Below are 65167 nucleotides of genomic sequence, written 5' to 3'. Positions count from 1 at the left end.
CTGAATACCCTGGACGGTCCCAGACCAAGCCTCTTACGGTCAGCCGATCTCGCTCTGTGGCATCCTGGGTTCCTTTCTGGGCAGTGCCCTAATTCACATCATAACTCAAAGGGTAACGTCTTTACCACTACGACCATCGCTGAATCACCCTGGACGGTCCCAGACCAAGCCACTTACGGTCAGATGATCTCGCTCCGTGGTATCACGTATCCTTTTCTAGGCATCGCCCTAAATCATACATCCTTCTCGGATTACTTTCTTTAAAATTAATTTCCGAGTTTGACTATTTAATTCCAACACCTTGAATACTTTACTTTTTAATTCAATTACGGTGTACCAAAGTAGTTTATATTACATACCCATACTAGGGTTATTACATACTCAACCAATCAATCCAAATAGTCAAACACAATTACTGTCTCTCGCCCAAGCGAGGACCCTTCGCTCAAGCGAAAATTCAATCAACAATACCATTTTAAAACTGGGCATCTCTCGCTCAAGCGAGGCCCTCTCGCCCAAGCGACAATTCATCTTTAAATCTCAATTAAACTTAAGCCTTCCTCGCCCAAGCGAGACATCATTAAAATCCTGGAAAAAAAAATTTCTTGTTTTTTTTTAAATTTTTTTTTCTTTTCGCTGAAGCGAAACTTTTGCTCGCCCGGGCGAGAAAGTTCCAGAATTTCATCGAAATCCTGGGCTTTTTTGCCTAAGCGGGATCCTGGCTCGCCCAAGCGAGGAGTTCTAGAACCTAAAACTTCCCCTCGCCCAAGCGAGACTGTGCTCGCCCAAGCGTGCCTGTTTCGACAACAGAAACACATTTAAACATGGTTTTTCAAACACCTGCACCCAGAAAAGTTCCCAACAACATTCATATACAATATTCAACACATTTCATCAACAATCATATATCTTCAAAAACATCCAAACATAAAAATATTGGGTTTCTTAAAACCCAAGTTAACTCCAAAACCTTTGAGATGGTTTAGGAGATCCAGGTGTCATATTCGGACACCACTATGTCACGATGTGTTCTCTCTCACATACATTATTCAATTTATTTCCTCAACAACCATATATCTTCACAAACATCCAAACATAAAAATATTGGGTTTCTTAAAACCCAAGTTAACTCCAAAACCTTTGAGATGGTTTAGGAGATCCAGGTGTCATATTCGGACACCACTATGTCACGATGTGTTCTCTCTCACATACATTATTCAATTTATTTCCTCAACAACAACATATATCTTCACAAACATATATCTTCACAAACATATATCTTCACAAACATATATCTTCACAAACATCCAAACATAAAAATATTGGGTTTCTTAAAACCCAAGTTAACTCCAAAACCTTTGAGATGGTTTAGGAGATCCGGGTGTCATATTCGGACACCACTATGTCAAGATATGTTCTCTCTCACATACAATATTCACTATATATCCTCAACAATCACATATATTCAAAATCATCCAAACATAAAAATATTGGGTTCTTAAAACCCAAGTTAACTCCAAAACCTTTGAGATGGTTTAGGAGATCCGGGTGTCATATTCGGACACCACTTACATACATTCTCATTTTTCCAAAACACTTCCTAAAGGTTCCTTTGATTTCATTATCATCCCCTTTGGCTAAAGCAACAAAAAGTATGTAATACAACATTATAACAACTCCATGAACACAAGTTGTTCATGGTTTCAACAAAATATTTTCATAAGTTCAAGAACATCATCATTTTCGGTTTTGAGAAGAAAATGAGTTAGAAAGCGTTTTAGAAAATTTCAACGGTTGAATATGTTCTTGACATGCTCATGAACACCATACTTAAATCTCATCAACATCCATTGGTTGAATGTTGAGAGATCAAGGTTTCAAGATGGAAGAAGAAATGAGAAAATGAGAGAAAAGTGAAGAGATGATTTACCTCCTCTTAGAAAGTTTGCAAATGAAAGAGTGTGAGAGAAGTGTGGAGTGAGGAGTGTCTAATGAGAGGAGGATATCAGATTTCCCCCTAGGAAATCATTACCAAATCTCCTAGGGTGGCTAATGATGATTTCCTATGACATTAGGGTGAGTGATGTGAGGTTTGCTTTATGAAAAGGCAAATCTCGCATCCCAATGCGAAACGACCACTTCACGGACACGTGCGATAAACATGCTCGAGTATTATCGGCTAATACTCGATCGGATATTATAAATCGCCCGATCGCAATATCCGATTAGAATTTCGGATTTCGGCATTCCGAGTGAAAAATATTTAGAAAATAGGTATGAGTGTATTCAGAGTCTATATTGACTCGAAATGAAATTGCGAAGCCAAAGGTGCGATCGGAATTCGATTCCGAGTTACGGAACTCAAAAACCAATTTTTGAGCTGTACCGGGTGGATTTTGGCCCCGACAGGGGTTCAGAACCGACTGTCTCCGAAAATTACCAAAATTTACCATAAAATATGAAATAAAATTACAAGACTAAAACTCAACTAAAGTTTCGTCTAATTCTTTACCGAAAATTCCCAAAAATTCATTTTCGAATATATAATTAATAAAAATATTAATAAAATCTTGTAATTCCAAATCGTAAAATTCGCGGTGTTACAAATTCCAAGTAAAATTTAGTCATAAATAATAATATAAAAAAAATACACTTGTCTTTAAATATGATGTGACATATATGTCTCTATGCAAGTTTTTCTCTTTTGATCTAATTGGTTGGATTTGTGTTCTTCTTCAACTATTTTGGACTCCATTGGATATCGTTTATGACATCAATAGCTAGTAGGTGGTTGGGATTGATGATCAACACTGGCCTAGTGGTGGTCGACATATGGATAATGTTTATGGATCGATGACCATCTAGTGGGTAATGTTTTCTAGTAGATGGTTTAATAGGCAATGTTGGTCAGTTGGTGGCTGACGGATGGTCAGCCCAAAATACTTTGAACCTATGAATAAGATTGAATGTTCTTAGCTTCGTGGTATGATTGTTGTCGAGTATGCCACCATATTTATCAGTTTTTAACTTTGTTAGTCACTCAAAGCTGCCAAATATGCTTTGGATTTGTGGTTAGGAACACTTCCCCAAGTTTAGTCGGATTAGTGTAACCGGACATGTCACCAAATGTGATTATTTGACATTTGGTCAATGACAGACAATTTTTTAGTCCATTTTTAATGATATGAATTTTCTTTGTCTTCTTCGTATAATAGATTGTGTGTTCATAACTTTTGTCTTACCTAGTGTTATATCAGACAATGGAGATAAAATTTTAATATCCTAAACATTTTCAAGTCATCACTTATGTCTTATTTAATGAAAATGTGGACAATATGGTGTACATTTTTATTATATGATTGTCCTCATCCTACTTAGTATGAAATCAAACAATTAAGACTGTATTTTGACCGTGTTAACATTTGTCTTATTTAAATGAGGAAAGTCGTAAATATTTGGCTAATATGCATCTACTCTTTAATTTGTCCTGAAGCAAGTTTTACCTGCATATAATGAGGATTAAATTAAAATAATGAATTTGTGATGAGATCATTATCCCCTATGCTTTTACTCTCTTTATGTGTTGATCTTTGTATCTCTGTTGCTTCAGGACTTAATGCAAGGAAGTCATTCTTAACAATATCACTAGCCTCTTCGAAGTAGAACAAAACCTTCATTTGAGTGCTCCATCTATCCTATTTTTTTTCCTGTTAGAATAAGGAGATCCATTGATGGGAGATTGTTGTCATTTCCTACCATCTTCATAGCTTCAGCAGATCTTCTCCAATCTTTCTCAGGTTTTGATTCCACCACTTGCAAGCCCTAATCACTTCAATTTCTAAGTAATTCACACATAGTGAATTTTGAGGTCACACCTTCTCTTGAACCACACATATTCTTTAACACACTGGTTGGATTGTAATTCTTCACACACAAACCAACAAGTCCCAAATGTAACGAGCTCTTGATACGAAGTTTGTTGGAACTTTGTAGAAAAAAAGAGTTAAAAGAAAAAGGGAAGAGAAAGTATATGAGAACTTTTGCTTATTCTCATTATATTCAGTAAATGTACATGTATGCTTTTTATAAAAAGTAATCATTAACTACTAACTGATTTTAACAAACCAAAACTACTACCTATAGCTAGTTATAGAATCAATTATGTTTTCAACTAAAGAGATAACATTACTCTGTGAACAATTGAAATAGACAAACATACAAATTACTAACCATGAGAAAGGTCGAACTTAGTCATACTTATTCTTTACACAATCCTAGATATTGTCTGAGTCTAACTTTTGAACCTGAACCTGACATAGACCCAACCAATCTAGGTGAGTCTGTAAGGTTATGTCCTGCCCACCCCTTATACTTGAGATTTTAGAGGGTTGAAGCAAGTGAATTACCAATTAAAGATTATTACTTTTTTATCAGACATTAGAGATCAGAATAAGACTCCTCTCTATTAATGGAGAGACAAGTTATATTTTGTAGTATATTTTTAAGGCCAAAATTGTAACTTTAATGAAAATTAAGTGTCATAAATGTCATTGTCTTTTGATTTTTTAATGCGTTTTCTCACAACTTACCTCTCTACTAATAATGGAGAGGAGTCTAACTCAAGAGATCATTATAAACATTAATCACACAAACTATTTTGTAATTAAGAATAAACAAAAAAATCAGCAAAAAATTAATTTCGATTCTCAAAAAATATATTATATAACCTTGATCGAAAATAACGAAAAATATTGTTCGTGTACTATTATCGCAATTTCCGGACCAGTTAGATTCTCATTCAATTTGTATGGGAGATGGCTATTTTGTTTTTAACTAACTGGTGGTAGCTTCCATATTTGACTGATCAAATAATAAGGAAGAAAGGTTGGTAGGCTAAACCACCAAACCATCTCAGTCAAGAGAGGCACCCACCCATTCATACCTCCTAAACATGTTCAATGATTCAATCATTGTGTAATGTGCATTTTATCAATACTCAACCCAAATTCTATGTATCAAAATCATTTGGAACATAGTCATTCCACAATCTCTTTAGTACAAATAATTACATGTTATCTTATTCTGTCAAATATTGGTACGACACATATACTACTATATTAAAATTTTATGGTTTGTAATTGAGTTTTGATGAGTCCTCCACTTCTAATTTATATATATAGTATTGAATTGAATGATGAAACCAAAGTCATCATCGTGATAATCGTAATCATCTATAGAAAAAGAAGGGGTAGCTGGGAACTACTACTATTATTACAAATAAAGTGTGGCAGTACCACGTGCACTTTCATTGAATAAACCCACCTAGCCTCAATCCAAAACCAAACCTACCTCAACTCAAACCCCATTAACTTAACTACCTATTTGACCCTTCTTTTTTTCATCGTCACCATTTCCACGTACTTAACCCCAACCTACCCATTTTTTCACTCATCCTTCTGCTTCTTCCTAAACACACCCATTTGAAAATAAATAAATAAAAATCTATTCTTTCATTTCATCTTATACTGTTTCCATTTCCAAGGTTTGTGTTTGTGATCCATTTCTTCACTTTTAGTTGATTCCATGTGTTTGAATCTATTGGCTTGATTTCTATATTTGCTTTCTGTATTTTTTATGACCCTTTTGAAAGTTCTTCAGAGGGTAGTTGAATTTTTTTAGTGTTCGTTAAGAAAAGGAAAAACATTTTATCCTCAATTGTTTGGAATTGCTTTTGGTTTTGCAAAAAAGTTACCTTTTTTGTTAGGTGGGTCAATTGACACTTTCTGCAGGGATTCGAGAGGTTAATTGATTGAAAAGGTGTTAGTTGAGTTATCATTGGATGATGATAGTTTTTTTTATCGGTGCAATTGATGTTTTTGCTATACAACATCTCAGATAGAGAGAGAAAGAGACTGAACTACTAGGCTGTGTTTGATTGTTTATATCTTGCAGTGAAAGCTGTAGCCTTGTGAGGATTGGGTTTGTAATAGAATTTTACAAATGGATCCTTGATTTGCCTAAGTGAGTGCACCATATCACTCACAGTTCTGAATGCTTGCAAAATCGGAGTTTGTTACCAAGTCCATATATGTTTGACCAAAACACAACCTTACAACTTTTTTGTGGTCCATTGCTTTTGTTCTTGTCAATCTTGCTATTAAAACTTGGGAGTTGGGATGAGTTCTCTATTGCTTTATCTTCAGTTTCTTTCTTCTATAAAAGGAGCTAGATCGCTAATCCTATAGAAAATTTCCAGAATTCCATTAGTGAACAAGCATATTAATTGAAAAAGAATAATACTTAATGTCTAGTCGAGTTTCAAATGTCTTGAGCTCCTGGTAATATTTTTTTTTTGCTGTGCAGTACATAGGAGGCACTTAGAAGGAGAACAATAATGGCTGGCATTGGCCGTGGGAATGGGTACATAAATGGTGTACAGTCAAATAGACATCCCGCTACAGTATCTGAAGTAGCTGAATTCTGCAGTGCCCTCGGTGGAAATAAGCCGATTCATAGCATATTAATTGCAAACAATGGAATGGCAGCAGTCAAGTTTATACGTAGTGTTAGGAGCTGGGCCTATGAGACATTCGGCACAGAGAAGGCTATCTTGTTGGTTGCCATGGCTACTCCAGAGGATATGAGGATCAATGCAGAACATATCAGAATAGCCGATCAATTTGTAGAAGTACCTGGTGGGACCAATAACAATAACTATGCCAATGTACAGCTTATTGTAGAGGTGTGTACATTTTTTTGCTTGAGGTTTTGAACCTTAAGTAATTGTCCATTTTGAAAGTTATCAGTTTATACTTTGTTGTTTTTTATGAAAGATATCAATCTGAACATCATAAAAAAGAAAACACATTTTTAGACTCTTCACAGGAGCGTTAAAAACTGCATACTTCTGAAGACATGAAATATACAGTTGATAAAAATGTGTATTGCATAATGTGCTCCTGTTGCTTAATATCTTTCTTGCTGCCTATAGTTTACTGCACTTGCTCTTGTCATTTCAGAGCTTATGCAGTAATGATTTTTCATCTTATATAACTTCTAACATCTGCTGACTTGTATGCAATATACTTCCCAGATGGCTGAGATAACTCACGTTGATGCCGTGTGGCCTGGTTGGGGTCATGCATCAGAGAATCCCGAGCTTCCTGATGCATTGAAAGAAAGAGGAATTGTATTTCTTGGTCCTCCTGCTGTATCTATGGCAGCATTGGGAGATAAAATTGGTTCGTCGTTGATTGCTCAAGCAGCGGAAGTGCCAACCCTTCCATGGAGTGGTTCTCATGTAAATTTCAATCTTCAGTAATTGTGTAGTTCTTTTGTAAGGGATGCTCTTTAACTTTGAAGCTTTTCCTTACAGGTGAAAATACCTCCTGACAGTTGCTTGGTTACCATTCCTGATGAAATTTATCGGGAAGCATGTGTTTATACTACAGAAGAAGCAATTGCAAGTTGTCAAGTTGTAGGATACCCTGCTATGATCAAGGCATCTTGGGGTGGTGGTGGTAAAGGCATAAGAAAGGTTTGCTTCTTGTGTGATCAATACTTAGCATACAGAAAATCTTATAGCATTTGTGCAGCTAATCTGGGAAGCTAATTTTGTCTTCCAGGAATGTATAAATTATTTCAAACAGAAAACTGGATAAATACCTATAATGCTGTGAAACTTTGCACCAATCTTATTCTTGTGTGATTTGATTGGCAACGTTTAGAAACTAACAGTCATGTGAATATTTTAGGTTCATAATGATGATGAAGTAAGGGCATTGTTCAAGCAAGTTCAAGGTGAAGTCCCAGGCTCACCTATATTTATAATGAAGGTTGCATCCCAGGTTAGATAATCCACTGAACCTTGATCTGAATGGGCATGATTCTTGGATTCTTGATCATATTCTGATGATCTCTTTTGTTTCCAAATAGAGCCGACATCTAGAAGTCCAGTTACTTTGTGATCAACATGGAAATGTTGCAGCTTTGCATAGCCGTGATTGCAGTATCCAAAGGAGGCATCAAAAGGTATGGAAATTTCTGTCACCACGCCAAATTGCCATGGTGAAATTAACCTTACAAATGACCTAATCACTCATCTGTAACAGATCATTGAAGAGGGTCCCATTACTGTAGCTCCTCATGCAACGGTGAAACAACTAGAACAGGCAGCTAGAAGATTAGCGAAATCTGTAAATTATGTTGGTGCAGCTACTGTTGAGTATCTTTATAGCATGGAGACTGGCGCATACTACTTTTTAGAGTTGAACCCCCGACTACAGGTGTTGTACTATAACCATGGGTTTTACCCACTTCATAGTTAAATTTTCTCTTTCTTATGACTTGGTTAATTCTCCTTTTGACTTTAGTTCTCCAACTGTTTATGACTAATATGTCAGATGATACTTTCTTCTATGGACATAGAAGCACAAATTGTACAATCTGCTTTATGATAATGCTTAGAATTTGCAAGTGACATAGGCATTTGAGCTTAACTAGTTACTCTTGCATAATGCTTCTGTATATTTTTAGAGATTTGTGTGAATGTTTCTATTATAATGCTTAAAGTTAGCGCTTCCTAGTTTATATACCCTGTTTTATTTTTTATTTTTATGTTTCCTGATATTTTTCACAAATATAGCTGATCGTTTTTCAATTAACTCTTATATAGGTTGAGCATCCTGTTACTGAGTGGATAGCAGAGATAAACCTTCCGGCGGCACAAGTTGCTGTTGGGATGGGTATCCCTCTCTGGCAAATCCCTGGTACAATTCAGATAAATTCTTTGAACTTTTTTATTGTTTCCTCACTGATTTGGTTTCTTACGTTTCTTTCACGTGTCTCACTTAACAGAGATACGGCGTTTCTATGGTGTGGAACATGGTGGTGGTAATGATGCTTGGAGGAAAACATCAGGTTTAGCTACTGCTTTTGATTTTGACAAGGTAGAATCTACGAGGCCAAAAGGTCATTGTGTGGCTGTGCGAGTCACAAGTGAGGACCCCGATGATGGTTTTAAGCCTACAAGTGGGAAAGTGCAGGTTAACTACTAAGTCCAAGTATCCAACAGCCATCTTACTGTTACTTCATTCATCCCATTATTTGTACTGACTTTAAATATGTGTGCAGGAGCTAAGCTTTAAAAGCAAGCCAAATGTGTGGGCATACTTCTCTGTTAAGGTAAGTCTTCTATTTCTTCTTACGTGGGTATACCTTCAATGTTGGGGCGCTAAGTATTGTTGAATTATATGTTTACAGTCTGGAGGAGGAATCCATGAATTCTCAGATTCTCAGTTTGGTAAGTAGTAACTATTAATAAACAAATAGTTAACAAATTACCTATTCTTGATTATCAAATGCCCAAGGCAATGCTTGTGAACTTTGATTGAAAGAGATTGCAGATTTCACATTATCATGTTGATATATTTATGTGTAACTCTTATTTGTTCGTTTTTACCTCATTCTTTTGGTGCATAATGAAAAACCCACCTGGCCTTGTTATGGGAAATATAATTAGCCCGGGATTGCATGATCTTTAATTTGTAGCGAGCAAATAGGAGCCCATTATTACATGAGAACTTCGGATAATTATCTAGAACTGTTGATTCATCTATTTAGTAATTTAAATAAGAACCTCATGATTGGTGAATTTTGAAATGTAGGGTGTCAACTCTCCATAATATACTTTCTTTCTTGTTCTTACATTCATGTATTTACACAACTCCCCTTCTATAACTTACCTTCTATTAGGCTCTAATACCCTATCTTTTACCTCAGGGCATGTTTTTGCTTTTGGAGAGTCTAGAGCTTTAGCTATTGCAAATATGGTTCTGGGGCTAAAGGAGATTCAAATTCGTGGAGAAATTCATACCAATGTTGATTACACCATTGATCTTCTGAATGTAAGTTATCACACGTTGCCTTAGTATTGTATAAGAAGTGTGTAGCAAACGAAGTGACGTAAGTACATTATTTGATCTCAGGCTGCAGACTACAGAGATAACAAGATTCACACAGGTTGGTTGGACAGTAGAATTGCAATGCGAGTTAGAGCAGAGAGGCCTCCCTGGTATCTTTCTGTTGTTGGAGGGGCACTCTATGTAAGCAAACTTGTTTTTTATATCTTTTTTTCCTTTACTTTTTTTTGTTTCGTAATGTGGAATTCATGGCCTGTGCTTCTTCCAATTAATACAGAAAGCTTCTGCTAGCAGTGCAGCATTGGTTTCAGACTATGTTGGGTATCTTGAAAAGGGACAAATCCCTCCCAAGGTATTGTGTCTAAATGGGTGAAATATATAGTTCATAGTGCACTCAACTCTTCTTACTTTTAAGTGAACTAATTTTTGTTAATACTTATGCCAGCACATATCCCTTGTCCATTCTCAAGTGTCCTTGAACATTGAAGGAAGCAAATACACGGTATGCATTGTTAAAATATCAATTTGGTGGACATTGTGTGTTGTTTCCCTCCCTTTTTTGAGTCTTCTGTCTTTATAGGAAATGATCAGTTTCAGTTAATCATATCTTGTAAAACAATTTCTAGATTGACATGATACGAGGAGGATCTGGAAGTTATAGATTGAGAATGAATGAATCAGAGATAGAGGCAGAGATACATACTTTACGTGATGGAGGTTTGCTGATGCAGGCAAGTATTGTTATCATCGGTTTTTGTAGTTTGCCCATTACAGTAATACTCATCCATTAAATTTATAGCATTTAATGCTTTTTTTGGGTACATATAGTATTCAATTCTTTGTGAACACATGTGCGTTATTGTTTCATTCATAATTATAACTTTTTTGGGTATGATGTATTTGATATGGACATTTACCCATGCTCTTCTGGCTCCTAAAACTTAAGAAATAGTATGCAAAATTAAATCATTTAGCATATATTCTTTGTGGATGTGTTATGTTCCTCTCTCAAGTAGGTAATTGTTGTGTATAAAGAAACATTTCCTGCTTCTATAGATGTTGTATATTAAAATCATTTAATAGTTCTTAGTATGGATAGTCAATAACAGGCTTGTGTAGATAGAGTTGATGTCTTCCTAAAGTGTCTCTTTTTAGTTCATCGAGTTATAAACTAGAATTTATTATGACACATCTATATTCTGCTAGCATTTGATTAAAAGTTGAGGAAAAAAATATCTTTAACTTAGCCAACACTGTCATGCTTTATCCTTGAGATGTAATATTGAGTTTCTATAATTTCTATTTTACAGATTGTCCTTTGTTCTATATCTTATTCTTGAGTTATTAACTAGTTGTTTCAACTTCTTACAGTTGGATGGAAATAGTCATATAATATATGCCGAGGAAGAAGCAGCTGGAACTCGCCTTCTAATAGATGGAAGGACATGCTTGCTTCAGGTATAACAAGTTTATTCTTACCTTAAAGTTTATTCTTTTTTCCTTGTGGCTGAGGCAAGTTTCTAAAATGTTATTATATGCAGAATGACCATGATCCATCAAAGTTAATTGCGGAGACACCATGCAAGCTTATGAGATATTTGGTTGTGGATGACAGTCATGTTGATGCTGACACACCATATGCTGAAGTTGAGGTCATGAAGATGTGCATGCCTCTTCTTTCGCCTGCTTCCGGGATTATTCATTTCAAACTGTCTGAAGGTCAAGCAATGCAGGTATATAGTGTTCGACATAGAAAGTATAAGAGCTTCAAATTAGAAGAGAGATTAAGATAACATTATCTTTTGTAGGCTGGTGAACTAATAGCAAGGCTTGATCTTGATGATCCTTCAGCTGTAAGAAAGGCAGAACCTTTCAATGGGACCTTCCCAGTCTTGGGCCTTCCTACTGCAATTTCTGGTAAAGTTCATCAGAAGTGTGCGGCAAGCTTAAATGCGGCACGAATGATTCTTGCTGGCTATGAGCACAATATTGATGATGTAAGCTAATCATTGACTTAGATTCATTAGCACCCTGATTCTATTATGATTATTATCAGATTAGTATATGATTGTCTGATTAACGAGTTATCTATCTCAGGTTGTAAAAAGTTTGCTCCATTGCCTTGATAGTCCCGAATTGCCTTTCCTTCAATGGCAAGAGTGTTTCGCTGTTCTGGCAAACCGTCTTCCCAAAGACCTGAGAAATGAGGTAAAGGGACACCCTGCTAGCTTTTTCCTCTGCTTTAACATCTAAACAGTGATCTGAGATGGCCTTGAACAATGTGGTTTTTCAGCTGGAATCAAAATATAAGGAGTTCGAGAGGATTTCGAGCACTCAAGTTGTTGATTTCCCTGCTAAATTATTGAAGGGAATTCTTGAAGTGAGTTTCTGTTCTTGAATCCCTCATTCCGATTTTTTCCTCTTTGACATGAATAACCCATTGGTTGTACTTTACACTGCAGGCTCATCTTTCCTCCTGCCCCGACAAAGAAAAAGGAGCTCAAGAAAGATTAGTTGAACCTCTGCTGAGTCTTGTGAAGTCTTATGATGGTGGAAGAGAAAGCCATGCCCATAAAATCGTTCAATCCCTTTTTGAAGAGTATCTTTTTGTTGAAGAACTATTTAGTGATAATATACTGGTTAGTATATCTAAATTAGGAACTAACTAAGCATATCTTTTATTACAAAAGATTTTTTATTTATCATTTAACTTTCTAGAGTTCTAGAATATTCATAACTTTTTCTTTCATGCCTAGGCTGATGTAATTGAGCGCCTCCGCCTTCAATATAAGAAGGATCTATTGAAGATTGTAGATATAGTGCTCTCTCATCAGGTATACACTTTTATAACATGCTCAGTTGAAGTGCTTTGCTTCCTTGAAGTTTTGCTGACATTATATGGCAATTATATAATTTATATTAATTGAATTTCTCGGTTTTCAGGGTGTCAAGAGTAAAAATAAGCTGATACTGCAACTCATGGATAAACTGGTTTACCCTAACCCCGCTGCTTACAGGGATCAACTAATCCGTTTCTCTCAACTCAACCATACCAATTATTCTCAGGTTGGACATTTCCCTGAGATATTCCGATGAATCTGAAAAGTAGAGTTCTATGTTCATCATGTTATATTTTTAGATCTCACATTATCTTTTCTACTGGAAGAGAATTATGAATATATACCATTCAATTATCTGCTTTTAATTTTTATGGAACAATTTGAGAATAAATCTGATGTTTAATTATCCTGATACAGTTGGCTCTTAAGGCAAGTCAACTGCTGGAACAAACTAAGTTGAGTGAACTTCGATCCAGCATTGCCAGAAGTCTTTCTGAACTAGAGATGTTCACTGAGGATGGTGAAACTATTGATACTCCCAAGAGGAAGAGCGCCATTAATGACCGAATGGAGGACCTTGTGAGTGCTACTTTGGCAGTTGAAGATGCCCTTGTGGGTTTATTTGATCACAGCGACCACACCCTTCAAAGGAGGGTTGTGGAAACTTATATACGCAGGCTCTACCAGGTATATCAATTTCTATTGATATTATTTGACACTTCCCTAATTTTTATTGCTCTTCTTTTGTTTTGTAATTTTTTTGGGGGGTAATCGACGGGATTGTCGTATGTTTTTCGAACTTTTATATCTTCTATAATCCATTTCTTGTTAAAGGGAGTGTCATTTGTAACTTTTAGTATCTGTTGTCAGCCATATCTTGTCAAAGGGAGTGTCCGGATGCAGTGGAACAGATCTGGTCTTATTGCTTCATGGGAGTTCTTAGAGGAGTACATTGAAAGGAAGAGTGGGGTCGAAGACCAAATATCAGAACAAACACTGGTGGGGAAACACAATAAGAAGAAATGGGGAGTGATGGTTGTACTTAAATCTCTTCAATTTTTACCTGCAATGATAAGTGATGCCCTAAGGGAAGCAAGCGGTAACCTACACGAAGCACTTCCTAGTGAACCAGTTAAGTATGGTAATATGATGCATATTGCACTGGTCGGTATCAACAACCAGATGAGTTTACTGCAAGACAGGTACTATTTTGGGAACTCCTTAAATTTACTTGAAGTTTGAACCCGAAATGTGTGTGTATGTACTTGTTGACACATCAGTGGTTGTACAGCTCAGTTATTTTGGGATTTATAGACTAGTACTGATGTTTTAGCTTAGAAGCATCTTCAATCCTATTGGTTTGATTTGATAATTGGGATCACTATTGAACAATATTTTTATCTTTCTTTCTTGTATAAATCAACCTCACATGGACAAATATTCTTTTTGTTGAAATACTCTGTTCAGAACCTCCAACGTCTTCTTGACAAGAATTTTTTGTGTTTTGCAGTGGTGATGAGGATCAGGCTCAAGAAAGAATAAAAAAATTAGCCAAAATACTCAAAGATCAGGAAGTGGGCCCCACTATACGGGCAGCGGGTGTTGGAGTAATTAGCTGTATCATACAGAGGGATGAAGGGCGTGCACCAATGAGGCACTCCTTCCACTGGCCAGCAGAAAAGAACTATTATGAGGAGGAGCCTCTGTTGCGTCATTTGGAACCTCCCCTATCCATTTATCTGGAATTGGTTAGTTCATGGTTCAAGTCCTCTATTTTACTTTTGAAGGCAGGAAAGAAGAAAATTTCACTTGTATGCTAGATCTTAAACTTGTTTACTTAATTACTTGTCTGTTTATAGGAAAAACTTAAAGCCTATGAGAATATACGGTATACCCCATCTCGAGATCGTCAATGGCACCTGTACACAGTTACGGATAACAAACCACAACCAATTCAAAGAATGTTTCTTCGAACACTTCTAAGACAGCCAACCACAAATGAAGGGTTCTCTTTGTATCAAAGGCTGGATGCAGAAAAATCTCTTACCCAATTGGCTATGTCCTTCACTTCCAGGAGCATTTTTAGGTCATTGATGGCTGCAATGGAGGAGTTGGAACTTAATGCACACAATGCCAATATCAAATCTGAACATGCTCATATGTACCTCTATATCATACGCGAGCAGCAAATAGATGATCTTGTGCCTTATACAAAGTAATTATGGCTGCATAATTGTCCATATATGTTATTTTAGCATATCTTGAAGATTCTTTAACCTGTGTCTTACATTTTGGATGTTAATGTCAGGAGAATCGACATAGATGCTGCCCGAGAAGAAGTAACAGTTGCGGAAATCTTAGAAGGACTGGCACATGAAGTCCATTCATCTGTTGGTGTAAGAATGCATAGATTAGGGGTTGTTGTATGGGAAATCAAGCTCTGGATGGCAGCCTGTGGTCAGGCAAATGGTGCTTGGAGGGTTATTGTAAACAACGTGACAGGTCATACATGCACTGTACATGTAAGTCTTTATTTACTTAAAACGTTTCAATGAAAAGCTTTCTTGCATGCCAAAACTTTTCTACCCAGCTTGTCAAAGGTTTATTTTGACAAGCAAACTGTCATTAAAAATATGCAATGGCAAATGTAACCTTCTGCCTGTACTGAATATAAATAAATTCTCACTGTCAGCTATATCTCACCTTCTTGTACTGAATACTATTTCTAAATATTGATTTCGTTGAATTTATATAAATTCAGATATACCGAGAAATGGAGGATACCGACACTCATAAAGTGGTATACAGTTCAGTAGGTGTGAAGGGTCCGTTGCATGGTGTACCAGTGAATGAAAATTATCAATCTTTAGAAGTTATTGACCGAAAACGCCTTTCAGCGAGAAAGAACAGCACCACATACTGCTACGATTTCCCCCTGGTAAGTTCTATTCAATGAATTTAGATGAAACATAGGTTTCTTTTCTCTCTGTCTGCTGGTGTTGGCATGTATGTGCGTGTGTTCCACTTCCTTTTAATGGCTACATGATAAGACAAATTAAACTATATTTTCTAAGGAGAAATGCTTCTTGCAGGCATTTGAAACAGCCTTGGAACAGTCATGGGCAACCCAACAGTCTGGATCTCAAAGAGCCAAAGATACAAATCTTCTAAAAGCAACAGAGCTTAAATTTGCTGACAAAGAAGGTAGTTGGGGTACTCCTCTTGTTGCTGTGGAGCGTTCTCCTGGACTGAATGACGTTGGAATGGTAGCCTGGTTAATGGAAATGTGTACCCCCGAGTTTCCATCTGGAAGAACAATATTGGTTGTAACAAATGATGTAACCTTCAAGGCTGGTTCTTTTGGCCCAAGAGAGGATGCATTCTTCCGTGCAGTAACTGATCTTGCATGTGCGAAAAAACTACCTTTAATTTATTTAGCAGCAAATTCTGGTGCCCGTTTAGGTGTAGCCGAGGAAGTGAAAGCCTGTTTTAGAGTTGGTTGGTCTGAGGAATGTAGCCCTGAGCATGGGTTCCAGTACGTATATTTAACACCTGAGGATTATGCTCGGATTGAATCATCAGTGATAGCACATGAATTAAAGCTTGAAAGTGGAGAAACCAGATGGGTCATAGACACCATTGTTGGGAAAGAGGATGGCCTGGGGGTCGAAAACTTGAGTGGTAGTGGTGCCATTGCTGGTGCCTATTCAAGGGCATACAAGGAAACTTTTACATTGACATATGTGACTGGCAGGACTGTTGGAATAGGGGCTTATCTTGCCAGGCTTGGAATGAGATGCATACAGAGGCTTGATCAGCCCATAATTCTTACTGGTTTTTCAGCGTTAAATAAACTTCTTGGTCGGGAGGTATACAGCTCTCACATGCAACTTGGTGGACCTAAAATCATGGCAACTAATGGAGTTGTTCACCTTACAGTTTCGGATGACCTTGAAGGTGTTTCTGCTATTTTGAAGTGGCTTAGCTACGTTCCTTCACATGTAGGTGGTAAGCTCCCCATTGTAAAGTCCCTTGATTCTCCAGAAAGACGAGTGGAGTACTTGCCTGAAAACTCATGTGATCCTCGTGCTGCCATCGCTGGAACTACTGATGGTAACGGAAGATGGCTAGGAGGCATTTTTGACAAGGACAGCTTTGTGGAGACATTAGAAGGATGGGCAAGGACAGTTGTTACAGGAAGGGCAAAGCTCGGAGGAATTCCTGTCGGAATTGTTGCTGTAGAAACACAAACAGTAATGCAAATAATACCTGCCGATCCAGGCCAGCTTGATTCTCATGAGAGGGTTGTTCCTCAAGCAGGACAGGTGTGGTTTCCTGATTCTGCTGCCAAGACAGCCCAATCAATATTGGATTTCAACAGAGAAGAGCTCCCACTTTTCATTCTTGCAAATTGGAGAGGCTTTTCAGGTGGGCAGAGGGACCTTTTTGAAGGAATTCTTCAGGCTGGATCAACCATTGTAGAGAACCTTAGGACATACAAACAGCCCATATTTGTGTACATCCCAATGATGGGTGAACTCCGTGGTGGGGCGTGGGTTGTTGTTGACAGTCGAATCAATTCAGACCACATTGAAATGTATGCCGATCGAACAGCTAAAGGCAATGTCCTGGAGCCAGAAGGAATGATTGAGATCAAATTCAGAACAAGAGAATTGTTAGAGTGCATGGGCAGATTGGATCAACAGTTGATAACTCTGAAGGCAAAACTTCAGGAGGCCAAGAGTAACAGAGAAATTGTGACCATTGAATCCTTACAGCAGCAGATTAAGACCCGCGAGAAACAGCTTTTGCCCATGTATACCCAGATAGCTACCAAATTTGCTGAACTGCATGATACTTCCTTAAGAATGGCTGCAAAGGGGGTGGTAAGAGAAGTTTTGGACTGGGGTAACTCCCGTGCTGTCTTCTACCGAAGATTGAACAGAAGAATTGGTGAGCAGACACTGATCAACAGTTTTAGAGATGCTGCAGGTGGTGACCATTTGTCACATGTATCCGCGTTGGAATTGCTCAAGAACGTGTATTTGAATTCTGATATCGCCAAAGGTAGAGAAGATGCCTGGTCGGATGATGAAGCCTTCTTCAGATGGAAGGATAATCCTACAAACTATGAGGATAAACTAAAGGAATTGCGTGCTCAGAAAGTGTTGCTTCAACTGACAAATATCGGTGACTCAGTTCTAGATATGCAAGCTTTACCTCAAGGCCTTGCTGCCCTTTTAAGCAAGGTAAAGCACTTAAAACACTTTCATTACAATACCAATTTGTTATTTTTATTTTATTTTGCTGGTTACATTAACTTTATGTTATTTGCTTCCTCATATCTTTGAAACTTGGAGCTAATTATTTGAATTTTTGTGCAGTTGGAGCCATCAAGTCGTGTGAAGTTGACGGATGAACTTCGCAAGGTACTTGGTTAGAAGACAATAAATTGAAAGGTGATCTGTGTTCATGGTCTTTAGAAGTTAATGGCTATGTAAAATTGTAGCCATTGTAGTTGTGCAATTGTGTAGCAGCACCCCTTTATGGATATAGATATTTAATTTATGCATTCAGAGGATTAGAACCTGCAGCACCACTTTAGGTCTGCTGGTGATTGATTATTTTCATGTATCTGAATAAATTTGTAATTTATGCATAACAATTTTGGGCATTGACCTTTTTGATAAAACTTTTAAAAATATGAGGCTTGAGCATGAGCTTGAATCATTAAAATAATTGAGTATAACATGTTTATTTAGCTAAAAATGGTGCTTGTGAAGGGTGATGGTTGTTTGTAGGGTGCAAATATGATGAACTATATGTTGAATCTACTTACTAAGGAGCAAGATAAAATACAACACATGGTTAAAAGGGCATTGGGAGAAATGGCGATGAACATTAACCTTGGACAGTTGACATTCTGAAATTCATTTCTTACAATTTTATGAGTGTTCTTTGATTCTTAGAACACATGAGTTATTCTGTTATGTTCATGAATAACTCATGTACTAGAAGAAGCAAATAATACTCATAGAATACAAGGAATGAAGTTCAGAATGCCTACCCTAAAAACCTTTCCTATATTCTATGGTTGACTTTTATCCCTCATTTCTCAGCTGCCCTTTCTTGACATCTAGTGTTTCACTGTGACAAACTTGGCCAATGATGGAGATCAAAATGGATGAGGCAAAACAAGTGCTATCCCATATAACACTTGATATTGGTGGTCACAATGATAGTTATAAAAATGGGTGTTTGTGAAGGATAATAGCTTTTTGTAAGGGGTGCAAGGGTGGTATTATAGGTTGTATGAGGCTAGGTTTTTCAAGTACAAGCTTTCATATGTGGACAATGATGGAGGCTATGTTTGATGAGTGTTCATCTTTGATGTGTTAAGCTAATATAAATATAAATATATTATAAAAAGGTTATACCAATTTATCTAAAAAAAATCTTATTATTTTTACTCAACTTAAAAAAAAAACATACATCTTAATAAAAAATATTTTAACAGAATCTGATATATGAAGACAAAAACTACTAAGTATTAACACACCAAAAAGTATTGTCATTGTTTATAATATCTTTATTGTATATAGAACTTAAGACAATAAGCAATCCGAACAAATTATAAAGTTCAAACCAAAGATTATATTATCTTTGAGAATTGGACCATAATAAACATTTTATTTAAGACACCAGTTGACAGCATTCAACTCAAATGCTCTTCAGAATTCAAGGTACTCAACACTATGTTGGAGAGCATGCACAACATATACATTATTTCTCTGCACAAAGAAAAGCAAAGTTCTTGTCATATATATATTCAGGAAGCATTTTATTAGCTGAAAATTCATTAGTAAATAGTAACTAACTAAATCAATGCTCATTTACAAATTAACAATGCAACTTAATACTACTGAACTTCTTGCATGCATGTTAGAACTCAAAGAATGTAATTGTAGTTACCAGGTGATGGTTTGAATAATCTAAGAAGAGGGTCGGTGGAAACACCATTCCTCTCAGATGTCTGGTTCTGGCCATACAAACCAGTTGAAAATTCCCTGAAAATTCAAAAAAATATGAAAGTTTTCAATTTTGTTGTATATAAGTTAAGTTATAAAAGTAAAACACAAAAGAGATTGTGAGAAAAAGCAGTGGAGAAAAGGGGTTGAAGGACAACCTTGGATTGGTAGCAGCATGAGAAGGGTTTGTAGGGTTGGAAATTTGAACTTCATTCCTTAAATTTTCAGGAGTATTATTTGCTTCTTCGGGTGCATGGGTTGTTCCATTTTCTGTTCCACGTGAATCCTTCTGCTGCATCCACTCAATATAAACCAACCACAACAACCTTAAACTCTCATCATGAGTTCTCAAGTTCTTTATTAAAAACCTTATTACTTTCTCTTACTGTATCATTCTTCTGAATTATTAAAAGATTGGATAGAGAAGGATTCAAAATTACTAAAAAAAGTCTACTTTAAAGTTTGAGGTGAAGATATTGACATTTCAATTTTGTGTATTTTACACTCTTTTCTAACCAATCAAATTTGTCATAAAATGAGTAAGTGAAATCATCTACATTGGTTGTTTTTATTGATTGCTTACACTCATAAACAACTATTGCAACCCTTTGGATGTTACTCAAGGGTTAGGTGAGTCCTAGAAAGAGAAAAGTGTGTAATATTAAGAATGCAGGTCAGCTATGGAATCTATTAAAGATACTTTTGAAAGCTATTGAGATGAAGTTAAAAAATGAGTAATACCCATTTAGGAAACTTTAGTAAGTTGCAGAATTAAAATACTCATGGGACATTAGGGTTTATATACATTCTTTAAATAAATTTTTCTTTGAGAGAAAAAAATCAATCAACATATGCATGCATAGGCAAGAAAAATAGGTACCTCTGTCTTTCGATGCTTAGGACGTGAAGATGATTCTCCAACTTCAAATCGTTTCCGAGGACGACCACGACGTGGTGGTTCATATTCCTCACCCTATGGTGCAACATAAACTCTATCATGTTTAGCTTAACTATTTCACTTGTTACATTTTTTTTTCAAAATGGTAATATTTCAAATTAAAGTTCCATAATAATATTTGTTCAACATACTAACCATTTAAAGGATAAATGAAAATATTTAAAATTATACACTTCAAATGTTGTCACTATTTAATTCGAATGATTGTGATATAGATGCCATATTTCATGCACAAAACTTACCAAAAAATGATAGTAAGATGTACCATCTAAGTATCCTATTGGCAATCATGTAGATATGTAGAAATTTTATCTAAAATAGTGATTATAAATATTATCATCTTTGTCTCAAAAGTTAAAAGACAAGAAGTTATTCAAAAATTGTTATCCTTACATTTTTGCCTTTCCAATTTTTCCACATTGTAGGCCTTTTTGAAGAAACAGGAGGGACTTGCTGCAGCTGTAAACTCGATGCTCTTTCAGGCCTAATAAATTGAAATATTTGAAGTAAATAAAAAGCCACATACTTCAAGTTCATTAAAAAAAAAAGAAGCATTTGAATTAAATAAAAACTAATAGTTTTGATAATGGCACATCAAATTGCCACATTATCTGCTATGTCTTTCTTGTTTTGAAACAAATGATGAAGAAAAATGTGTTGTTTTCTTAACATTTATCATAAAAATTGAACTATTGATATAATAAAATTTATGCTCAAATGTAATAATTGTACCTTAAAAGACCTGCAGTTTCAGACATTGGTGGTTGTGAACTTGTTCCATCGGTTATTGTAATACCTAAAGGCCCAATATTCCTTGACCTATTTGCTTGCTGACCTATGAGGTTGGAGGAAAGTGTTGAAGGTTGGTATATTGCAGAACTCTGACCTTGTATATTAGAGGCACCCAATATTTGACTTTGCACATCATTTCCTTCATATATCATCCGAGCCGACCTTTCATATTTTCAAAATGAATTAAATAGTAATTATAATGTAGAAATTAATAAAATTTTAATAATAGCATTGCATAATATCAAAGAGATTTGGATTTGTTGTGTGCTTAGTTGATGTCTTCACATACATCAACCAATGTTTTAAATTGTTATCTTAATTGTGGTTATGAATACATTATGGTAACTACAATATAAAACAGTTTTGTTAATGGCACATCAAATTACCACATTATCTCCCATGTCTTTCTTGTTTTGAAACAAATGATGAAGAAAAATGCTTTAATTTCTTAACATTCATGAGAACTATTATATAATGAAATTGATGCACAAATATAATAAGAGTGTAATATATATGCACTGACAATGATGGAGGACAATGTAAATTGTAAAAACTCTTACACAGTCGGTGTTTTTTCTTCATATAATAATTGTACCTTAAAAGACCTGCGATCTCAGACACTCGTGCTTGTGAACTTGTTCCATCCGTTATTGTAAGACCTAAAGGCCCTATATTTCTTGACCTACTTGCTTGTTGACCTGTGAGGTTGGATGGAAGAGTTGAAGGTTGGTATATTGTAGAACCTTGACCCTCTATACTAGAGGCGCCCAATATTTGATTTTGTTCACCATTTCCTTCATATACCATCTGACCCGGCCTTTCATATTTTCAAAATGAATGAAATAGTATTATAATAAAGAAATTAATAAAAATTTAATAATAGCATTGCATAATATCATAGGGATTTGGATTTGTTGTGTGCTTAGTTGATGTCTTGACATATATCAACCAATGTTTTAAATTATTATCTTAAATGTGGTTATGGCTACATTACAGTGATTACATTTGTGGTAAAATATTGTCTCAACGTTGTTGTGAGACTTCCGAAACAACGATCTTATAGGCGCAATTGCAATTCTTCAGTACAATTTAAAACATTCATATCAACTTTTCTAAATGCTTTTATCAAACTTTTTAATATATGCTATGTGCAAACACCATATTCCATGTATTGGATTATTGTAGCAAACATTTTTTACAGACAAATGTTATTATGTTTATATTTTCCAGTAGGTGGAATTTGAAACTTCAACCTCGTTATTCAACTTCTTAAACTCTTTACTTTAACCATCTATCAACTCCTGATTGTAGCGAATATTGATAACAAGATATATAAGTTTGTTACCAAATACATACAATAACATATTTAAATAAGATAAATATAATTGTTGACTAAAGTTGCTTACCCTCCTGAGAATTGCATGTTGTTGCCAACACCTTGCTCCACATGACCATCAGGTATCACTGCTTGTGAATGATACTGATGATTCCTATTATCATATCTACAAAAACCACTTATCTATATAAATCTGTGTTAATGCTCAATAAAGGGTATGTAAAAATAGAGAATATAAGTTCAATATACTGATACATTATAGGCATAGAAGATCCATTTGACCCCAAAAGATTGCGTGGTCCTGATAATTCTCTAGGATGTGTATCATAATTTAGGTACATTGTAGGCCTATACATCCAAAATAAACAGAGTCAATCCCCCTCAATATATATATATCAATGTAGCGAAAGAAGTCATTTAGGAAAAAGTATACTAATTAAACCAAAAGGAGAGTAACATTTATGTAGTGACAATATAAAAATTTATACATAATCAATATATTATTCATTATTTATTTGTATTAGTTTTTTTTAAGAATTAATAATGCTGATTGAAAATAAGTTGTGAAAAATACAATCATGGTGTAATAAACTCTTATATTTTCTGTACATACATAATTTTCTCAACAAAAATAATACCTTCTAGTTATGCTAATGGCACATTAATTTATATTTTATGAGTGGGGCTATTGCCAAATTATCTATCAACACACTCTTCTAACCTAACATAATTTTTGAATGGTCACATTATTTATCATTTAAGAGTATCAACTATCTTACTCATCTTTTGTGTCTTTTTTATAGGCAAAAGATAATTTTATTAAAGATATGCTTCATATCCTTAAATCTTTTACATCTTTTTTGTTTTGAAAAGAGAATGATAAAAAAGTATATGATGAGTGTTTTTTGTATTTTATTATTAAAAAACTGTTAAAGTGATATAATGAATTTATACTAAAATACAATAGTAATATTACTTTTACTTTACAATAATTTTCTACATCAAAGCTTCGCAACTTTTTTTGGAAAAGAAAAGATATCTCACGTTGTATTTTAATATAATTTCCTAAAAAGAAATCAAGCTTCAACATATAGTTGTAAAACATATACTTGCAAATAAAATCAATGTACCTTAAAAGACGTGCAGTATCATACACACGAAGTTGTGAAGTTCCTTCAATCATCCTAAAACCTGAAAGCCCCACAATCCTTGAGCCCATTACTTGTGAACCAGATAGAGTTGCACGTTCATGCATTGTGGAGCTATGGCCTTGTAAATTTGGGGCATTCAGTACTTGACTATGCACGTCATTTCTTTGATCTGCCACCTGCATTGACCTTTCATATTTTGCAAACAAATGAATTGCTAATCATCTTATACAAATTCACATAGTTAAATAGTGTCACCAACAAGATGTTGATTCAGTAGTGTAAGACCCTACTAAATATTTAGAAGGACCAAAAGGTCAAGAATTCGATTTCAGAGAGCGACACTTGTTGAAAGGGACAACCACATATACCGGAAGAGATTAATTCCTTACCCAAAACGGGAGAAAATACATTTGATAGTAGCATAAAAATAGTGGGTAAGTATCATGTAAAAATTAGCACTTTGAAATTTTGTGATCTATAATTACAATTAACATTGCATGACATATTGTTTTTGGTTTTAGGAGTGTATCATAACCACATTTAAGATGAGGGCAAACATATAATTTAAAAATCTTAAGTCCATGTTAGAAATAACTAATGATACAAGTATACAAGATTAATGGATTGTATATGTAGTTAACAAAGATATATAATAACAACCAATTTGTGTAGGTCCACATTGAATGAGTTTGAGTCACTAAATTACAGTATTTGATTAAAGTTTGTCCCTAAATTATGTAAAAAAATTATTGGGAGCAATCTCTACTTAGATATTTGACCATACTATAAGAAATAATTTACTGTATCTCACTTATCACATGGGAAATACAAAAACATCTTTTGTGAGAAACAATAATGGATATTGTTTAAGGTTGCTTACCTTCCCGTGAGTTGCACAAAGCTGTTAACACCTTGCTCCAAATGACCATCAGACATTATGGCTTGTGAATGATATTGATTGTTCTGATTATCATATCTAAGTTTGGAGAAAACAATCATCATTATGAATATGCTTTCTTGTTTAATAAACGGGTATGTATAAATAGGGAATATTAGTTCAATAATTCGATACATTATTGGCATTGCAGATAAAAATTAAAAAAAATTGCATGGCCATTTCCAATCGGCTAATGCATTATGTCCCTCCCAGTCGAACTATCGGTTCTGACCACTTGTTAGATCAGACTGCGACTGTGGAGCTTCCACTTACTGGGGAGGAGAGTTCTATTGTTACCGGGGTATTAGAATGGTGGAGAGCCACAAATAAGATATCACGTCTTGAATCAAAACCTTAAGGTATTAATTTCATAGGTCTTTCCTACTTACAATATGTAGGTATATACCCAGAAAATAAACTAGACTAGTCACCTTCAATAGTTAGATTTTTAGGAGAGCCATGTTAATAATAGAATATGATAAGCAAAATTTAAATTAAATAATGAGTACCCGAAAGAAACATGAGGCTCAGACAACATTAATGGTATATAAGCATGCTGATTATTATCATAAAGATTCGGGGGCATTGGAACAAGAGTAGGCTGAAGGTATGGCTCCACCCTACAATAAAAATAACCAATAATGACGAGAAATTCTTAGATTTTGAGTTGATACAATAAGATAAACTTTGTCATTGAATATTCGTTGTATCAACATTCTCTTTTGTTCATGTCTATCACTTTTTGTTGTAATTAGTGTGACATATGCTCCATAATATAATAAAATATATTTCTTACTATCTAAATTTTATATTAGATTTCGTGTCCTTATCCACATAAGAGCATGCAAACAAATCAATTAAAAGTAAAAGTGAATATAGGATGAGACTCGATTATGGAATTCATTATTTTTATCCAATTTCCATAATTAAAGAGATGAGGTTCATAAGGTGTTCCATCCTAATATTTAATCAATTAACACCATCTCATTATTAGACATATGACGAATTTTCAAGTAGATAAAGATCTAATCTAGATGATTATCGATCATGTCTAGAAGGCCAATCTATGTAGGGAAATGGTAAGGACGATAATTACATGGCCAAGTCGGTATATGTTATGATAAAAAACTTTCATTCACGCCAAAGGCAAAATCACGCCGTCTAGCAGTACAAGTTCACTTTTCCACATAACAAAGGTATATAAATCTATAGTACTACCACTATGAGGATGAGAAAGGACTATCACTCGTCCACAATGATGACACCTCTTTTTGAAATACAAACAACTCCACCTCAATATAAGTAAGTGAATTCACTTATAAGGAAAGACATGATATTGGCTCTAGCTTCTCTATACCTACCCTGTAAAACTTAAGCATCAGAGTCTTTTATCCCAAACTCAAGTTCAAGCTTTAATAACTCTCCAAGACAGACTATTGCCCAAGCAAGACAACTTAAATTCCAACAACCCCTCCTCAATATAGACGAACACTAGTTCAGACCCAATTTTTCCCTCTTGATATCAATCCAAATATAAGCATAAAATACATACCCTTGAGAATCCCATGTCATATGATGGTTTATATAATAATTCTGAAGATGGGGTGGCAAAGATATTTGGTTATTAGTCATGAAATGTCCATTGGGAATTCCTGTTGCAGTTCCTGCTCCTGCATCTACCTGCTTAATAATTGTGATAAATCAATAATATTGTCAAAAGGGCTCATCAAACATATATAATACAAAATTCAGAAAACAATTTCTAGAATAATTGTACTCACAAGACCATTAAAATTAGTGTTTTGTTGAACCAGTTCTGGATTATTCCATTGAATAAATCCACTCATTCCAGTTATATCTTGGTCATGAATTAATGAATTCATCCCTTCTCCGTTTAATTGCACCTAACCAAATGATTTAACAAAAATTCAGAGAATGTCCATTATGATTAACCATTTTCAATTTTGTTGATAAGTAGAATTTAATTAATGAAAGAAGAATAATGATATATATTGGATAAAATAAATGTACAAAACTCCTAAAATAGATAGATAAACCAAAGAACATCTTCTACAAAAGTCACCTAAAGTGACCTAGAAATAGACATAAGTAAAATAATGTTTAGAAATACACAAAGTGGCCTAGAAAGAGGAAATCTAAAAGTAAATACTATTTTGTATAAATAATGGAAAATAATGTTTAGAACGTAAATACTTTTTGTATAAATAGAGTTGTTGCAATACTTTTCTACCTTTTTACTCTTGTACCCATTCTAATTTACTTTATTTCTTCTATTTTGTTGGCCTCAATATGATTTTAAATCATGGTAGCTGTAATGAATATACTACACTTATTATAATTGCTTTTAAAATGTAGTCAATATGGCTACCATGGTGACTGATGTATGATAAGAAAATCGAAATATTGAGGCCACAATTATATATCATAATTTAAAATTATGATATTTTTTTACAAAAAAATGTCCAAACTATTTACCTCGTCTAACAAATATATTATTTAAATATATTTAAGGTAAATTTTACATGTTCTTGCATTCAATAATTTTAAAATTGAAATTGTGATTTCACTGTGTTTAATGTAATTGTGTAAAAGTGAAGGAAAATATGGACAGTGGGCCGCCATTGTAATCACAGTATTATTATAGAGACTCCCAAAATCATAATACTGCAATTACAATTATACTATACAGTGCAATTTAAAACAATTAATTATAAAAGTCACAAACTACAACTAACTATGACATGTAATGTAACATAATGTTGGAAAAAGCATCTAAATCCATCTCATGCAATATATTTGAAGGAAAGTTGATATGAAGAGGAGCATATTATTATGAAATATGATCATATATATGTGAAAGGTATATGTGGATCATGAATAACTAATTTACCACAGATGGTGAGAGATAGCTTGAAGGAGGTTCATTAACTATAGGAACTGAAGTGTTTGGTAATAACGGGGGCACTAAATCACGATCATTCATAACTATTGGTGAAGTGTTTGAAAATAATTGCTGCAAAAAATCACGATTATCCATAATAACTTGTAAATCTTGCCCACTAATTTTGAATGTAGGTTCAATATTTTGGCTTTGATTTATTGGTAGAATACCTACTTGCAAATTCTTATGAATCATGAACCTGCTGCCTTGTGAACAATATATTGTAATTAAGGTGTGAACACATTCCTTATGTTTATGGAAAGATATAATAAATTATTATTTTAACATATGTAGGTGGGTCATTTATATCAAAAAAAGGTGTTTGTTTAAAAGGTGTTTACATGTATAGAAATATTTCGAACATGGAAACATATAAACCTACTAATAAATTATTAGTTTATTGCATGTATAGAAATATAAACCTACTAAAAGCTAAACTTTCCTAGTTTAATTAAGAGTAAAGAACTAATCAATTTTAGATATAGTATTACATATAAAGATTTAATAAGGTCTTATACCATTATATTAATGTCTCATTGGTAGTGAGAAGCTAAATTTGTTAATATAAAACTCATTTTAAAAAAAAAACTAATTATGAGAATACTAAAAAAATAGAATATGATAGATTTTGTTCCATGAAAATCTTTCTTATTGTAATTAATGTTATATTTAATATAAAAATAATAATTGTTTTATTCTTTTAAATCTTATTGTGTGTGTTATGCTAATAATATGTCAATGCCTATCAACATGCTACTGAAAAATAAAATATCTCTAAAATGAAAAAAATAAGATAAACAAAAGACATGACAATATTTATGAAAAAACATAATACATTCTTTTATATTTATATATTCAAGGATTCTTCAAAAATAAACCTACATATAATAAAAACTCAGGAAAAGAAATAAGAAGGTTGAAACCAAAAAATAAGAATACCTCCATTTCACATTCCAAAATGTTTTAAGAATACATTGTAACAAAAAAACTTTTTATAGTTTTTTATGCATTTTCTTCCCTGCAATTCATCAAAGCTTCTTCAAATGCAAAGTAATATCTTTTTTTTTTTGCTGACTTTTGTGTACCAATAAAAAGATTAAGATCATAATAAATATAATGAAAATTGCTTTAATTCTTATGTAGAATAGGTGTTAAATACTTTGGATTGTATTTCTTCTGGTTAACAACTCTTTAGACTTGTATGGAATGAAGTATAGCTTGCTCTCCATGTCCACCTCGCTTTTTTAATAAATTGCTACTTTGATTTCTAATAAAAAAAAATACTTTATTTATGCACCAATAAAAATATTAAGATCATAATAAATATAAATAAAAATTACTTTAGTTTTGTAAAAAGGAGGACCAAACTTAATTATCATAATAATTCTCATATAATATTTTTATACGTATATTTCAAGAGGAGAGATCCACTTATTTCAAACTTACTCCACATCATAGTCATCAATTCTGTGGACATTTAATAGTTTAGATCTACTCACGAATTCAAACCATTTGATTTCCCTAAAATTGGTAGTTAAAATGAGGAGTAAATTTAAAAAACTTATTCTTGAAGTATGTGGATCCCTCCCCATATTTCAAATAGTTCTTTTATAAGTACATCTAACTATTTCATTTTGGGAAAAAACATTTCTAACAAATTGAATAATATTGTCATATACCTAAAGAAATACACATAATATAATAATTTAATCTTTACACTCATGGAAGACAATTTTTAAAATGAAGCTCACAAAATAGGTTTTAAGCACAATATAAAAACCAGATCTTACCGACTAATTCAATACGAAAACTGATGACTCAATATTAATACTAGTTTGGTATGACAAATAGATGAACTATGCAATTAAATGGATCAAAACTAAAAAATATCAGTCAAAATTGGTCAAACTATATCATACTATATACCTGTCAAAGATGGTTTTTATATGAACTTTTTAATATTTTTTAAAATGATGCAATAGGAACTTAGACCTTGAACTTAGTAGTTGTTTGTAACATTATTTATCATTGAACTATTCCAATAATCAAATTAAATGTTGAAAATAATATTATTTATATTATAAATGTATTATGTTTATTATAATTAGCATGTTGATCGACACTTCGTGCTTATTGATTTGCATTCTTATTTTTTATGATACGTATTATTTTTGTGTTACATTTTTTTAAAGACAAATAATTTAATATAAGAAATGTTACATAGAAACTCAATAAAGACCAACGACGTAAGAAGATTAATCAAACGTAGAATTAAAGAAGAAAATATAAAAATAAAAAATGTGTAGAAGAATAATGATGTATTATAAAAAATAATAAAAGTAATATTTGGAAGTTTATAATGGTTATTAATGAAGGAGTTACAAAAGAGTAATTTTGGAATATGAAAAATTATGTCATTATAGTTATTTGTATTTTGTCTTTATATATAATATAGAAGTATAAATATATAGATATTAAATTAATCAATATATATATATAATTTAATTAGTGAATTTTACTTACTATATCACTATATCAATATTCTGATTAATATGATAATTGATACGTATCAAGTTATGAAATTAAAAAGGAATTTGAGTATTAGATGGTGGATAAAATTTTTGGAATGATGTACAAAAAGAGACATTAGTGGACTGGGATTATTTTTAGGGTGTATTTGGAAAGTAGAACTAAACTTGAAAATAAATTAATACTAATAGCCCTACCTTATTATTTAAAATGATTTTTTAATAGACTAATTTTTAGCTAATTGAGTTAATTAGGATAAATATTTATAACGATCATGCCCTATGATTATAATGTGGTAAGATAGACAATGAAGATAATAATGAATATAATTAATAAATAAATCAAATATAATATACAAATTGTATAGATAATCTTTATTAGATATATAATTTAAATAAATGTTTGTCACTTTGTATGGATTTTTTTTTGAACAGTTTCATGTTGTTATAGTCCATCCACCCATAAAAAGATTGAGATTTAAAAAATATCCGTCCAAACTCAAGTAATTCTTTATAATAAAAAATTAGTGGAATAATCTCTTTCAAACATGTGGGGAATATGGGGTACTAATCGTTCTCCATGCTCTGTCATCTATATCATAAAACTATAAAAGGTGATTAAAATTTTCCAACGTGGATAAAGTTAGTGATTTTAAACATATTCTAATTTAATTAATAATATATATTTAAAAACTTTAGGAACCATTTTAGATTTTTTAATTTTTGAAATACCAGTAAAATCGAAAACAGGGAATTATAATAAATATTCACTCTAAAAATAAGATATTAAAAATAAATATTTCACAAAGTGCACTGATAGAAATACTATAATAATATAAACGAATATTTCTGTGAAAAAAGTGACATATGAAAAGAAATTTATTTGAATTCTCTGCATAATTTATATTTTATATTTTTACAATCGTTTTGACAGCTATACATTTTTAATTCAATAATTTAATATTATAAATTCATAACTCCACAAATAAAATTTATATTTAGCTATTAACTAAAATTAAAAACATTTATTGTGAGTTAGAAGATATAATAGAAAATGTGATAAATAAGTGACCTATTATTTTTATTTCCATATATAAAAAAAAAGTAAAACTATTAATACTTAATACACATGTCATATATAATTAAATTATTAATACTTTCTTTATCAAATCAATCATATTTGCTTCATAAAACCATTATTATATATATAATTTCCATAAGGAAAATCTGGACGTGGCAACATGAAAATTAAACCATTTAGAGTATGTTTGTTTTGAAGAAATATTTTCTATTTCTGTTTTTGTCTTTAAAAAACAAAACTCATTTTCAAGTTTTCATTTTCTCAAAACATGTATTATTATTAATTTCATTTTTAAAACTCTCCGCTCTAAACTTCACAAATGAGATCAATTACTCTTGTAAATAATTTAATTCTAAATTTTAATCACTAAAATAATTAAGGCTCTGATTTTATAAGATGTCTTCATATTTTATACTTACATTTTATTTTACAATAGATTTTATGTTGGCAATATATTGAACATATTTAATTGACCGACTTAGTCATTAGCTATCATAAAGATGTGTGGAATGTCATAACTAGTGTCATTTACTTGTAAGTGGCTCCAAAAAGTTAAAGTTAAAATAAGTTAATAACATATAAATGCTCTATTATTTAATTCAGATTTCACTAACTACAATGATTGACAATTTTCATCACAAAATCATATATTATCACACACCATCAAACTATTTCAGCAATAATATTAAGCAATGTGAATAGATAAATTATATTATGAAGATATGTGATGATCTGAACAAGTAAGATACTCATTGATTCGTTTTTACATTTGATGATTAGTAGAGAAAGAAATTAAAAAATATATTCCCTCAATTTCATATTTTTTTGATGTTCAGGGTTGGAGGGGATGCCGAAGGCAGGGCTAGTGACTGGAGTGAAGTCGTAACAAGGTAGCCGTACTGGAAGGTGCGGCTGGATCACCTCCTTTTCAGGTACACATAATTTAAGAAATAATCAATTGATAAAAATTTCAATATCATTTGGCTAATATAACTAAATATAATGTATGTTGAAAACTGATTTAAAAAATGAAGAAATATAAATGAAAAAGAGAAGTGATAAATAAGGCGGGTATATAGTTGGAAAATAAATTATAATTGTGTATTTAATTTTTAAAACATAAAGATTTAGAATAATATTGAAATTTTAAAGTATTAAAACATATAGAACAAAAGAACTAAATAAGTGTTAAAAAATTCAAAACATATCACCACTACTACATTATTGAAAAAGTTTGGAAATTATATTTTTTCATTTTCAGAATTTCTAGAAATGAAACTCATATTTTCTGAAATATGAAATGAAAACAATAATGCAAATATATTTTTTCATCTTTTGTCAATATCTTTGAAATTAAAATAAAAAAATAGTGAAATCAAACATAGTTCTCTCCAAAAGTTATTTATATTTTTTTTAACATTAAGTTAATTATTTTTACTTATCATTTCCTATAATAAATGACTATTATTATATTTAGCGTTAAATGTATTGAAGTCATTAATATTTTCTGAAACATGTATAATCAAATTATTAATACATGCTTAGTACCCAAAAACAATTATTAATACATGCTATATTTTATACATAACTAAAATTGTTGTATATTTATTTCAGAAAAACCATAGTGAAAAAAATGATATTAAATTTCACAATTCTAATTTTCATGTTTATGTAAAAAATATTTTTTGGAAGAGGTTTTTAGGCGATGGTCAAATCTCACAGGTTAGTCTCTTGCCTCCCTCTACATGTCAAAGAGAATTTAATGTATATAAAACAAGTGTGAATATTTTCTAATATTGAACAGTTCCAATATTTTTTCTTTTAAAGAATTATAGTCCTAATTAATGTTTTGGATTTAAATTAGAAAACAATATGAATCTAATATCTTTAGTGTTAATATAAAATTTTATACATGACTAATAAATTATCAATATATCATTCATTTGAATTACTTATAGTTATGTTTAAAAGTTAACAATAATTAAATATATCAATTATATAGTAACAATTTCAAAAACTCTTATATTATTTTATTTTTCAGTCTATACACTTTTTTTCTGAAAAAGTATTAAAAACTTCTCATACTATTTTATTTTTCTGTCTCTACACTTTTTTCTGAAAAAAGTATTAAACATCTTGAAACTCAACCCTTGGTGCTAGTTGTATTATTTTTCTGAAAAAAGTATTAAACATCTAAGGCAGATCTTGTGTACCCATTGATATTTCCAATGGTGTACCAAACCAATCAAAATGTGTCACTTAATTGAGAATTTTTTTTATAAAAAACAAAAATTAATATTTTATATTATTTTGAGAAATGCTATTGGTTAGGGACATGGAGACAAAGTATTTTTGGGACAGAAAATCCTTGTCCTCAACATCTCTGAAAAAAGTATTATTTTTCTGTCTATACATGTCAAACATATTTCATTTCCAAAACATGAAACTCAACCCTTGGTGCTAGTTGTATACATTATTTTTCTTTCTTCAATATCTCACTCCTTCTCAGAAACCAAAGATGAAGAATTCCTTAACCATCTCTTCCATGAACTCCTTCCCTCTATACAAACAAAACCAAAGTTCAATATTTTGAAATATACCTTTTATTTTTCTCAAACCCCAACTCTTCATTTTCCCCTATAAAATAAGAAGCACCATCATAATGAATTCAAACAACTTTACTAAATTGCCTCTCAATAATGACGAGTACATTGGCACCGAAAGTTGCATAGATCTTCAGAACGAGATCGATTTCAACCACTTTGACAAATCCAAAACCAACACTAGTGTTCTTATAAAGAGTGGTAGCAAAAAGAAGGAAAAGAGAGAGTTCCCTCCCACAATACCATTGTTAGTTGGGTCCCACAACAACAATAACATGCTATGGATCATGAAGAGGTATTATACAAGTGATGGAAGATTGGTTTTGAAGGAGGAGAAAGTGAAGTATCATGAGTACTTTCGAGCACATAGAGCCAATGGTCGTCTTACCTTGGAACTAGCTTGTTCTCCATAACCACACATGGCGTTTCAAAGAGCTTAGGAAATGTATGTTTAAACTTAAACAAAAGTGATTATTTTACATAGATTTCTGTATTTGCATAAGTTCTGATGGTAATTCCATTTAAATCAAGAGAATCAATTATTTCCTCTAGTTTTCTTCTTAAATCCACTCAGAGTTTGACATGTGTCTTAGTTTTCCTTTTATGTTATATTCTAGAAGAACAAGGATCCTCTCCATTAATGGAGAGGCAAGTGATTGTTTTGCTCACATTTTTAATGGCAAAAAGGTAATTTTATGATAGACAAAAGGGTAAAATTGTTATTACATATTGTATTTTGTGTGTTAATGTGTATCACTTGCCTCTCCATTAATGGAGAGGAGCCTTACTCATTCTAGAATGAAAGTTTCTAAAAAGAAGGTAGACACATGTCAAACAATAAATGAAGTTAATGAGATAAATTATATTTAATATAAGGAGATATTTTATTCTCTTAAATCAAAGTAATAATTTTTTTAGCAGAATTCACTATTCTAAAACTATATTTTTTTAATTTTAATTTTGTTATTGAAAAATAATTTCAAACCATGACCGTTAAATATATTTTTTGCTACGTGATGCAATCATTGTCCAGTATTAGATTTTTCAGGAAAGGATCTCCATCCGTTGTGATTGTACCAAGGATAACGAGCAACACAAGATTAATGTTATTACCAAAATAAACATCTTCGTTTAATAACACCTATATATGTTGAAGGGGTTAATTTTGTCTTCCACATTGACCTGAAGTTCTATAACCTTCTATTGAAGATCAAAAGATGGTTTGAATTTTGAAATTCTAAACACTACATGTTTACACATGTACATTAGTGCATCTCTTTGAACGATGGATTTTTATTTTCTTGCTACGGCCACATCTCTCCACAAGTAATCAAACTCATCTCTCTCTCTTCTATGCTAATGAAACTCATCTATCTCTTCTATCTTCATCTCATAGACCTAACCTCATTTCTATCTTTTTTCTCCAAAAAATAATCATACTCAAACCACACAATTTATTGCAACTCATTTTTCCCTAGCACATGACGACATTAAGGTAAGAGATATGAATAAGATAACAAATTTTAAGCCTTTTTCATTACCGAGTGAAACTATCCATTAAGAACATATAACATTCTAAACGAAAAACTTAGTCAAGTATAAGGTCTTAAAATATTTCTATCCTACATGAAAATCAACCACCAAATAGGAACAAAAAGTGTTGTCTAACCTTTCATCAAAGTATAAGCAGACTGTCATAGAAAGCTTTCTCTTCCTTTCCTCTAAGTCGATTGAGATGCTATAATCATGTAAACATATTGACATACTATGACTATGTAAGCAAATTGAGATGCTAGAATTATGTAATTGTTCTAATAAGCAAATTATTATTAAATATAAAACTAAGATTATAATATTTATTTTTTCTTTTTCTCATATATATATATTCTTGAACAAGATTTATACTATGTATCAATTGAATAGGCAAATATTATTTTGCTTTATTTTTTATTTTCTAAAGAGAAAAAATTATAACATTGGTTATAATATTTGTATCTTGATATTCTTTCTATGCTTACAGCTGCTTAATAATTTGACCTAATGCTCATATTGTTTGCAGGATGTTTGTGATGTGTGCCCAGAAAAGTTGCCAAACAATGAAGAGAAGATAAAAAAACTTCTTTGAAGAACACCTTCATACTCATGAAGAGATATGTTTTGTTTGTACCTAGAAATTTAGAAAATATTTAAAATAATTTCAAAAAAATTATACATTTGCATTGGAATAATAAGATACTAAAAATACAAAAATGATTAATTAATATAGTAAAGGAATAAGTAATTACTAATTTAGAGTGTGTTGAAATAAAAAATGTTAACCGTGAGTCATTAAAATTAACACAAACCTTCATAAAAAACTACAGTAGATTGAAGGGTTTCTGCCTTTATGAGATTAGGATTTTCTTTTTAATGTTTTGTGGTGGTGAGTCTTTCATATTTTTCAGGTGTGTATAATTTTTTATGATTTAGTAAAAATATTGAAATGGATTACAAAATCAAAAAAAATTAATATTAAATCTCATGTGAGTAAGAAGTTAGTATTTGGTTACTGATCTCAATCATCACCGTTCAGATCATAAGTGCTTATGTTTTTAACAAAACATGGCTGCTAGATTTTTAATGGATATATTTTGGGCATAACGCGTATCAATATTTTGTATATGAAAGTTGGTATTGTTAAACCAATACCACTCTCCTATGGATACACAATGCAAAGAAACAATATGCACACTAAGTGTAGTAGTAGAAAACAGAAGAAAAATGAAAAGAAGATATGTTTAAGAGAAATGTTTATTATCAAGAAGAATGAACTAACTTGTATTGAAAAATGTATTGAATATCAATTATAACAACATATATCTTTGAAATGCCTAAGTGTTATTTATAGCTTCCAGATTCCAACTAACTCTAACTAACTTTCAATGCTATGAAAGTATACAAACTAACAAGACTAAAATAACCCAAACTTCTACTAGTAGAAGTTTCCTCCTTTTATGTTATTGCCAAACTTCTACTGGTAGAAGTTTCCTCATTTTATGTTATTAATGCTGAAATTATATTATTTCTTTAACATTCCTCCTTAATTTAGCATTCATTATCCATTTCTTACACCTATCTTCATTCTCTACCTCTCAAACCTTTCTTTCTTCAAAGGTTTTGTGAAAACATCAACTAATTGCTCTTCTGAACTGCAGAATTTTAGCTTGACATTCCCCTTGCTCACTTGTTATCTTATGTAGTGAAATCTATCTTTATATGCTTGCTTCTACCATGAGAGACTGGATTTAGTGCCAAATTAATTGGTGATTTGTTGTCCACCATCAACAAAATCCCATCATATGGTTTTATCAGTAATTCTTCTAACAAAGCCTTCATCCAAACAACTTGACATGAACACATACAAGCTACTATGTATTCAAATTCACATGAAGACAATGTCACAACATCTTACTTCTTGGAACACCAACTTATAGGAGCATCACCAAAGCTGAATAGATAGCCACTTGTGCTTTTTCTATCCATCTTATTACCACACCAAACTGCATCAGAAAAACCGACCAACTTCTTGTTGTTTTTGTTGTTCTGTTTTGTTGGAAATGTGATTCCAAAGCCAATTGTCCCTTTCAAGTATCTCATCACCCTCTTTACAGCAATTAAATGTGTTTGCTTAGGTACTTCCATGAATCTACTCACTAATACTACTCCATATGCAATGTCAGGTCTAGTATTGCATATATACCTTAGTGAGCCAATCATTTGTCTAAACAAGATTTTATCAACCTGTTTATCTTCTTCAGCTAGGTCTGCAATGTTCCAAGCTTCTGTAGAGGTTGAAACTGAGTTGCAATCCATCATATGAAATCTCTTTAGCACATCAATAGTATATTCTTTGATGCATAAAGATCTTTTGATATGTCTTCTTGAATTCAATACCAAGGAAATATGATATTGTCCAAGGTCACTCATTTCAAATTCCGCCTGCATTTGTTGTTTTAATGTTGAGATATCTTTGAGACTTTCTCTAGTGATCAACAAGTCATCTATATTGAGACATACTATAAGTAATTATGCTTTATGATTTCCCTTTACATAGACACCATGATCTATTGTGCATTTCATAAAACCAAGTTGTAGTAGGAAAGCATCAAGCTTCTTATTCCATGCCCTTGGAGCTTGCTTAAGCCCATACAAGGCCTTATGCAATTTGTACACCAATTTCTCTCTGCCTTTAGTCTCAAATTCTAGTGGTTGTGTCACAAACACCTCTTTGTCTAGAGGTCCATTCAAAAATGTAGATTTCACATCCATATGATGGATCTCCCAACACTTGAAACTAGCTATATCAATCACCAATCTCACTGTCTCAAGTCTAGCTACTGAAGCAAATACTTCATCATAGTCAAAATCTTGCTTTTGTAGGAATCCCTTTTGCCACCATTTTGGCTTTGTACTTAGAGACCTCGCCGTTGGGATTCAACTTGGTCTTGAATACCCACTTCACAACTATAGCTTTATTTCCTCTTGGCAATTCAGTTAGACTCTAAGTATTGTTTTTTTCTGTAGACCTTAGTTCTTCCTCCATTGCCTCAACCCAATGTGTTTGGTTCAAAGCATCTTCCACATCTCATGGTTCCATGTCAACAAGCAATGCCATATGCACAAAATCATTATCTGCATTGATTATTGAGTCAGATAACACCTCATAGTCACTTAGCCTTGAAGGTGGTTGTCTGATTCTCTGAGTTGTTGGAGGATTCACCATTGTCTCACCAATGCCACTTTCATCAGTTTCTTCAAATTGCAATGTGGTCTCTTAAACTTTTTTAGAACTTTTAAGGTTCCAATTCTAGCGTTATTCCTCATCAAACTTCAAATCCCTGCTCATCATAAACTTGTTCTTTCTAGGGTTAAATACTCTGTAAGTACTAGTTGAATGATAGCCCAAGAAGATAAGTTTTTCACCCCTACCATCTAGTTTTCTCCTTCTTGCTTTAAGCACATGTTTGTAACAAATGAAGCCAAAGATTTTTAAGTGACTCGCATTTGGTTTGAGTCATGTCCAAGCTTCTTTAGGAGTCTTCTCATCCAACCTCTTAGTAGGACACCTATTTAGTATATACACTGCAGTAGAAACAGCTTCCCACAAAACACTTTAGGCAAGTTCTTTGTTTTCAGCATACACCTAGCCATATTAAGTATGGTTCTATTTGCCCTTTCTTTTGTTCCATTATGTTGAGGTATGTATGGAGCAACGACTTCATGAGTGATCCCTTCTTAGATGCAGAATTCATGAAACTCAACTGATACATACTCACCTCCTTCATCTGATCTCAACAGTTTCAACTTGACTTCATTTTGCCTTTCTGCTTAAGCTTTGAATCTCTTAAAGATTTTTAGTACTTTACCCTTCTTATTTATTAGATTGATCCATACTTTTCTAGTATGATCACCAATAAAGGCCACACAGTACTTATTTCCTCCACTAGAGTCTTCTTCAAAGGGTCCACACACATCTGAATATACCATCTCTAATGCCTTCATTGTTTTTGCAGGAATATGCGAGACAAAAGAATTCTTTGCTTGTTTGCTTGATAGGAATTCTTCACATAATTATTCTGGTGCTTTTGTGTGTGGCAATCCAATCACTATTCCTTCATTTTCTAGCAAAACTAAACTTTTAAAATTTAGATGTTCATACCTCTTATGCCATATCTAAGTGTCCTTTATAATTCTTGATTGAAGATACTTTTGGTCACTGATCTGTATGCTAATCTTGAAGGTTCTGTTAGATGAAAGTAGAGTCTTCTAGATGTTATGCTTGTTTTTGTCAAACACCTTCAGCATACCATGTGGACTCTTCAATCTTGAAGGTACTCTTCAATCTTGTAATCTTCAAGATTATTGGACTCCTCTATTGCAACAACAATGTGGTCATCCTTAGGAGTTAGAGTCCTAAGTATCTTCTCAATAATAGATTGCCCTTTCACCTTTTCTCCACATGATTTCATTTGGTTTATGATTGTGAGAATCTTGGTGAAGTTATTTGTTATTGTCTCATTCTCTTCCATTTTAAGGACTTCATAATTTCTCCTCATTGTTTGAAGTTTCACTTTCTTCATTTTTGCAGCGCCTTTATAGCTTTTCTTTAAGCTATCCCAAGCTTCCTTTGTTGACTTGGCACCAGAAATTCTCTCAAAGTTGGCTCCATCAACACATTGATGGATTAAGAAAAAAGCTTTGCAATCTTTCTTGGATTCTCTGTAACTTGTCCTTTGAGCCTCATTTGCATTCTCCCCAACTTCTTGGTATCCATTCTAAACTATCTCAAGTACTTCTTGGAATCCAAAGATAGTTCCCATTTGAATTCTCCATCTATCATATTTCTTGGTGTAAAGAATTGGTAGTGTCATTGCAAACCCATTATCATTTGCCATGGTAGATCTAAGATCTTGCAGTCTTCTTTCCTTGTTGTCCCACTATCTGTTCTTCTCTTCCCACTTCGAATCAAAGCCCAAGATCCACCAAGAATATTGCTTCAACCTTGCTCTTGATACCACTATTAAACAAGACCACTCTCATATGCATACACAATGCACCAAGCAGCCAGCAAAAGAGAAATAATATGCACACTAAGTGCAGTAGCAAAAAACAGAAGAAAAATAAAAAGAAGATATGTTTGAGAGAAATATGTATTATCAAGAAGAATGAACTAAGTTGTATTAAAAATTGTATTAAGTATCAATTACAACAACATATATCTTTGAACTGTCTTAGTGTTAATTATAGCTTCCAAATTTCAACTAACTCTAACTAACTTTTTATGCTATGAAAGTATATGAACTAACAAGACTGAAATAACTCAAACTTCTACTGGTGGAAGTTTTCTCATTTTCTGTTATTAATACTGAAATTACATTATTTCTTTAATAGTTATGAGTGTATTTCTATTATTTTTAAAACATTTTTATATATATATATATGTCACTTTTGTATTAGATTTTGAAAATATAAAAAAGTTAACAACTATCTGTATAAGACAATGGCCAAATAGTTGTGTAGCTATATTAAAAATAAAGCATCAATGAAGGATGTCTTTGACAAAAAAATCTATCATCAGTTTCTATATTTTAGTTAGAGTTGTTATTTTTTTTAGTTTATACATATACTTATTCTATTGTTGCCTTCCTAACTAAAAATATCTTCAAAATAATTACTCAAGTTTTACAGTAGTCTCCAATGAAAAAAGGCTATAAAAAATCATTCTAAGTTTCTAACCCAATAGAATGTAAAAAGATTCAAATTTTATACAAAATTCATGAATCATTATTAAATATATGAGGCTATGTATGACTATGTGCTAGAAGGAAAAGTGATTGGAGAATAAAAAACAAATTCTTAAAATTTTCTTATTATAGGCTAAAATTTTCAAAATACACACCTAACTTTCTTATTACAAAGGCTAACTTTGAACTATTTTTAATAAAATACAATCTAACTTTGTTATACAAGTATTAATGGCAAACTCAAGTTTAATTTTGATTTTCAGTTTTCCATTTTTACCTATTGTATGTTTACTAACCCACTATATTGGTAACGACTCAAAAGTGATATGTATCTCATGCTATGAAAAACCCTATGTCCATTATTTCAACAATATTATTTATCTCATTCAATTTATTGCTTCAAATTGTTGATTTTAAATTATTTTATATATTTTTATTTTACTATTTTAACTTACATAAAGTCAAGGTAGAGTAACTCGTGCGAATATAAGAGTATATTGCTAGTTTTTGGAAAAACAAAAAAAAAATTGCTCTTAAAAATTAAATGTAGTTGTGATTATTGTTATCTTCTTGTAATTTTAACTTAAATGTATATAAAAGGATGTTTTGGTGAATAAGGTGAGAGAGATATGATATGATCATTTGTTTTCATGTTGCATTTCAGAGTTTAATTAAAAAAAAATTGTAGACAATTGTTAGTATTTATAATTAAGGAGACTCAAACTCTCAATCTATTTACCACTTAATTCCTTAAAATCTTCATGTGATCACCTTATAACACCCTATAGTTTAATTAGTTGACTATATATTTTATGCTCTATGAGTACCTTTTTGGATTATCTTATCATTTTCACTTAGTGTATCTTATCTTAGAAGCTAGATGAGCAGCATATTATAATATTTTCCTCCACACCCTCATACTTAAAAACCATTGCCAACAATGCTGACCCCACCACCACTATATCAATGTATTTTATTCCATTTATATCTTATTCTCTTCCATATTCACTCTTTATCTATCTAGATCATCAAAGAAGTCAGAATAATGTGTAAGGGTGGATGGATAATAAACAAAACATTTCCATATAAAATGCATGCTTTTTCAATTCTTTATAGTTTTTTTTCTGTTACAGTGGTACCTCACCTTACAGGTAAGGAATTAGTCTCTTTTAAACTTTGTTCTCAACAAGTATTGTTATCAGAAATCGAATCATTAACCTTTTGGTATCTTAGGGATCTAACGAGACCTTACACTACTAGATCATCACTTTTGTTGGTCAATTCTTACCCTTCAGCGAGCTACTATTCAGATTGTAAAAGGAACAAAATAATTAGAGATTATATCATTTATGGACTTAACTATTATAACAACTATATATGATAACTCACCATGGCATAAAGAGGAAGAAGATATATCAAAATTAAATGTAAAAGACAAATATGAAGTCACCCACAGATACAAAGTTCAAAACCAACAATTTTTTTGTTAAAGTGCTTTATAGATACATATACTTCCTTTTCATCTTATGCATCATTTTTTATTCCACTTAGAAGAGGACCAGATCCTGATGTAGCCTACACTGAATGAAGCCACAGAAAATCAGAGATTTCAAGCAATCATAAAAAATACCTTCATATCCTGAACTTGGTGTGGGCCAGTGTGATGTGTCTAATGGAAGTGTCGGGATCTTCTCCAGTACCGGAGAGGAAAGTGATAAAAAAATTAAAGTATAATAACATTTGTATCATTTTATTTATATTGATATAACATTTTTACCGATAAAGTTACAAACAAAACACAAAGGATCATGGTTCCAGAAAGGGTATTTTATGTAACATGACATAAAATGTGTCCCACTATAAAACCTTAACTCCCCCCATAAATACCATGCACCCTTCACCTTTGTCGGTGTGCTTTTCCAGTGTGCAAGATTGAATGAGTTGTGTTCCATACTTATCATATTTTCTGTCCTTTTCCTTGCTGAAGTGACAAAATCTGTAAGATTTTTCACCTTCTTCATGAGTCATGAATTTAATGTTTTTTTGTTAATACCCTTACCAACTTATCACATATAAGATTCTCAATGAGCATTTTAATAAGTGGCATGTTCAGACAGCATATATATCCCTAGAACCTCATAAAAGCCATTTATTTTTCAATCGTTTTATTATGCACGTGCATTAAGGATCCTTCCAACTTTGTTTAATTCAAGATATGCAAGTTGTTTTTGTAGTTCATTTCAATATATGCATTGAGCCTCTTAAAAGCAATTAATTTTCAATCAAGACAACATGTAATTGATCCAACAATTATTTTTTCGATTCTTCTTCTACTCTCATATTTCTGATATTTTTATATTTCACCTGATTATATGAGTCATATCCTTTTCATTTACTTATTGAATGAAGATGATATTACCCTTAAATAGTAGATTATCTACATGATATAAATTTTGAGCATATTTTTAAATCTACCCTATGTATATAGATCAAATTATTTCTGGGATCTCTTTCTTGCCTGAACCCTTCCACTAGTCTTGTATAAAAAAAATCCAATTAAGAAACCATGGTTTCTTCATATCCATTAGAACTTAGAAGCCAACATTTTCCATTTTTATCAGTCCAGCTATCTTTAATTTATTTATTTATTTTTCACTTACTGATCTTCTGATTTTCATGTTCAATACATATGTTTATATCTTTCCCTTCCTCTTTTTTCCATAATTTCTTGGCTCCATTAACCCTTTGTGTGCTACTGCTTCCAACCTTACCCAAATAAGGGTGCAATGTTATCACTTGTCCCTAAAGACAAACACAGAAAAACAGTGCAATGCATACATATAGAAACAAAACCAGGGTGCAATGATGTCCCTTCATTTCCATCACCATGAATAAAATTCCAATCCATAAATCCCCAATATTTAGTTATCATGTTCCTAATAAATCCAAACTTTCATTAGTTCACTACAGTACATTTGTAATTTCTTCTTTCCTTTTCTTGCAGGTTAAATAAGGGAATCAAACAAATCAGCATTTGTCCATTTTCATAAAAATATGGACATCTTGAACAAATGTTTACCATGCAAAATGGTGTACATAGCTACATCTATGTATATCATTGGCACCATAATTTTATGGTGCTTGTGGACACACAAGGTGAAAAATAATAACACAAAGCCAAACCCCTCTCAAACTAAGAAAAAAGACTTTCTCGGCCTCAAAACCCTAATTATTGAACTAAAATCAAAATTTCCATACCCGGTGCCAAAGACATTAAAACCATCACTGCCACTGCCACTGCCACTGCCACAACCACCGCGGAGGTTGTCATCCCTCTGGGAAACATACCCACCACCGTTGCTTCCCACGGTGAGGGATGAATTGATCGGAACGGAGAGTAGCGACTGCATGATGTCTGAGACAGAAGACTTTACTGAATTTCCAAATTTAGAAGCCATGGTTGAATCTTGTAGAAGGAATAGGGAGAAAAACGGAGTCCGGAGGAAGTTTCCACCACCGATATCGCTTTTGAGAGAGGCATTGGTTTTGAAAAGAGAGTGTAGGGAAGATGGAAGGGTGGTAATGAATCTTATCCCAAAAGATGATGGTGATGATGTTGAGCTTGAATTTAATGGAGAACCTCAAGAATGGAAATATGATAATGATGGTGAGAGAGAGGAAGAGGAAGAAAAAGGAGTAGGCAGCAATGGCGTTTTCTTCTTCTGGGAAAGAATAAGGAGAAGAGAAAGGGGAGTTATCTAGGGTTCTCAATTTCATAAATATAGTGGTGATGGAAATATGAAATACTTGATCGGCTTTTGGGTCGTGCCTTCTGGTAAAGCTTATCTCTTCCTAAATGTTTGTGGAGTTATGTTTTTGAACCTGAAACCGATCATAGACATGAAGTTAACCTGATCCAAATGTTGATCGGATCAACCTTTAACCTGAATCCAATCCTAGATCCGATTAAATATGCGTATATCTATTTTAGATAAAGTCTTCTTAATATTACTTATTATTATAAATATATAATTTGACATATGAAATGATATATGTATATATATATTGTTAAATATGTATATATGATGAAAAATTAGAAAATCAGTAATATTTTCGACCAAATATATGTTATTACTATGTATGCAATTGAATAGACACCTACTATGTATACATGAGAAATGAGTAACGATAGGACGAGTCATGTCATGTATATCCCTTACTAGTCCTTGAATATTGTCTTGTCTAATTTTTGAACCTCAACCTAACCCTAAACCCGATGAAACCCAGCCATTTTCAGTTCTGGTCATGATCGAACCAAACTGGGTGAATGAGTTGGATCGGGTCTTGTTCACTCCTAATATTTTGTATAAGAGAAGTTGAAACTTTAATCAGGGGTAGAAACAAGTTCAAATCATTTATGAAAGACCTATTACCTGGTGGACTATCGATATATCCATCCACATAGCTTCCGGAATGTTATTTTGGAGAATGATTGCCTCTCCATTAAACAAGTTTGGCATCCCAACAAGAGGAACCATTCACATCTTTTTTAGTTGATCCAGGATTGTTGGGTCATGATAGTCTAGCTTATGCCCCAACTTGATTGTACTTGGATTGATAAGGTCATGTAATGGCTCATGTCCAATTCCCTCGCTATCTTAATAAAATTGCTACCTTAAAAACAACTTCAGCCAAGCTGAAAATTAACAAAAAAGCAACACTCTGAAGCATATATAAATGTGTAAAGCAAAGGCGCTTAGGCCCTAATAACTCATCAAAAAACAAAAATTGCCCCTAGAGTTGTACATTGCTTCAACGCATGCCTCATTGAAAAAAACCTTATTTTCAATAAAACAAAAACCACCATCACAATCATGACAACAATCAACATTGTGGGAAAAACCTCCAACAAGACGAACATGTTATTGATGAAAATAAAACATATTTTGAAGGAAAATGTGAAATTAATACTGACAAACAAGATGAAATACATGGTTTAAATTAGGCTTAATTTAACTTGTTTTACACGAGTTTAAATGAATCTCTTATCCTATATACACTTATGAGTCTAGCTCCTCTTCGGTACCCAACTCTGGAGATAATCTCCATCTGGAGATTTTGTTTGAGGCTTAATGCCTTAATCTATCATATTTAGAAAACATGGTTAAATTGTAACATAAGTACTTTTATAGGAAAAGGTATTTCTAAAGAAGCTAGGAATTTCAAACTTATTTAAAAAAATTGTTACATATTATGAAATCAGTTAAATTATTTTCATTTCACCACTAATAACCATGTATAAAAAATTATTCTTAATCTATACAAACAAGTCGATACCATTTTTTATTTGTAATTTAAATGAAAATAATTTTTACATAAGTCAAACAAAACAAACTATCTTAAAATCATTAAACATAAAACATATTATATTATAATATATTAGATAATAACTTAGCATAAAATAAATTGATTATGGAAATAATTTATTTTTCTTATTAGTCAGATACTTAGGTAGAACACTTTCCGTTAAGCTAGATGTCCCTAAGCATGTGTACTTTTGTTTCATTGTCTAACAATAGTAAAAAATAGAAGAAAAAGAAGAAGTATCCAAGAATCATTATCCAACTTCAGTATGGTTCTCGACGAGGATTTAAATGTCTTCACGTGACATTAATTAGTCATCATATTTGGTCCTGATATTTAAGGCAAGACGTATAAATCTACGAATTGGTGATGATTTTGTAATTATACAAGCTGCTTAATCATAATATAATATGATTAGTCTAAACATTAACTATTCCTGTAATCATTTCTAACGTTTGTCAAAAAAAAATTGAGTTACGTTTATGTTTTGTGAAAGGAAAATGATATATTCATACAAAATCAACTTAAGAGTTGATCTAGTGGTGTAAGGTCCATTAGATCACTAAGATGACTAAAAGATTAAAGATTTGATTCTTATAACTCTATGAGCGATACTTATTAGAAGAGACAATCATAAATTCCGAAAGGGATTAGTTCTTTACCTAAAATGTAAGGATATATCATTGGTAGTACCAATAAATCAACTTAAGGAGTAATGATATATTATAAGAAATGTGGCACGTATTAGAATGTGTTGGGAACAAGTGAACAATCAAGTGGTAAAGAGTATAGAGACAAGAGAATAACACAAGAGATTTGGTAACGAGGTTTGGCCAATTGTGCCTACATCCCCGGGAGGGTTGAGCAGCTACCACTATAGATTATTAGAGAATTAGGATTAGTGTTTGACTATTCTTCTCCTTGTTACATTAGGTTTACATAACGTAAATATATATAGTCCTCTACTCCAACCTCTTTTACATCAGCCCACACTCATTATTTGTATTGTTGTTATCTAAAGATATGAGTCATTGCATAACAATCTCCACCTCGAGGAATATCATCAATCTCCATCTTCCGTCATTGGCTTGGGCTGTATGCTTTTTCACATTACATGTCCTACACAACTCGCTTTTGAGTGGTATTCATTCCTTCACAAGTAAATGAAATAGGAGGATAAATAATTCTTTTCACATAAAATGTCCATGAATCTCAATCCATCTCTTTATAGGATTAATTTAATTAATTTCCTGAACCAATAATGGTTAGATTTGAGACTTAAGTCCTTACTCTTTTCTGTAAAATAAAACTTCATATGTTATTAGTTAGAAAATTAAACTAAAATTGTTTTCTGTAAAATAAATTTGCTTTCTCCCTCTCATCAATGGGAGTAAATCTTTACCACAATTTGTCTTACTTCATGTGTCATTTGTGTGATTAATCAAAAATATTTAATAATTGAACTTTTAACTTAGGTATATTTTTTTAACTAATTACAACTGATGACACATAAAGTAATACAAATTGTGAGACAACAAGTATACTTCCCTCATCAATCCTCATAAGTAAAAAAATTATTTTTCTCAGGACATGGACCTTTATGGTCACATTGGATAAAACTATAAAAAATAAAAACTTAGAACCAAATACCTTGCATTCTACCTCAATTTTATATTATGAATATCACAGCGAGATAAAAGCATCCATATTTTTTATTTAAAAGGTTAAGCTTGAGCACCTAAAATTTAGATATAGAAGCAGGTGGTTTTGCACAGCAATAAGAATGAAACAGTTGGCATTATTAACCATTAGTCACTAGCCTCAAACCCAGACCAATGTCGCTGCATCACAAGTTCAAGCTGTTCTAGCTGAGTACATTTAACATGCATGTACAATATCAAACTTGGGAACAAGTAATTGTATGATAGTAAATACAGAAAATACAGAACATGAAATAATAAAAACACATTCTCCTTAATATCCAATTGTCTACCTCATGTTCCTTTCAATAAGATGTATGGAATGGAAAGAAAGGTTCACATGACATTGATTTCTTAATTGATAATTTCAATAGAAAATCAATATCAATCTATCTATATATGTTGTATCTAGTTGTTCAAACCCCAGTCATAAGGCTGATAAGTCACCTTCAAGTCTGAAGTAGCAAGCAGGATCAGTAATTTTTCTGAGACAGCTGGGTCTAAGTAGTTTGATACATGCTTCAGTATCTCTACCTCACTCTTGCCAAAATCTATACTATACCTGAGAAATAAGAATGAATTAGGAGAAAGAAGTACATTCAGATTTCAAAATCAGCCAATAAACTCTAATTTTAGCACTGCTCATTATCAAGTATTTCATTTAATAACAATTGATAACAGTGAATGCATGCACATATTTAATTTTTACATATAATATTAAACATCAGAATGTTTATTTTATATATATATATACATATAGAAGCCTCAAGTCCTAAACTTCAAAAAATAAAGGTTAACCAAGTATATAATTTCAATTTTCATGGTGAGGGAATGTGCTTGTGTACAAGAAATATTCAATGAGTTGTTAATTTTATCAACAAGCACATCCATCATATTCAGAACCCACCCCTGGATGAACTTACCATTTAAGGATCTTACTAGCATGCGCAGTTTTTGCAGTCAAATCAATTACAACACCTCCACTCCTCAAGAAATTACGGGCTGCATGAATTAATTCTTCATCAATTGTTTTAGGAGAATAGCACCGAAGTGCAGGCCCAGATCGGGTACCATTTACCAAAGCAAAATGAATAAGAGGCTCAGGGTAAGGGAGTGCCACCTGACAGAAACAAAAAGTGAGCACTGAGCATCAAAGTCGCCGCAATTCAAGTAATTTCATGGTGTAAACACATGTGCCAAATGCAAAAAGTTTTTGTGAAATACTGGGAAAATCAATTTCTCTACATGTAAGTATGGGGTGCCCCGGAAAGGATTTAGTACCACGTGCAAAAAAGACTACATAATCAATGCTAAAATGTACTTGTGCTTATTTATTTTCTAATGCAGACACCGACCTTATGACTTATTATATACATTTAAATTAAAGTCTACTCTAGTGCATGATGCTACCACCTAGTGGGTCTGAAGACAATAGACGTATGCAGACGCAGCCTCATTCTCACAAGCGAAGAGGGTGTATATATATATAAAATAACCTCTAGGTCACAAGGTAAGCAACCTTACCGTTGCACCGAGGCTCACCCTCAAATTGTATGAAATAAAGTGTATAACTAGTTTTAAAGTATTAATAACAAATTTAATTTATTATTAACAACAACAAAATATAAACTGCTAATGCTAACAGTAACAAATAAAAAATATAGATTACATTACCATTGAACGCTTGTCTTTGGCACCAAATGGCTTCTTAAGGTTATAGGGTGGTCGCTGGTTTCCCCTCAATATGCCATTTTGAATAGCTGAGAGTGAGTAGGTGGATCCACCAATTACATATCTGAACTCTCCAAATAATGTCCTTCTTTCAAGTGCTCCAGCTGGATGACCTAATACTGAAATCGCATGGATGGCCATCATATTATACAGATTAATAAAGAAAGCAAGGCTCTCTTCTCTAGACAAATCCCATATTTCCACTCTTTGGAGCTCCTCAACTATTCTCAGATACCTAAAATGAAAATAGTATAAATAGCAGTGAAAATTCTAGAAATAACTGAATGGATTATCAAGATCGCATGGCACATATAAGTTCTAATGTGAGACAAATGACAAAAAATGTTAAAAAGAACCTTGCAAACTCCTCACTTCCATGCATACTAATATAATCAACATGACGTCCATCTTCGGAAACATAGGCTTCAAACAATGCAGAGGTCAGAAATCTCAGCCTTGATGCAATTTCTGTTATAGGCTTGGGCTTCACAGTAATTATGCCCCGCGGAATGTTGTGACATTGTGACGCCACAGTTGGATCATCACCCAAAAACCAATATATATGATTGCCATCCTCAAATACATTCTCACTAAATCAAAACAAAAATCATGAAAACCGATAAGAATTTTGAAATCCCAAACCTGTAACAAAACAGAATTAAAACAATGGAAAGTGGAAACACTAAACAGAGTACTTGGACTCACTCAAGAACATGATTAAAGAAGAATTTGCTAGCAAGCATTCGTGCAAACTCAACAGCCTGTACCCACAAAAAAGATATAGAAAGATACCAACAGTATCATGAAGCTGAAAATTGTAGGAAATGAATCAATGAATCAAGTGGATATTTTGTTGAAGACTTGTTTGATCATGTGATTCAAATATAGCAACACCAAGTTCTTCATAATAAGTGATTAGATATGATTTATATGTAGGTTCTTTATGGGGCATTAGACCCATGCTTCAGATTTAAGATCAAGCTTACCTCTGGCCTTTCCAAATATTGATCTTCTGATAAGAAGTCCACAGCTTCTGAGGCAAGAAAACAGTTAGTGAACCTGCGCATTTTGTAAAATCGGTCCTTCACAGCAATAGATGCTTTCAATTTGAGGACAACAAGAGCCATTTCATCAAGTTCCCCACTACTGGACTCTTCATCCTCTCCGGGAAAAGGAGGTGATGGGGCTTCAGATATTGGTGCTTCAGTAATTACATACTCAATCTTCTCGTCAAGCTTGCCAGATTCATCCAAGGTCTTTAGCTCACTCAACCCTCCAATAAGTATTTCATTGAAATAAACCTTGGGAACAGAATTAGATCCAGAAATTTTGCTCAGCTCCATCTTTCTACTGGGGTACACATCTATATTGATTTCAACATACCTAAGCCTTTTCATATACAAAAATTGCCTAATCTGTTTAGATTCTTGGCACCCCAATTTTGTGTATAGTATAATCCTTCCTTTCATGGCTATTGGTGGTGGTGGACCTGTAGTTAAGGAATCCCTCCACTCAGTTTTGTTTTCCAAATCAACATCAGATAACTTCTTAATATAATTTAAGGGATTCCAGTCAAATTTATCCCCTGACTTCTCAGAAGCAACAGCATTGGGTTCACCGTCTTTTGAGAAACCTGAAACATATTTACCTTCATCATCAAAATTACTCACAGCACCTTCATCACTTTCTCCAGAAAAGCGACGCAGCATAGTAGAGACTGCTACTAAACTTTTCTCCTTAACAAAATTTTTAAGAGCCACTGCCTTCTCAACCACAAGTGGAGTCTCCTGGTCAGATTCCAATTTAACGGTAGATGAGTTCTGGCAAGCTTCCATCCCAGGAACCTCTGTTCCATCAAATACAGGCTCCAAATTGGGGTCCTCACTCCGAATTTCATTTTCATTGTCATCTTTCTCTTTAGGCTCAAAATCTCCACTGGCATCCACCTTATCACCTTGTTCATTGTCAAATTCAGAGCCATTATGATCAATATCCAATTTTTTTGCCTCCTTTGATTGTTTATCTTGATGTTCACTTTGAACATCTATAGCATCTACTTCCAGCTTGCCATCAGCATGGGAAATCGCTTCCTTCATCTCGACTAACTCTCTCTTTTCCAAGGTGGAAAGCAAACAACACTTCAAATGCTAAGTTGTAACTACTTGAACTGCAAGAAATCACACATATATAAAATTAATTACTGCATAATCAGCTACTTAATACTAAGGACTTCATCGTATATAAAAGTTTTGAACAATGCTATATGGCTTGAACAAAATCCCAACCAATTGTTACAAATTGCACCTGGCCCAATCAAAAATCATAATTTAATTCTAATTAAAATTTACTCATAAATGATAGCATCAAAAAACATAAATGCACTTATCTCCAAATATGTCAATACGTTTCCATGGGAGTTTTTTTCCGTATTTCTCCGTAGTAAACAGTATTTCGTAAACATTTTTTTACACTCTCATTCAGTCCAATCATATATTGTAACATAATAAAAACTATCTAACTCTCACAATAATTATTTCATAAGTGACACAGTAATATATATAATAAGAGATAGTGTAAGAAACTTACACCTAATAATGTACATCAAATCTAATCTCTAAAAACAAATTAATCCACATCCTCCTTATGAATAAAACTAAAAATCCATCCAGAGACACATTATTATTTTTTTGTGTATACATAATGCATTATGGCGTATATTGCATAATAAATCGGCAACAAACCATTAAATGGATGGATGAATCGTATATTGCATAATAAATAATTTAAAATAATAAAAAAGAAATGGGAAAGAACTTACAGTTAGAGAAGGGAATAGAAAACAAAGTTGAATGAAGAGAGCAAGAAGAAGAAAAAGAAAGGAAAAGAGTTGTCGGAGTATAAATCGGTGGTGACGGTGGTAGTGACGGTGGTGGTGACGGTGGTGCAGGTTGGGAAGACCGTGAGGGAGGGTGGCTAAGCTCAAATCTTACGATCACTGTCTAATATGAATTCTAACATTTTTCTTTTTCTTTTAGTCCAAATATATTCTACCTAATTTCTTTTTCTTTTTTTATCCTTTTTTTTGTTATTATTGGGGAAAAATGATGAAATACCTTTGAGGGATTTCACTAATTTGGTCTCTATATAAAATAAACTCAGCCCATAGAAATAAATTAAAGTTGAAAATTTTCTTTCACTTAATTTGGTTGACTATTTTTTTTAATCAAAATATGTCCTTACCTTTTTTGTTTACCAAAGGTGAATTTAGAAAGAATGATATAAACTGATTTATTGCAAATTTTGGATGAGACAATATGGAAATGAATTTCATCTCTTTTACACTTTTCAGTTTGGAAATTATTATATTGGATTATAAAATGAGAAGTAGTGTATGAGAATCAAAAAATATATGAGAAAAAAATGTATAATTTAATAGTATATGAATTTTATATACTATCATTATTTATTCATCATTCATATTTAATTATTATTGACTTTTAAAAAATCAAATAGGAATAGGATATGGTTGATTGACTATGTACAAATGACATTCAAGTTGCCTTACTTTATAATTCTATGTGAAGGAAAGTAGTAAAAAGAAAAATGTATGTAGTGATAATGTAAGTTTTTTATGTTATCATTGCACTTAGAGATGTTAAAATGGTTTATTTGGATAAGTTTGGGTTAGCCCACATCGGATTTGGGCTAAGCCAGACTGAGCTAAAAAGTTTGGATATATTTTATGCATATCAAATTGTAGCTTAAACTCGCCTTAAGCGAGTTGCGGGTTGTGGTGAGCCGACCCGCATAATGCTAAAAAATATTTTATTTAAATTTTAACAACTTTACTCTATTTAAAATATATTTGCTTCAGATTTAAGATCAAGCTTACCTCTGGCCTTTCCAAATATTGATCTTCTGATAAGAAGTCCACAGCTTCTGAGGCAAGAAAACAGTTAGTGAACCTGCGCATTTTGTAAAATCGGTCCTTCACAGCAATAGATGCTTTCAATTTGAGGACAACAAGAGCCATTTCATCAAGTTCCCCACTACTGGACTCTTCATCCTCTCCGGGAAAAGGAGGTGATGGGGCTTCAGATATTGGTGCTTCAGTAATTACATACTCAATCTTCTCGTCAAGCTTGCCAGATTCATCCAAGGTCTTTAGCTCACTCAACCCTCCAATAAGTATTTCATTGAAATAAACCTTGGGAACAGAATTAGATCCAGAAATTTTGCTCAGCTCCATCTTTCTACTGGGGTACACATCTATATTGATTTCAACATACCTAAGCCTTTTCATATACAAAAATTGCCTAATCTGTTTAGATTCTTGGCACCCCAATTTTGTGTATAGTATAATCCTTCCTTTCATGGCTATTGGTGGTGGTGGACCTGTAGTTAAGGAATCCCTCCACTCAGTTTTGTTTTCCAAATCAACATCAGATAACTTCTTAATATAATTTAAGGGATTCCAGTCAAATTTATCCCCTGACTTCTCAGAAGCAACAGCATTGGGTTCACCGTCTTTTGAGAAACCTGAAACATATTTACCTTCATCATCAAAATTACTCACAGCACCTTCATCACTTTCTCCAGAAAAGCGACGCAGCATAGTAGAGACTGCTACTAAACTTTTCTCCTTAACAAAATTTTTAAGAGCCACTGCCTTCTCAACCACAAGTGGAGTCTCCTGGTCAGATTCCAATTTAACGGTAGATGAGTTCTGGCAAGCTTCCATCCCAGGAACCTCTGTTCCATCAAATACAGGCTCCAAATTGGGGTCCTCACTCCGAATTTCATTTTCATTGTCATCTTTCTCTTTAGGCTCAAAATCTCCACTGGCATCCACCTTATCACCTTGTTCATTGTCAAATTCAGAGCCATTATGATCAATATCCAATTTTTTTGCCTCCTTTGATTGTTTATCTTGATGTTCACTTTGAACATCTATAGCATCTACTTCCAGCTTGCCATCAGCATGGGAAATCGCTTCCTTCATCTCGACTAACTCTCTCTTTTCCAAGGTGGAAAGCAAACAACACTTCAAATGCTAAGTTGTAACTACTTGAACTGCAAGAAATCACACATATATAAAATTAATTACTGCATAATCAGCTACTTAATACTAAGGACTTCATCGTATATAAAAGTTTTGAACAATGCTATATGGCTTGAACAAAATCCCAACCAATTGTTACAAATTGCACCTGGCCCAATCAAAAATCATAATTTAATTCTAATTAAAATTTACTCATAAATGATAGCATCAAAAAACATAAATGCACTTATCTCCAAATATGTCAATACGTTTCCATGGGAGTTTTTTTCCGTATTTCTCCGTAGTAAACAGTATTTCGTAAACATTTTTTTACACTCTCATTCAGTCCAATCATATATTGTAACATAATAAAAACTATCTAACTCTCACAATAATTATTTCATAAGTGACACAGTAATATATATAATAAGAGATAGTGTAAGAAACTTACACCTAATAATGTACATCAAATCTAATCTCTAAAAACAAATTAATCCACATCCTCCTTATGAATAAAACTAAAAATCCATCCAGAGACACATTATTATTTTTTTGTGTATACATAATGCATTATGGCGTATATTGCATAATAAATCGGCAACAAACCATTAAATGGATGGATGAATCGTATATTGCATAATAAATAATTTAAAATAATAAAAAAGAAATGGGAAAGAACTTACAGTTAGAGAAGGGAATAGAAAACAAAGTTGAATGAAGAGAGCAAGAAGAAGAAAAAGAAAGGAAAAGAGTTGTCGGAGTATAAATCGGTGGTGACGGTGGTAGTGACGGTGGTGGTGACGGTGGTGCAGGTTGGGAAGACCGTGAGGGAGGGTGGCTAAGCTCAAATCTTACGATCACTGTCTAATATGAATTCTAACATTTTTCTTTTTCTTTTAGTCCAAATATATTCTACCTAATTTCTTTTTCTTTTTTTATCCTTTTTTTTGTTATTATTGGGGAAAAATGATGAAATACCTTTGAGGGATTTCACTAATTTGGTCTCTATATAAAATAAACTCAGCCCATAGAAATAAATTAAAGTTGAAAATTTTCTTTCACTTAATTTGGTTGACTATTTTTTTTAATCAAAATATGTCCTTACCTTTTTTGTTTACCAAAGGTGAATTTAGAAAGAATGATATAAACTGATTTATTGCAAATTTTGGATGAGACAATATGGAAATGAATTTCATCTCTTTTACACTTTTCAGTTTGGAAATTATTATATTGGATTATAAAATGAGAAGTAGTGTATGAGAATCAAAAAATATATGAGAAAAAAATGTATAATTTAATAGTATATGAATTTTATATACTATCATTATTTATTCATCATTCATATTTAATTATTATTGACTTTTAAAAAATCAAATAGGAATAGGATATGGTTGATTGACTATGTACAAATGACATTCAAGTTGCCTTACTTTATAATTCTATGTGAAGGAAAGTAGTAAAAAGAAAAATGTATGTAGTGATAATGTAAGTTTTTTATGTTATCATTGCACTTAGAGATGTTAAAATGGTTTATTTGGATAAGTTTGGGTTAGCCCACATCGGATTTGGGCTAAGCCAGACTGAGCTAAAAAGTTTGGATATATTTTATGCATATCAAATTGTAGCTTAAACTCGCCTTAAGCGAGTTGCGGGTTGTGGTGAGCCGACCCGCATAATGCTAAAAAATATTTTATTTAAATTTTAACAACTTTACTCTATTTAAAATATATTTATATATATATATCATTTGATATTAATGTATAACTTTTTTAACATACTTGTTATACTCAATGCAATCAAACTTATAGATCTCATATATTGTGTTTGAGTTAAGATGAGGTGTCAAATCCTAGTATATGATTTTTAACATAACTCATATTAAATCTCTCATTTCTATTAGACTATATCTCTCTACCACAATATAATTTCTAACTTCACTTCACTATATAAACATTTAGATATTATCAAAATATTATCACTTTGATTTATAGTAATGATAATATGGGCTCGAGTTTATAATGAATTCTATACGTCAAAGTATAATAATCATCGTAATATATATTGTTATTCTTTGAAGGTCTTTTATATGGTATTTATCAACACTTTTAGTGTGAACTATTATGTTAAATTTGGTTGTGTGTAATCCTATATGGTAAAACAATTATGTTGTCTTTTAGTTTTGTTATAAAAATTATTTTATTTATTATGTTTTTTGTTGTAGAAGTTAAAATGTTAAATATATTTAAATACACAATTAAGAAATGAAAAATAAAATTATATGTTTTAATGTATTCTTATTTGATTCGATATATTATTTTGTTATTATGCTCAAAAAGATATTATGCAAAATAGGGAAAATAATATAATCTTAACTTTATAACATTATTATAATTTAAATATTTATGTTATATACATAATTCTATTTTTTATTCAAAAGTTCATAATACAATATTTATTATATATTTTTTTATCATAAGTTATTTTGTAAGATGATTTTTACCTAAGGCTTATTACCAAGTCAAATGTCCCAAAAAAGATTAAAAATAAAGAAAAGTGGGTAGCCCGAGCCCCTCGGGTAAGCTCAGCCCAAGCCCGATTTTAATATAACACGGTCAGGCTGGATTAAAAAGTCTGGATTCAATAAAAAGTACCTAAAATGATACTCAAACCTTATAAATTTTCGGGTTTTGGCAGGCTGGCCTGCCAAGCCTATCCATTTTGTCACTTCTAATTGCATTATTCATGATTCATATTTAATTATTAATAACTTTTAAATAAAAGTGATGTAAATGAATGATAAATAATGTATTGTGTATAAATCTTTAAGGTGATAAGTAGATAAACACTCCTTCCATAGATGATAATTTCTTTTTATTCAAAGGTACCTAGTTATACTTGAAAATATTGTCGGCTTACTATAGTGCTTGAATGAATGATTGACAACATATCTTATGTTTTAAAAAGTGTGTCACCAATTATAGTTAAACAATAAAATATTTAATTATTAAATGTTTAATTTAAATATATATGGCAAAAGATGTGATCCATGAATGATTGTGTGAAGAAGAGTTGGGTTAGAGTTTTGTCAATTTTTCTTCTTCCAACCACCATAAACTTTTCTTTCTTACAAATGAACTTAACATAAGTTGATAATTGCCCCTTCCATTCAAAGAATACATAATCATAGCTTCATACATAATATTTCATTGTTATTTTTCACCCAAGAAGGGTTTCAGGAATATCAGTGTCATATATCTTAGAGGTAAAGAGATCAAATCATAAAAACAGTCTATTTGTTTGTGACAACAAGATTTTGTACATCTTCCATCTCAATCTCACTATGTGTGTCTCATAGTATCTATTAAATACTGAAGATATGAGGACATGTATTTTGTAATTATTATATGTACATATTGTTAAAAATTGTTCTAAGCTACATGTTTCCTAAGGATGATAGGTGGGAAGAGAATGAAAAGGCAAAAGACCAATATACTTAGTTTATATTTTTCACTTTCACTTTCTTCAATTTCTCATTATTGCATATTACTTCTCTTCATTAAATTAACAAGTATTGATGCATATAGTTGTAGCTTCGGCTTGTACTGGCCTTCTTTGTGGTGGCCACAAGCCTGAGGATCTATGCAAGTTGTCAATAGCTTCAAGCATAGGGCTCATGTTACTTTAGCTAATGGGTTTCTTGGACATGTTGAATTATATCTTTACATCCCAATTGCAACTAGAACAAGATTGCAAGGTCTTAACTTCAGCTTGCACTTGAAAATGCTTGAAATATGCATAAAGAAGATGAAAGCATATTGTAAACACCTATTCGAGTGTTAAACCGAAAATTGGGGCGAGACACTTATATATCTTCTTTTTGTACAAATATGCAAATCATAAATCACAAGCTTTTCCCTTCATTTTGCTGCAGGTTATGAAACTTGTTGAGCATAGGAGAGGCGATGTATACTTCTCATTGGACAACCACAGAACTGTTTGCCACAGTAGACAAGACTTCATTTTATTAGCAATAGCAGATAGACAATTGCTTCCTTAATGTTATTTAATCTTATAAGATGTAATTTGTTAAAATTAATTGATGAAACAGTTTGCATTAATTGCTCCATTGGTTCCCTACAAATTGTAATCTTTGTTGCAAACCTGTAATACATCAGCTACAAATGGAACTACAATGGAGGAGGATTAAATGATGTAGCAAAAGGAAGGTATTGCAGGGAGAGAGTTGAAGGTATCTGTTGTAGGAACTAAACAAATGATTAAGTGTATAGGATTAATGAGAATTTTCTGATACTGATACAGTTTATGGAAGAACTTAATAAACTTTTAGTATATAGGGGTTAAGAAATTTTCAGCAAAGATTGTGCTCTTCAGTTACCACTCCCATACCCCTGAAAAAATATTCAGTTGATCTACAGGCAAAAAAGAAATGTTTGCTCAACAACAAAAAGAGGGTAGGACCGTGTTGGTGTAGTAGTATAAGACTATAAGCCTTGCCATATCCCACGAAAAACTAAAATGTCAAGAGTCTGATTTCTGGGAGTGACACACTTGGGAGTAACAATCACATACCCGAAAGGGATTAGTTCTTTACCTATAGAGCGAGGAAATACTATTTGTAGTATCAAAAAAATAGAATAGGTACCACACTACAAGGAGACAAATCTCATTGCATGATTACAAATTAAAGTTGCAACTTTTGACTCATTAGTGCACAGTTTACAGCTTCACTTACTTATGTTATGGGTTTCCTTATTTAAGCTATACTTTATTGCAAAGCTTTGCCATCACTGGAACTGTTTGTATTGCGATGATTATTAAAATTGTGAAATTGAATTGATCTGTAGAATAGTTTGATATGATACATATGTAGAACATGTCAAGCATACAGCCTTCAGTAACAGAAAACAGAAACCTAATTAACCTAAATGATCATCTAACAGTAATAGTATGAAACAATTGAAATGAATGAAAGTTTTGCAGTGCCATTCTCTTCCTCTCTTGAATATGTAGTGAGTATTATGTGTTTAAACAGTCATGCTAAACTATCCACTGATATCCACCGTGCAACTTCGATCCCAAAACAGCAAACAGAAAAATGCGGCATAGCAATATACACAATCCACTGATATTATGTGTTTAAACAATGAAAGTAAATTAGCTACAGATGTAGTTAACATGATAACTACTGCAACTAGCAATCCATACCGGAAAAAAATCAGTGAGCTAACACTTCAAGGAACATGGAATTGAACACACGAAGGCTCGTCTAACATATCATGAAAATGGTAAAGAATGTATCATCGTCGTTCTTAATCTTACTCAAGATTATCAAAAGCTGTCACCGGAGATATTATCATTATTTGACCATCTTCTAAAAGCACAGGGCACAACATTCCAACTAGCTAAAAATCCAAATTTTGTCCTCAACATTGAAAACCGGTTGTTATTGTTGTTACTACTTGATGCTGCAGTATCATCAGCCAAGGTTGTTACTTGGGCAACTATTGGATGAGGAAACACTGTTGTACTTTCTTCAACTCCGCCACCATCACTACCACTTCCATCCAAAGCTTCACTTTCAACTTCACTGAAATCAAAATTAAACCCGAAAGGACCCCTCTTTTTGCGCAGCCACTCCACAACTTCGCGGCTAACTTTACTGCATTTCCTAACCTTAAGCTTAACCAAATTGGGACAACCAAAACCAAAAGCTACAATCCCAGAATTAGACACAGGGCAACCTTTAATACAAATCTTCTTGAGCGCCAGAGATTTCGTAGCAATGTACTCAATCTCAGCATCACCAACTGTTCCAATCCCACAAAGAGCCAACCTTTCCAAATTTCGACAATTAGAAACAACCGCCTCTAACCCTAGACCGGTTGGAAACATAGCAATCAGCACAAGCTCTAACAAATTAGGACAATTTCTTGCGACCGCGATCAACGCATCATTGCCAATCCTATTAGTCCTCCACCCATCAATGTGAAGCTTCTTCAACATCGTGCACTTTTCGGCGACATCAATAATCCCTAAATCCGAGCATTCAGGAGTTTTCACAACATGCAGAGTCTCCAATTTCAAACACTTAGATATCCCTCTAAGGCCTAAGTCACTAACCTGAACCTTCTCAAGATGAATCTCAACCAATCCAGGGTTCAATTTCCCCATATCTTCAAGCATCATATCCCAATCCCCCAAACACCGAATCAACTTCAAACTACGAAGCTTCTTCGCGCCAATTATAAGTGGCTCAAAGCTTCTTCCATTAACAAGCTCCTTCAGGCAAATCGATTTCAACGAAGAGGGAACCGAAACAACACCGTTATCTACAATTCCGGTGCTGATGTCATCATCAACGCCGCGAAGCCTTATAATGGAAAGCTCTTCGAGGGAATTGCAATGTTCGATCAACGCGTAAACACCTTTCGCCCCAAAAATGCAAGAACCGCAAGAGAGTTTCTTCAGATTCTTACAATTGTTCGCTAAACCTACCATTCCAGCCTCCGTGATCTCTCTACAACCGCGAAGCTTGAGGCGCGTGAGGTTACGGCACCAGAGCGAGATTAGGATCAAAGCGTCGTCGTTTATGCTCGTGGATCTTCTGTCGCAACGTAACGCAAGCTTCGTAACCGAGTGGAACCGAGTAAAAATAGAAGGAACGCGGTTTATGAGTTCACCTTTCGCTTGAAGCGAGAGACGGTAACGGCTTTCGCCGTCAACGCGTAACCACCGTTTGGAAACGACGGAGCAGCGTTTCCGGTCAACGGAGGTTAGTAAATGGAAAATCATGGCAAGACATTCGTCGGGGATGTCGGAAGTGTAATCATGGGGTCCTCCAGCGGTGGAATAATCGTCGTCGGAAGAGAAAGAAAGTTGCCGGCGATAGGGTTCCGGCGAAGGAATAGCGGTGGAGGGTGATTGACCCATTAGAAAAAAGAGGAATATGGGTTAGTGGGTATGAAATGAAATGAAGAATGAAAGTGGAAGAGAGAGTATTTATTAATAAAGTGGTAAGAGGGTGAAACGCGTGTCGTGGCAGCAAACACTGAAGACGAGGTTACCGTATTGTTTCGTGCGCCATAGTCAAAGGTTCATCCACCGTTGAAGGTTGAAAATTGTGACTCATTGTTTTTGTACAATTTGATTTTTAAAATAACAACAGATGATAACAAGAATAGATTTTTTTCTTGAAACACATTTATTTTCTAGATATATTATTTATATGTATTGATTCATAAGACTGACACTTGTTGAGAGGAGTAACTATGTATTCTTAAAATGATTAGTTTCTTTCCAAAAAGAATAAGGATATAGTACCAAAAAATTTGTTGATGAAGATTATTTCTTCTTCTTAAAGCACATTTATTTTCTAAATATATTATTTTTAGATGAATTTATGGAAAATTCATTAATATATCCCTTTAAGGGAGATAATAACATAATTAGATTCAATTGAATGTAGTTTATTAATATTGTCTTTTGACCAAGTTACTTTTGTTTTATAACAATTTTTTATTGTGTATTCAATTATTTATAGGAATATAAAGAGTAAATCATTATGATAGTCGCATATAATTAGTTATGCTACACACAAAAATATTTATAAAGGTCTAGTTTCTCTAATAGTCAAGAATCACAAAAACATATGATTTATTAGCACCCGTATAAATGTTCACAAAAAGGATATTCACATATTTCTGAATCTATTTTTTAATTTAATATGTTCAATATATTCATATTTTTTATTAATTTAGTATATATTATTTATTTTATGATTATTTCGTAATAAACTTTAGTGTTAAATTTATTATTATATATTATTGGTACACATACTTATGAATAGGTGTAGATATGGATATAAAATTTAACCGATTATCATCCCTACTAATAGTCATAAAATGTTTGTTTAAAAGACTATATTACTATCTCTTATAATATGTTAAAAACAAAATGATATCTTTCACAAATAATATTTTAAGAAAGTTGTTAATACCTTTTTATTGTACTGTTGTTATAATAAAACAACAATAAACTTTGCATTGAAATATAAAATTTGCCGTATTTCAATATATTGACTAGATTCTTTTTTACGGCAATTTTTAATTGCTATATATTAGAATATATTTTATTTAGACAAAGTTATATGATGGAGAGGGAACAGGAAAACTATTCAATTATCAGATTTTAAACTCATATTTTATATTTTATGAATCTATCGATTGAACTACATCTAGAGCAATGTCACCTTGAATCATTGATTCACAACAACTACAAAAGAAGATTAGGAATTCTGGTATTGGTTATCATTTTTTAAATGTAAACTACACAATTCTTCTTCAATTTTGTTAACCATTATTTTAGAAGTAAAGAAAATGAAATTTGTATTTTATATGATTCACGAAATAAGCAATACATTTTTTATACCAATAAATATTTCGCCTTATTTATTGTATAAACAAATTTGATATGAATACTTGGATAGTTCTTCTGCAGAAATATTTTGGTGCAGCTCTATTCAAAGGGGTAAAAAAATTACTAGCAACAAAGAGTGGTAGATTTAAGAATAAAACATTACAAAACCCCTTTAATTGTACTAAATGGAATCAGTTTATCTTAACACCAATTCCATTAAAACAAATTATTTGAATCAATGGTTTCATGGCACACCATCTTAACTTCAACTTAGTCAATTAATTTGACAAAGCTGGGAGCCCAATTAGCAATAACAAGGATCACAAAAATGTAATGCAAAGTTTATGCTTTGTACATAGCAAAAGTCTCTGAAGGTTCTCTAATACTACATTTCTTTTCTTTTTGGCCTAGAATTCTATATTGTCTACTCTTCTTTTTATTCATTGTCTGAGATTTATTGCATGCAACAAAAGTTGTGGTGCCCAGGAATTGCAACAAAGCCAAAGTGATTCCCTAGACTCATTTACCACTACCAGAATCCTTAATGTATGCAGCATGTCTTGCCGAAAGAAGTTTGATCAGGGGATTCTCCACATCGTTACCAGAATGACTGTTATCGCGCTGAACAATAATGTTCTCAGCACGAGTGACAACGACAACTTGCTCCTTGCGAGTTGTGAGTTCATTTGCAACAACTGCATGCATCTTGTACTTCTCAAGAGCTGTAGCGGCCTTATTTAGAAGAATGTTCGAATCTGTCTCTAACTGTCAATCAAGGAGGAATGGTACATATTAGAAGAAGGTAACTTATATGCCATTACTTTTCTATGTTTGGAAATCTATTGTTGACAAATAGAAAAATAACCTCATTAACTTGAATACTTGATTATTATGTGGCAGGATTTGGTTACTGCCACAAGGGATGTAACTTCAAACCTTAAACAGTTCATTTTCATTTCTACATATGCTTAGTAGAAAGCATAGATAATGCAGTTCATATAGAAAAATAGTATAAATTACGATAGTCTAATCTTCTATATCCGCAGAAAGGGCGCTTGCTGATATGCAAGGTGTCCTCACATGGAAAGTTAAATTAAACTCATTGTAGTGCATGTTCTTTGAGCAAAACACTTGACTTCTCATAACAAGTCATTTTACTACCAAATTCAGTAATGATTGCACCTAGTATTTGTGAAAATGATATAGGTTTACGTAGATTTTTTTAAAATACTATCAATACCTTGAATGATACACAGAAAGCCAAGGGAGCCCAATCTTTCCTAAGCATTGCCAGCATTTTTGGCACTTGAACTAATTGCACGTCCAAAAGATGAGATCCTGACTGTATTTTGTGCTCTACCTGCAGGATTAACATATAACAAGTTCACATAACCAAGATAAGTAAATGTTATGATTGAAAGACAATGATATAGTACAGCAAGGGTCCCGTAGCTCAGTTGGTTAGAGCGTTGGTCT

General features: G+C 32.6%; 6 protein-coding genes and 1 non-coding gene across 10 annotated transcripts in view; 2 read left to right on the top strand and 5 right to left on the bottom strand.

Annotated features, from left to right (window-relative positions):
- Positions 5308 to 18474, top strand: LOC109326603 (acetyl-CoA carboxylase 1-like). 2 transcript variants are annotated; one of them, XM_019559313.1, is made up of 32 exons: positions 5308 to 5542; positions 6371 to 6742; positions 7094 to 7300; positions 7376 to 7537; positions 7755 to 7847; positions 7936 to 8031; positions 8112 to 8285; positions 8675 to 8768; positions 8857 to 9044; positions 9133 to 9183; positions 9262 to 9301; positions 9781 to 9905; positions 9987 to 10103; positions 10198 to 10272; positions 10366 to 10422; positions 10547 to 10651; positions 11292 to 11378; positions 11462 to 11653; positions 11729 to 11917; positions 12018 to 12128; positions 12214 to 12300; positions 12383 to 12559; positions 12677 to 12754; positions 12864 to 12986; positions 13178 to 13447; positions 13631 to 13962; positions 14271 to 14508; positions 14620 to 14975; positions 15069 to 15282; positions 15522 to 15698; positions 15853 to 18009; positions 18145 to 18474. In XM_019559313.1, exons 2-32 carry the CDS (start codon positions 6395 to 6397, stop codon positions 18199 to 18201), a joined length of 6777 nt encoding a protein of 2258 aa, XP_019414858.1. In that variant the 5' UTR covers positions 5308 to 5542; positions 6371 to 6394; the 3' UTR covers positions 18202 to 18474. The 2 variants fall into 2 exon arrangements, with proteins under 2 accessions (XP_019414858.1, XP_019414857.1); XM_019559312.1 differs by having other exon boundaries at positions 6364 to 6742.
- Positions 19336 to 22345, bottom strand: LOC109326403. The gene is made up of 7 exons (XM_019559087.1): positions 22134 to 22345; positions 21479 to 21700; positions 21140 to 21230; positions 20669 to 20761; positions 19947 to 20080; positions 19733 to 19827; positions 19336 to 19551 (listed from the first exon to the last, which is right to left on the bottom strand). The coding sequence occupies exons 1-7, from the start codon at positions 22343 to 22345 to the stop codon at positions 19544 to 19546; spliced, it is 855 nt and encodes a 284-aa protein (XP_019414632.1). The 3' UTR covers positions 19336 to 19543.
- Positions 37584 to 37988, bottom strand: LOC109326402 (uncharacterized mitochondrial protein AtMg00810-like). The gene has a single exon (XM_019559086.1). The coding sequence runs from the start codon at positions 37986 to 37988 to the stop codon at positions 37584 to 37586; it is 405 nt and encodes a 134-aa protein (XP_019414631.1).
- LOC109327185 lies at positions 47986 to 53375 on the bottom strand. The gene is made up of 8 exons (XM_019560253.1): positions 53033 to 53375; positions 51201 to 52381; positions 50920 to 50975; positions 50571 to 50804; positions 50158 to 50449; positions 49407 to 49603; positions 48590 to 49045; positions 47986 to 48006 (listed from the first exon to the last, which is right to left on the bottom strand). Exons 2-7 carry the CDS (start codon positions 52308 to 52310, stop codon positions 48892 to 48894), a joined length of 2043 nt encoding a protein of 680 aa, XP_019415798.1. The 5' UTR covers positions 52311 to 52381; positions 53033 to 53375; the 3' UTR covers positions 47986 to 48006; positions 48590 to 48891.
- LOC109326982 (F-box protein SKIP2-like) lies at positions 60421 to 62252 on the bottom strand. Its single transcript, XM_019559941.1, has one exon. The coding sequence runs from the start codon at positions 62204 to 62206 to the stop codon at positions 60605 to 60607; it is 1602 nt and encodes a 533-aa protein (XP_019415486.1). The 5' UTR covers positions 62207 to 62252; the 3' UTR covers positions 60421 to 60604.
- LOC109326059 (phosphopantothenate--cysteine ligase 2-like) overlaps positions 63908 to 65167 on the bottom strand; it is a 4278-nt gene continuing 3018 nt past the window's right edge. For all 3 annotated transcript variants that reach the window (XM_019558704.1, XM_019558705.1, XM_019558706.1), the window contains 2 exons: positions 64932 to 65051; positions 63908 to 64456 (listed from right to left, as the gene is read on the bottom strand). In XM_019558704.1, coding sequence (XP_019414249.1) covers positions 64211 to 64456; positions 64932 to 65051 — 366 coding nt within the window. In that variant the 3' untranslated portion in view covers positions 63908 to 64210. The remainder of the gene's footprint in view (positions 64457 to 64931; positions 65052 to 65167) is intronic.
- TRNAI-UAU overlaps positions 65134 to 65167 on the top strand; it is a 74-nt gene continuing 40 nt past the window's right edge. The window contains exon 1 of the tRNA in view: positions 65134 to 65167. This exon is cut by the window's right edge and continues 40 nt beyond it. This is a non-coding gene — a tRNA (tRNA-Ile).

The sequence above is a fragment of the Lupinus angustifolius genome, chromosome LG14, assembly GCF_001865875.1.
Source record: "Lupinus angustifolius cultivar Tanjil chromosome LG14, LupAngTanjil_v1.0, whole genome shotgun sequence".
In the NCBI taxonomy this organism is placed as follows: domain Eukaryota; kingdom Viridiplantae; phylum Streptophyta; class Magnoliopsida; order Fabales; family Fabaceae; genus Lupinus; species Lupinus angustifolius.
Note: the sequence above shows the minus strand (reverse complement) of the source record. Positions and strands in the feature narration are given on the sequence as shown.

What these genes read in the sequence shown, in the direction of transcription:
- LOC109326603 (XM_019559313.1), top strand. Translation starts at nt 6,395, where the DNA reads ATGGCTGGCATTGGCCGTGGGAATGGGTACATAAATGGTGTACAGTCA. An exon ending in CTACAAGTGGGAAAGTGCAG is followed by an intron (nt 9,045 to 9,132) that starts GTTAACTACTAA and finishes ATATGTGTGCAG; the next exon opens with GAGCTAAGCTTTAAAAGCAA. An exon ending in CCAAAGACCTGAGAAATGAG is followed by an intron (nt 12,129 to 12,213) that starts GTAAAGGGACAC and finishes GTGGTTTTTCAG; the next exon opens with CTGGAATCAAAATATAAGGA.
- LOC109326403 (XM_019559087.1), bottom strand. Translation starts at nt 22,345, where the DNA reads ATGGTATATGAAGGAAATGGTGAACAAAATCAAATATTGGGCGCCTCT. An exon ending in GAAACTGCAGGTCTTTTAAG is followed by an intron (nt 21,231 to 21,478) that starts GTACAATTATTA and finishes TCAATTTATTAG; the next exon opens with GCCTGAAAGAGCATCGAGTT. An exon ending in CTAAGCATCGAAAGACAGAG is followed by an intron (nt 20,081 to 20,668) that starts GTACCTATTTTT and finishes GAGTGGATGCAG; the next exon opens with CAGAAGGATTCACGTGGAAC.
- LOC109326402 (XM_019559086.1), bottom strand. Translation starts at nt 37,988, where the DNA reads ATGGATTGCAACTCAGTTTCAACCTCTACAGAAGCTTGGAACATTGCA.
- LOC109327185 (XM_019560253.1), bottom strand. Translation starts at nt 52,310, where the DNA reads ATGAAGGAAGCGATTTCCCATGCTGATGGCAAGCTGGAAGTAGATGCT. An exon ending in GGAAGTGAGGAGTTTGCAAG is followed by an intron (nt 50,450 to 50,570) that starts GTTCTTTTTAAC and finishes TTTTCATTTTAG; the next exon opens with GTATCTGAGAATAGTTGAGG. An exon ending in CCAAAGACAAGCGTTCAATG is followed by an intron (nt 49,604 to 50,157) that starts GTAATGTAATCT and finishes TGTTTCTGTCAG; the next exon opens with GTGGCACTCCCTTACCCTGA.
- LOC109326982 (XM_019559941.1), bottom strand. Translation starts at nt 62,206, where the DNA reads ATGGGTCAATCACCCTCCACCGCTATTCCTTCGCCGGAACCCTATCGC.